The sequence below is a fragment of the Colius striatus genome, chromosome 1 (assembly GCF_028858725.1).
Source record: "Colius striatus isolate bColStr4 chromosome 1, bColStr4.1.hap1, whole genome shotgun sequence".
NCBI lineage: Eukaryota > Metazoa > Chordata > Aves > Coliiformes > Coliidae > Colius > Colius striatus.
In genome coordinates, this window is record NC_084759.1 from 168,937,297 (window position 1) to 168,998,173 (window position 60,877).

The 60,877-nt window shown below is 38.6% G+C and overlaps 1 protein-coding gene and 1 long non-coding RNA gene across 6 annotated transcripts; one reads left to right on the plus strand and one right to left on the minus strand.

Moving 5' to 3' along the window:
* Positions 1-14,871: 14,871 nt before the first annotated feature.
* LOC133625684 (uncharacterized) lies at positions 14,872-19,022 on the minus strand. Of its 2 annotated transcripts, none has more exons than XR_009819001.1 (3): positions 18,576-19,022; positions 15,269-15,379; positions 14,872-14,911 (listed from the first exon to the last, which is right to left on the minus strand). It is a non-coding gene; the product is annotated as an uncharacterized LOC133625684 (long non-coding RNA). The 2 variants fall into 2 exon arrangements; XR_009819009.1 differs by lacking the exon at positions 18,576-19,022 and adding an exon at positions 16,753-16,859.
* Positions 19,023-19,378: 356 nt separating this feature from the next.
* ZFC3H1 (zinc finger C3H1-type containing) lies at positions 19,379-58,998 on the plus strand. Of its 4 annotated transcripts, none has more exons than XM_062016290.1 (35): positions 19,379-20,047; positions 23,050-23,466; positions 26,329-26,393; positions 26,654-26,852; positions 27,052-27,278; positions 28,631-28,754; positions 30,318-30,415; positions 31,205-31,408; positions 32,045-32,209; positions 35,688-35,825; positions 36,218-36,336; positions 36,675-36,821; positions 37,844-38,018; positions 38,208-38,339; positions 38,985-39,533; positions 39,612-39,721; positions 40,966-41,097; positions 42,082-42,203; positions 42,354-42,455; positions 42,782-42,898; positions 43,714-43,897; positions 45,236-45,422; positions 45,865-46,056; positions 47,801-48,038; positions 48,779-48,884; positions 48,962-49,160; positions 49,611-49,705; positions 50,664-50,774; positions 52,835-52,939; positions 53,032-53,197; positions 53,921-54,021; positions 55,175-55,276; positions 55,872-55,911; positions 57,963-58,025; positions 58,151-58,998. In XM_062016290.1, the coding sequence occupies exons 1-35, from the start codon at positions 19,453-19,455 to the stop codon at positions 58,286-58,288; spliced, it is 5,964 nt and encodes a 1,987-aa protein (XP_061872274.1). In that variant the 5' UTR covers positions 19,379-19,452; the 3' UTR covers positions 58,289-58,998. The 4 variants fall into 4 exon arrangements, with proteins under 4 accessions (XP_061872274.1, XP_061872284.1, XP_061872293.1 ...); XM_062016300.1 differs by having other exon boundaries at positions 26,657-26,852; XM_062016309.1 differs by lacking the exons at positions 52,835-52,939; positions 53,032-53,197; positions 53,921-54,021; ... (2 more) ...; positions 57,963-58,025; positions 58,151-58,998 and adding an exon at positions 52,743-52,818.
* Positions 58,999-60,877: the final 1,879 nt, after the last annotated feature.

Sequence of the window (60,877 nt, forward strand, 5' to 3'; positions counted from 1 at the left end):
AACAGTTGCTTAAGACAAATAGACTAAAAGGTTTTCTCTACACTTTCCTATACAAATACATACTTGAAATCAGGAAAAACTGAGAAGTTTAAATAACATTTTAAAACTTAAGAGTTATAAGCTGCCCAAGATTTAAGAAAAGTTTCTTTTACCTGTATCTATAGGACGCAAAGCACAACCAGCTCAGTCTACAAGTAAAAATAATTATGATTTAATAAGGAACAGGAATGCGAGATGATTAAAGGCAGCATGACAAACTGAAGATAATAGCATGTTACAGTACACAGCATGCTAATAACTATTTTACATTCATTCTTTTCCTGCCAATACATTAGACTTTAGTAGACTTGACACAAGATTTTAGAAGTAGGCTTTAAGTTCTGTTTTGCTTTTCTACCTCTTTTTTGTTGTATCTCTGAGATAACATTCTACATTTCACTGCTTAAAACACTATTCTTGTTTGTGAGGGCTCTGTTTTCATTATGCTATAATTTTCTTTTTCTTAGTGGTATAAAATTAATAGGGAATGCTGATCTGACTGTGGAATAATCTGTTTCACCTCCCTCCATAGTCTTTTTTTTACAGGATAAGAAATAATCTTTATGGTAAAGAAAAAAGACAAAGGGAGATGGCCATTGTTTTTTAAAAAACAGATGAAGCTATTAAAATTGTCTTTGTATTGTAATTGTCAAGTATTGCTTATCTTACACGTAATATGACAATGAAAGAAAAATAACCCCTTTGATGATCCTAATTTTTAGTCCTTGCTTTTACTGGGTTATTACAGGAGAAAACACCATACTTGGACATGAACTTTTATGTTATATTTTCACTGTAACACTCCACAAGAATTTATATCTATACATACATTTACTTAAGGGAATAGTCCCACTTTTTATCAATGCTTCTATAGTTTTAGGGGCTTGATAACATGCTTTATGAATAACATATCTTGAAACTTAAATGTTAATTTAAACATTTTTTATTCTTAATTGTATTTTCAATAACAAAAAATTTTTTGAAGACAAAATACTGTTAAATACGGGAAATTAAAAATCTGTTAACATCAAGTACAACTACTTGCAAGAGCCTTCAATAATAATCACCCTTCTTGAAAAGAAAAAATAGTTAGACTGAAAACATTTATGCTGATGGTGCTATTACATAGTCTACAGAAGACAGAAGGAAGTGTAATACTGCAAGTATCTATCTGAAGTAGAGCATCGAAAATGTGTAGTCACCCGTGAAAATAACAACCAAATTGCAAACAGTAATTTTCATACCACAGGAGTTTCTATACAGATGAAATAATAACATTTTTCAGACAGTCAAAAATGGCAGTGAGCAATGCTCAAAACTATTTATAGGAGGATGGCTGAAAACTGGCCCACTCATGGAAAGTGGGGAATGGATTCCTTATTTTGCTTTGCTTGCGTGGGTGGCTTTTGCTTTACCTGTTAAACTTCTATCATTTTTACTTTTCTGATTCTCTCCATCCCACTATGGTGGAATGAGTGAGCATCTGGGTAGGACTGAGTTGCCTTTGGGGTTAAACCATGACACACTTTTTGTTTGAACAATGGTTCCAATGAACTTAGTCTGTCCTTCGGTCCTTTTGAGTTCCCAAAACGTGAGACTGTTAAGAGGATCCACATTACTATCCCTGGAGTGTTCGGTGTCTTTGAGAAGACCATCTGCTTTTCTTCAAATGTAAGAAATTATTGTTCAGTGATCCTTTTATGTTGGGTAGCAGTTCTGAGGTTAGCAACACCCTTGCACTGCTGCTGTTATCCTGTTGTTTTTGTGATAACTTTGTCCCTTTCAGATTAATAAGTAATGTTGTTAGTGGATTTCTGAGAGGTGGAAGGCATTTTGCACTGGAGGGAATGTGGGAGGTTAGGCTCCTCCAGGAGGAATCTAGCTCATGTACACCAAAACTGTTTTGAGAAATGATCACTGACATAGGGTGGATGAGAACAATCATGGGCCTGCATCAAAGCAGCGCAGTTGTTCTATATCACCATACTTGGTAGAGTATAGTCTATGTTGGCAGAATAATAGCTATGCAGGGGAACAGGATTAGCTGGCTTTTGGATTTAGATAACCTTTTCATGATTCAGAATCATCAGGTTACATATGTTTTTACCCATGTGAAAACATGAGTCCCTCTGCGTCTGCCTCAACAAAAGTGGGTGTAACTTGTCATATCTAATGATTCAAAACAGCAATTTGACCTGTTTACACAGACTGAGCAGAAGCGAAGGAATTGTGCACGTGGTTTTTTTTCCACATAGATAACAGACTTTAAGATTTTCAGAAAAAACCCTATAAATACTGTTAAAGATTTAAGATGACAAGGGGTCATAGGATGAAGCTGGAACACAAAAAGTTCCATTTAAATGTAAGAAAAAACTATTTCACTGTTCAGGTGAGGGAGCAGTGGCACAGGCTGCCCAGAGGGGTTGTGGAGTCTCCTTCCTTGGAGGTCTTCAAGACCCACCTGGACACGTTCCTAAGCGACATGATCTAGGTGACCCTGCTTCTGCAGGAGGGTTGGTCTAGGTGATCTCTAAAGGTCCTTTCCAACCCCTACCATTCCATGATTCTATGATACTGTGTTTAAAATAATTTGTAAGAGATACTGGGGTGCAAGGGGATGAACAGAAGCTAAATCTAGATAAGGAATAGTCTTAATAACAAATACTGTCCTCCAGGTTATTAGTGACTACGCCATAGAGGTTTGCAGAGCTCCCATTGATTTTAGTTGGAAATGGGTGCTCAAATATCTGAAGATATAAGCTGTAGCTCTTTAAAAGCAAAATACTTGAAAAATACAGTCCAGAGGAAGGGCAGATGTGAGCTATGAAATTGTCAAGCTCAGGCTTCACATAAGGAGAAGATTGGTGGCTTCAGTTTACAAAAAAAATAAATAAAAATCCTGAGGCAAAAATGACTGCAAAGAAAAGAGCGTGGAAAATGCTGGTGGAGATAGGCTGGAATGTGGGAAAAACTATCAGGCAGAACAAGAAGCAGAAAAAGCGTTGCTGAATGATGCCAGTAAGAAGAAAATGTTGTAGGAGTTTCTGATAGGACTTCTACTGCTGAGTCATGGGGTTTGGACTGGACCCCCTTGCTTTCTAAACTCCTTCCGAGAGGAATCTGGGTGAGGCTGGATCCAGTCTTATCCCATGACTGCAAAGGAGAATTCAGACTCTAGGTTCTGGCACAGCATCAGTTTATTTCACCTTTTACAAGAGCAGCCCTGAACCACAAAATCCCTGAATTATACCTTTACAATGTAAGTTTCCCTCCCCTCTGCAATGCCATGCAAGTGAGTGCAGATATGGTGATACAATGTGCAGATCTGATCCAAAAGCTCAAGGTAGATGGTGTTAACACCACCAAGTGGATATATTTTCTCACTAACTGTTATTTCAAAAGCAGACTTATTGTGAGAATTGCTTTGTATTAAAGGAGAGGTTGGTTCTCAAACACCACTTAAATGCACTTATTTCCTTGTCTCTACTTTTTTGCTAGTTATTAAATTTCCATTTGACAATGTATTTTTAATTGCTTATGAGAAATAAGCGGAGATGGTATTTTTTATTAGTGACAAATGTTTTAAGATTGGTAGATCACAAAATGCCTGGATTTGCGTTACTTCTACCTTGTATATGTATCCCTTTTAAACCAGCAGAATGGTACTTAGCTACTTACTAGACAGTGCAGCTATGGGCCACACACAGAGCCAGCCTTTGCTGAGCTGATAGAGACAGATGACAGTGAAGAACGGATGATGAAGGTACTATCCCTACTAGTATATTTTGCTTTAGTTGCCTAAGCCATTACAGTTTGGACTGATATTAGACACATGGATGAAAGTGATAAAATTCGTATTTCCAGTGATAAGTGTGTTCATTTCAGTTGAATCATATGATGAATGCTGATGTGTACCTGGTAGTTCTGGTAGAAGAAATACAGTAGTGATCACATCACTTCATCCATTATTGAATGTAGTCTTCATTAGTATTTGTTTCAGTTGATTAAGATTAGAAGTACACCAGAGGTTACTGCATATGTACTAAATTCATGTCTGACTAGAGAAATAGAGAAAAATAGCTTTCACAACTCTTTTATCCAGTTATACATTCTTAACTTAAATTCATAATCCATTATATAAAATCTAGTGAAGCATGTAAAATGCCTCTTAAATCAACTTCAAAGCAACCTTATTTCACTTTTTTAAGGTTACTAAAACTATGATATAGCTGAAAGTGAAGTACCAAAAGCAATCTGAATTTTGAACTGAAGGAATTATGATGTGAAGGCATTATTAGTGTAAGATTATGGCTGGATCTGAGATGCATTTGGGAGGCAGAAGCACCAGTTACAAAGACACAACTTAAGTACTGAGGGTATTCTGTGTCTCTGAATTAGTAACACATACTTTGTATTTCTACAGCTGTTCAATCATAAGAAGTTAAAAAACTTCACAAGCATTAGATTTTGGTACAAATGGAGGGAAATAATATTGGTACACATCTTGTTCCAGACCACATGGGAAACTTAATCAAGATCAACATAAACCCGGATGATCTGTCAGTTCTTTCATAGACAATGAAATGTTAAACATTTTATTAAACATTTGAAAAGATGCTTTAAGCCCTAAGCAGAGTCTCTAGATGTCAAAATAAATAAAATCACCCTTCAATTACCTCAATAACTACAATAGAAACTGTAAGGAAAATTCATGTAGGAATTATCCAGCTGAAGGCTGTACTCGGATTCCAATCTACAGCACTACAGGACCTTCCATACATTTCAAACATTGTAGAGGCCTTGTATTGATTTACTGTCAAGACACAGAAGACATTAGCAGTAGCCTACTAAAAACTACTGCACACAGCAATGGTGTCTGATATGTTTTTAAAAGGGGTTATTTTTCTTACCTACATTGAAGCATTATTATAAAGATAAAAAGTTCATAATATAAATTAAAATCCATAGTTCTTAGATTTACAGTAGATTGTAAATATGTATTTTTAATGCTGTATCTGAAAATGTCTGTATCTATAGCACCTGGGCTAATATTCAGTTTTCTGTTAAACTAGACAAATATTACTTCTTTAGATATATATATATATATATAAAAAAAGAGGGTAACAGACTTGTTTAGGGCACTACAGATTTGGTTACATTTTGCAGACAGATGAAAGCAGCAAGTTCTCTGTGGCCAACAAGCTCGATTTCAGGTTTGTTTTTTAATAAAGAACATTTTTTGTGTCATTAAATACTTGTGCAAATACAATACCTCTGATTTTCACAATTCAGAATTTTAATCCTGGTTCACCTGGGACTAACACCTGCACATCTCACTTGAAATACTGGTAAGGAGCTGAAGAATTTTTCACTTTAGAAACTCAATAATTACTTAAGAAATGGGAAGACATCCTGGAAAACCAAAACTACAGAGTGAGGAAGGAAAGTTTTACCTTGGAGACTTGGCTACAACAGCATGCATTCAAAAGTTCTGGGGAAATATCCCTTACCCTTCAAGATTCCCTATCAGTCCAGATTCTGTAGAACCAGTGCAGAAAAAGTATTTCAAAAGCAAGATGAGCTTAAGTCCTATGACAAAAAAGTGCAGATTCACAACATTTTAAGCAATTTAAGTTTTTCATCAGAAAGAATATTTAACTGCCTATTCTCCTGCTTAGCCGTGATAATTTATTCCTATTCTTTCAGTCACAAACAGTAAAGTGATGCCAAAGCAAATCATTCCATACTGAAGCAGATTAAAAATGGAGAAATCAAGGCACTGACAGACAGAGTGGAGCCCAATTCACTCTTCTAATGCCAAGCAGTGTCAATTAGAGATTTATTTTCTTGTTCTCATGACTTCAGAGATCCACCCAGTGTCATAAATTGGTATTGAAGTTGAGAGTACCCTGTCACTGTACACAGCACTCTTAAGGCACCACTGTTTTAATCTTGGAAGAGACTGTATTTTTTACTAGCTGGTGGGGGGGAAGCATCCTTAATCTGTGAAGGGAGTCTGTATTTATTCCCTAGCATGGTCATAACAAAAATAAACAAAACTTGGTGCTTTGCTTTTCCACATAAATCTCAGATACTTCAGTTTTGGGAAGTCTAGGCCATCACTATAACAGGAGGTTATCTCATGGCTGCCAAGTCTTGCTATGTTTGATATTTTCTCTTGATGGCATAGACATCGTGTAATATGAATGCAGAAAGGAGAATGACTTGGATTCAAGTTGAATCTTCTCAGTAGAAATCTGAAGACATAAATAAAAAGTGAATATCTTTAACATTATTATTTTAGTAGAAAAGATCATGATTTTTTATATATTTTGCATCCTTCTGTCTTTAGCCTGCCTATATGTTAATTATTTGAGCCTTCACTTGTAAGTCTGTTCAACTCTCTGGAATTCATCTCATTTAATTTCTCTTATGTCAGCTATTGATTTAATTGCATGCTTTAGGGACCCTGGAGCTGTTCCAGCCTTTATGAACAAAGTACTTGCATAAAAAAACATACCTGTTTTCAGCCTGAAGATTCAAACCCAAAATAACTTTTGCCAAAGCATTTAGATTTCTCTCTTGCAAGTGAGGAACCTGGGAACACTTCCAAAGTCAGTATTGCCACACAGAACAGCTTCTGATTTTTTTTTTTCCTTTGCTGGACTTAGTATTGGATAAATTTGGTAAGAGATTTATCCCCTTGCGTTATAGCCAGTCCTCAGAGATTTGAAGGGCTAGGAGTTACTGGATTTACCTCTTAATATTAGGTAAATTATTGCCATGATTATAGGCCTGACACCAGATGCACAAACTGCCTGTCTGCTGTAGGTCTGGCATATTCAAACAAAGCAGTCAAGTGTACAAATAGTATGATCTATTCAACATGCAACATATACAGGTTCTTTGAGACTGCTGGTGATAAATGCACTAAGCTGCAGGTTAACTAGAGCTCAAAATACTATCGCAATCACAAACCCAGTCTCCCAGGGAATCACTTGGGTCTCAAATTTGACCAAAATGCATCCCTTCAGGTGAGGAGGACAAACCCTTTGATTGTCTCCATGACTTGGTGTTGAATTCTTATCCCCAAATTAGGTACAAAATCAGGGTAACAGAATCATAGAATGATAGTAGTTGGAAGGGACCTTTAGAGATCATCCAGTCCAACATCCCTGCAGAAGCAGGTCCACCTAGATCAGGTTGCACAGGAACACATCCAGGTGGGTCTTGAAGACCTCCAAGGATGGAGACTCCACTCCCTCCCTGGGCAGCCTGTGCCACTGCTCCGTCACCCTCACAGTAAAATATTTTTTTCTTATGTTTAAATGGAACTTTTTGTGTTCCATCTTCTTTCCATTACCCCTTGTTCTGTCACTAGATACAACAGAAAAAAAGGGATGTCCCAACCTCCTGACATCCATCACTTATATACTTGTAAATATTAATAAGATGCCCCCCTCAGTCTTCTGTTGACTAAGCAGCCCCAGTTCCTGCAGCTTTTCCTCATAAGGAAGATGCTCCAGTCCCCTGATCATCTTGGTGGCTCCGCATCAAACTCTCCCCAGAAGTTCTCTGTCCCTCTTGAGCTCGGGAGCCCAGGACTGGACACAATACTCCAGATGAGCTATATTTCATTATCCACTATTGGTTAAAGTGTAGGACTGTGGTCTAGCCAATGTTCTTTACAAAACTGAAATTTCTTGCAAAACTGTCAAAAAATATTGCTTTGCCAGCATTTGCTCAAAATATGTCTTAGTATCTTGCACAACACTTCCTTGTAGCTTGTGTGAAGCAGAAGAATGGGACAGGAAGAATGGGACGGCACAGCCCCCACCTCGCTTCACATCCTGAAAACTGTTCTTAAAGTTTCATTAGAAAATACTAGTTATCTTTTGGATGTGAGTAATGAAAAGTTCTGTATACAGCAATCAGATCACCAGTAGCTGTTGGCTAGATTTAAGGTACTAACTCTTTTGCAGAGATGGCTAAGGGTATGATGTTGAAAGATTCATTGTCTTAGGACACTCGTTTTGTATATATAAAAGTTAGGCTCAGCCTGTGGAAGCCACTCCCCTCCTATTAATTAACACAGATTTTTGAAATGTGTTGCTCCCTCTGAAGTCACTTGATATTAGGTGAACTGAAATAACCAGTAAAGAATTTTTCTCTCTCCATTAACTGAGAGACTTTGATGATAAATTTGTACTGCTAAATAAATAGCACTTGGGTGCAGCTCAAGAACTGACCGCTCAGTAATTGCCACTGCTTAATTGTAAACACTGTACAGCTGTATTTGGATTGTCTTGTCGTGGTTTAGGCCCATCAGGGAACAAAGACCACGATTAGCCTCAAGTACCGAAGAGGCTGAGAATTGCTCGAGGGCAGGGAGGGCTTAATTGCCGCTTAAGGTCCAGGACAAAACAGACCAGGCTACTCGGTTTGGGGAAGAAAACAGAAAATAATTTAATGCAACATCAAATAAAACATACCCACAAAACCCCAAAACATAACCAAAACGAAACAACACAGAGGAATACGTCAATGAAGAGTCCAACCAGCCTTTTTAAGAACACCTTCCCGCCACACCTCCCCTCTTCCCGGGCTCAGAGCCCTGATCCCGGGGTTTTTACCTTGCCCCCCCCTGAACGGTTCGGGGGGGCAGGCAGTGGAGGTCTCAGTCAGTCTGCTCCCAATAGCTTCTGCCGTCTGTCCCTCCTCAGGACGGGTGAACTCCACACCAGTCCTCCCTGCGAGTCCGTGGGGTAGCTCACACACATGGCAGCCCTGCACGGGCTGCTCCGACGTGCACCCATTCCAAAGGCTGCAGCTCCTCTCTGCCTCTCGTGTGGGGCTGCTCTGCGGCGTGCAGGCTCTCCAACACGGCCTGGGCCATGGCCGTCTCCCCACACAGTCCCTCGCCCGTCCGGGCTCACTCACATGGAGCTGCTGGTGGCTCTCAGTCCTGCCACGGATCTCCACAGGTTTCAGGGGCACAGCTTGCATTCTCGCCACGGCCTGCAGAAGGGTCTCTGGTCTACTGCTTCTCCTTCCTTCCTCCTTCTCTGGCTGAAGGGTCCGCATGGTCGCCTCCATCTTGTATCCCTCTTACACCTCCCGCCTCGCATTTCAAATTCCTGTCCCCTAAATAGTGATGGCAGAGGCGCCAGATTGGCCCAGGCGGGCCGGAGGTGGGTGTGAACCCAGGAGCCGGGGGAGGGTCCGCAAACTCTTTACCGGGTCTTCACTGCAACCCGCTCCCCCTGTTACTAAGCCAAAAGCTGCTCCTTGCTAAACCAGAACATGTCTCAACGAACAGTTTCCAGGAGGGCCCTAGAGACTGAACTAATCCTAAGCACCAGTTGGCCTTGAGGCCAGGGACTGGTTCCAAGCTCACTTATTTAGCAGTGCAGCCTTTAGTGCTTTAAATTGGAGGCTTTGTGAAGATCCTCCCGTTCCACTTCTGTTTTCTCACCAAGTTAAGATTCCTGAGCTTTCTTGAAAGCAGCATAAAGAAAATACCTTTACAGCTAGAGAAAACACTTCAAATTTTTAATTTTTAATTTTTTCAGATTAGGCTGGAGAGTAACAGTACAATGCTGCAAGAAAAGCTGAAAAAATTGTCCTGGCACTGAGGGCCATGTCACACCTCTTTACATATAGGTTTAACTCTCCAGGACTGCAATCCCAACACTTTTCCCAGCTATCAACTGAGAAGTAACATGCATACTCCCTTTAAAAATAAACATAACAAAAAAACAACCAAAACCAAACTTCCATAATGCATTCATTTTTTAAAGTCTATCTCCTTTGTTGATATGTTTAATACTATAAATAGACATGCGTCCTGGTGGATGATGCCTTTTGCAGCTGGTATGAAAAGACATCCAATGGAAAAAACCAAAACAAAGCCCAAACAGAAGAGATCACAGAAGATCACTGCTGTTGGGTTTTTTGACTTAAAAAACCCCACAGATACTCTGGTCCTGAGTCATCCCCTAACTGTTGCTGTTCCCAACCCTGTTTCAGCCCTTGTTTTAAAAGGGAAAACCCAGCATATACCCAACTTCCACAAACATACTTTCCAACAAAAGCAACTCCTGTCAGCAGCCAACATTTATTTTTCTGTTCTGTCCATAGCACTAGGTCCTGCCCCTGCCTGTGGAGACCCACATGGCCATGTTTCTGTCACAGAACAATTCTTGACATCCCCCAACCACCTCAGAGATGTTCCCCTACTGAAGCCAGACATAATCCTTGGGGTCCTGTCCCCATGGCTCCACAAGGTATCTGGGTGCAGGGTGTGCTATCCATGCTAGATGCTTAATCGCTATCAAGTGTCTCTTCATCACAAATTGCAGAACTTGCACTCCAGCTTGCACCTCTGTACTTGCACAAGGGCAGTCAGCCCCCCTGAGCTATCCATGTTTACACTGATTCCTGATACAACTTTGTGGCTGTGCATGACTCCAGGCAACTTTGAAAGCTTCTTAACATCATCTGGTGCTGCTATTCAAAACAGCTGCTATGTTGAAGCTCTTCTACATGCTTTATTATTATTGTCTCTTTTAGCAATAGTAAAATGCTAAACTCGTGTTTTTCCTTATGATGCTATCACGTGAGAAAATGCCTTAACTGACAAATCAGTAAGGACAGCATGGTCTTGAACATGCTCCCATCTGTCTTTCCATAACATAGTCACTGTCTGCTTCTTTTTCAGAACACTATTTTACAGGACCCAGCCCTGGGAGTCCTGCTGCCTGGCTGTGTCAGGGCTGCCAGTCACACCTCCATTCCTTGTGGTGCTCCCCAAATGGCCACCTCATTGCACCTCAGGTTCTCCCCCCTTACCCTGCTGGAGTGATCCAGCAAATAGCTCATGCTGGCAAGAAGAGGGTGATTGCAGAAGTACAACAAAGATTGGTTTTCTCCAAATTTCTCTGTAAGAGCATATCAATACTGAAGCACTTGTCCTGTTTGCTTGGTCCATAACATCAGACAAAACCTAAGGTTGCAGCACACCCAAAACCATGGGTTTCCTCTTTAAGTTCCAAAAATTTATTTTATACAGATGTCCAAATACTGTAACTGCAAATACATTTTTGTAATCATAAATACATTCTCAGAATGGATAGAGGCTTGCCTGTATAGATGCTACTACTGTCACCATGAAATTCTTGAGAGAATGCCTCATTTTGGAATTATCCTTGTTCCACACAGTGACCTGGGGACTGATTTCACCTGACAAGTTGTCCAGGTGGTCTGTGCAGCCCTAGGAATTCAACAGCATTTACATGTGGAGCCCTTCAAAGGAAGAATTCCATTTTAAAAACTAGTCTGGCCAAATTTTGTGAAGAAACTAGCTTTAAATGGCCAAATGCTTTACCATTGGCCCTAATATACATTGAGAACACTGTGAATAAAAACTACACAGTATCCCTGTATGAGGTTGTGATGGATAAACCCATAAGGTTACTGCACACCCCATGCAAGTTGTTGCATTGTTCTGCATTACAGATAACTGATGATGTCACATTGAATTAATTGCAAGGCTCTAGTGACATGTGTGAGGGCTAACCTGCTTCTGAACTTGCCACTCTTGGGAACCTGGAGACTTGTGTCTACACTAAGGTGACACACAGGCTACTCAAGATCAACAGAATGGAACCCATAAAGATGTCCCGTCCTCCAAGAGACATATCCTCACATAAACTATTAAAATACCTTTCTTCTGTTGGCCTACGGTTATGCTAAAGACATAGATGTTTCAAAGTGTTGGGTGTGTCCCATATGCCTAATCACTCTAGTGAAGGTGCTCCCATGCTTCTTATAGCATATAATTTGTCAGTAAAAAAAAAAAAATCAATCTGGAATACCCAGAGGGCAGAAATTCCTTATCACCCCCAATGACAGTAAATGGGAACTGATGTAATGCAGCTGTGCATGAAGCTCCAACTCACCACCTGGGATCAGATGCCCCTGCGAACACTTGTTACTTGAAAGCAAATGCAACATACTACATGTAATTATACCAAATCATAACAAAACTCTTAACTGTTAGACTGTCACTAGATGTTTACTTGATTGCTCAGAAAACTATGAGTTGACACCATCTTCTATATATACCTCCCTGGAAGCCTATTTCATTTGCATACCCTGGCTCCCACAGGACTGGTTTGGATCATGTTGTAACGGGTATATAATCCCAGCTGTTCAACATTTGTTGTCTCTCCCCTCTGAATAGTCTCAGAAAAGGCAAGCTATCTTAGAGCCTCTAAAATTTGGGACTACTTTGCTTTCCTTGTGTGAAGTAGCAAGAGCCATTAAGAAATTTGTTCATTAGCTATTACTTAAAGCAAATTTCTAATAACAATGCAGAATATTCTTAGCAAATAATGACTGAAATGACCACCATCCATATGGTCTCTGTTCAAGATTAACACTGGATTTTACATTGGCTCATAAGGGTGAAAGATATACTTTAATTGGAGAATAATGTTTTACCTCTATCCTAGTCAATTCTGAAAGCATTTGTGGTATGAGTGAACACATTCAAAAAGAGGCAGCCAAAGCAAAACAACCCAATAACTGGAATTTTTGAGCTGGTTTGAAAACACTTCAAAATTCAGGGTTGCTAAGTAAAAAGAAATACTACAGTATTTGATTAATATTATTGCTGTTGGTTGTACTGTGTGTGCTTATTCAAATAATTTTCTGTAAAACTGCATATTAAAAAAATGCAGAGATACTGCTATAACCATACTAACCCAGGCTTTGCAGATAGGACTTGCATACCTACACATGAAACTAACGGGGAAAAAAACAATCCAGGAGAAATGTTGCTTGACATTTGTCATGGTTTGACATGATAGCCTTTTCTGGTAAGGGGGAAGGGGCTGTAAAGATGGCTCCTGTAAGAAGTTGCTCACAACTCTCCCCAGCTCAGAGCCAGACCCACTTCTGAGGCTGAGCCAATTAGACACCTCCACGATCTTTTAAGAAGCCGGAAGAGGAGGTTTCTTCCTCCATCTTCTTCCTTCTTCTTCTGGCTGGTGGTGGTGCAAGGAGTAGGAACAGTGAGAGAAACAACCATGCGGACTCCAAGGTCAGTGATGAAAGAGAGGAGCTGTGCTGGAGCAGAGACTCCCCTGCATTCTATGGAGAGAACTGGTGAAGCTGAGATTTATTTTCATTTCTTTAAAGGCCCTGCATCAGCGGTAGAGACTCATTTTGATAACGAGCCCGTATCAGGGGCAGAGACTCATTTTGCTAAAGCTGGCCCCAGACCAGGGGCAGCGATTCACTTCATTAAAGGCCCTGAGCCAGGGACAGTGACTGTGGCTGGAAGAGGCCGTGTCCCGAGGAAGGGACCCAATATCTACAGCTGTAACTGTGGGGAGGAACCCACGACAAAGCAGCTCATTAAACTTATGCCCAGAAGAGGCCTTGTCCCAAGAGAGGGACCCTGTAACTTGAGAAACTGCAACGGTGGCAAAGAATCCACGCCAGAGCTATTCACCAAGGACTGCGTCCCATGTGAGGGACCCTGTATCGGCAGAAGCCGCAGCTGTTGGGAACAACCCACACCTGAGAAGTTCATTAAGGACTGTGTCCCGGGGCAGGAACCCCGTGTTGGAGCAGGGGAAGAATGCCAGCAGTCGTCCTCATCTGAGAGGACAGAAGCGGCAGAGCCCATCTGTGAGAGACTGACCACATCCCCCATTCCCTACCCCCCTGAGCCGTTGAGGGGGGAGGAGGTAGAGATTTCGGGAGCAGTGAGCTGGGCCTGGGAAGAAAGGAGGGATGGGGGAGGGAGATCTTAAAGTGCAGGTTGTAATTTTCTCATCATCCTACTCCCTTTTTGCTTTTATTCCGTTCTGTTTCTTGTAGAATAAACTTTCCTATTTTCCTCTTTGAGTACTGGAGTCTGTTTTGCCTGAAAACGTAATTGGCAGCGAGCCCTCCCTGCCCTTGTCTTAATCCCCAACAACCTTGCTTATCTTTTTACTCCCATTTCGCTGGGGCCTCCGCCATCCTAACGAGGGTGGGGGTCAATGGGGGCACCGAGCGAGAGACTGTCATGGTGCTACTGTGCTAGTTGGGCCAAACCACGACAACATCCAAGCCTGGAGGCAAGGGCAGATCACAAGACAGGGCAGTTGAAATCATGATCAGTCTTTGGCAGCAGAGCCATGTGTAAGATGTCTGTGACTTCTGTGCTGCACCCTGGGGGTCCCTCAGGATTGTGAGACTGTGAGGTTTCCCAGCAGGGGATGTGCAAGCAGACCTCCCTACACCAAACCAATTGGTCAAGGACACAGCAGCATCCAAAGGTGTATGAGCTGAATGGCTGTAGGTTGAGGCTGCAGGGCTGCAGACTCTCAGTTATCAGGAACATCCTGGTACAACTGCTGTGAGGGGTTCCTCCTGTGCAGATACAGCTGTTGTTAACATGCCCCTTCACAAAGCAGCTTCTATCTGCCATAAACATATATAAACCCCAGCACTCTTGTTTTCTGCCAGAATTCTTACTGATAGAGGGCTGAGCCTCCGTTGCTTCATACTATCTGCTATAGACAGAGAAATAACCCCCTTCTGTCTGACCAGAGTCCGCAGAAGAGGCTGCATGTTTATTCTGCCACACCAGTGAAACAGTGGCTCACGGGAAAAGCACTTCATCAAAACACACAAGAAAAGGGGTAATATATTCTACAGTATTTGTACTTGAGAAATTTCTATGTAACCAATATATAGAACTCATGTAAAATTAAATGACAAGTCATTTCTCTACTAGCTAACACAATGCATTCTCAGTCATCCAGAAATACTCACCATTCTGAAGAGCAGGTGAAGATGAACAAATCTTTACATCCTAGAAGGAAGAGTTATTACTCTTACCTTCCTGTCTCCAAGAGCATGTAACCAACACAAATAAACAAGTACTGTCTTGTACTTGTCTTCATTCCCCCCACCCAAAATGATGGCTAAGACTCCTTTTATTGTTGCAACAACTAACTTGTATCCAAGACCAATTTTGCTATCCTTCACTCACAGTATCCGCTGTAGGAAATACTACTTTTAAAATGTTTATTTTTAGGAATTTTAAGAACTAAGAAAATCGCAGGACTTGGTAGGGTATCGCTTCTAAATGTTTCTAAAAGGCTTTTACCACAAAGAAAGATATTGTACCTTAATATAGAAGAAAATGCTATAGTGCAGTTTCACTCACCTCATTAGGGGAAAAAAAAAGCACCTCAGGTGAAGTTAACGTGAGGTTTATTTTTTCAGTTCTTTCTTCTTCCAGCAATCTGTGTGCAACTCAACCCATGGTAGTATTTACCTGTAAAACAGAACAGGCACAGTTGCTTATATTAAATCACACTAATTTGAGCCCTTCGTTTCAATTTTCTGTTTTAAACGATGTTTGAAGTAGTTTTAAAAAAATCAGGAAGAACATGAAAATACCAAAATAATGGAAATTGTTGCACTTAATTTTCTACATATGACTTTGCATACCTATCAAAGTGTAAAAAATAACTACAGACATTAGATCTGTTAAATAGCTCTACAATGAACTTTGAGCTCTAGTATCCGTGTCCTATAACCAGCTCTCTTAATCTTTTATCTGAACATGAATTGAATTCCAAGATTTTTCTTTATTTTCAAAAATACATGCATACAGCACAATTGGAAATGAAAGGAAAACACTACAAGATCTTTCTAGCTCTTATCTTGATTGAACCAGTTTCATCTGGGATAGCTAATTTTCTTCCTAGGAACTGCTACAGGGCTTCATTTTGTGTTTATTCTGAAAAGAATGTTGATAATGGAGGGATGTTTTGGTTATTTCTGAGCAGTGCTTGGACAGCATCCAGGCCTTTTCTGCTTCTCATCCTGCCCTGACAGCAAGTGGGCTGGGAGTGCACCAGGAGCTGGGAGGGAGCATGGCCAGGACAGCTGATCCCAACTAGCCCCAGAGCTATTCCACACAATGGAGCTTCATGCCGACTACATCAACTGGGGGAGTTGATGGGGAGGGGCAGGTCACTGCTCAGACACCTGTCAGCAGGTGCTGAGCAATTGCATTGGGCAGCACTTGGGTTTGGGTTGTTTTGTTTGTGATTTTTTTCCTTTCCCTTGAGTTTTAGTTTGCTCTCTCATTTATTTTCATTACATTTTAATGATTATATATCAATCATTGTAATTACATTTAATTTTAGTTATTAAATTGTTCCTCCCGCTACAGAATGGAATTTACTGCCAATTTCCCTGTTTACTAACAGTGATGAATACAGTCTATGAATCTGCTTCTTGCTGAAAATGTAGACATAAAATTACTCGCCTGATAACCCTAGACAAGGGAAAAAAGCAGGCAGTATCAGATGACTGAAATGAAAGAAGGGACATATGATACTATTAAGATATGCAAAACCTCAACAAGATTATCAGGATCTTCTTTTTCAGGTGGTGAAGTATCTCAGCTAGAAATTTATAATAGTACAGTTCATACAACATTGTTGAACAAATTCAGCACACTTGCTGGATAAACTGTAGGCAAACACACAGTAACAATAGAGTGGAAATCCCCACTTCAGGTCCATTTCCTGTAGAGGTGCTGCATTTTTGCCAATAACTTACAGTTCTAGAAACATTTTCCTTCCAACTCTAGAAGAGGCTGAAACTAACATCCTACAGGTGTGTGAAAATACTTACAAATAAAGCAAACTGGAACCAGATGTATGCAAACGCTGGGATGCCCAAGTAAGCAAATGTCTGCTGGATGGAAATTTCTGCAGCTTAGCTGCTGTGATATTGAAACTTCTTTGTAACTAGAGTAGATCAGATTACAGACAAAGGCATGTAGCACTGCTTAAGAAACCTGCCAGACCTCCAGCTACTCCTTCAGAGAGTTTTCAGTAGGTCCTTCTCACTGTTTAACCCCAGCCTGCAACTAAGCACCACACAGCCACTTGCCCACTCCCCTTTGTTCCCAGTGGGATGAGGGGGGAGAATCAGCAAATACTAAATGAAACTCGTGGGTTGAGACAAGAACAATGTACGAATTAAAATACAATAAAATCTAATAACAACAACAGTAATGAAAAGCAATATATCAAAAAGAGAGGGGGAAAAAAAACCCCAACAAGACAGACAGGTGATGCACAATGCAGTTACTTACTGTCTGCTGACCAGTGTCTAGCCAGTGCCAAAGCAGCACACAGCCCCTCCTGGTTAACTCTCCCCAGTTTAGATACTGGACATGAGAACCTATGGACATGCTCCCTCCCAGCTTCTCCAAGTAAAAGCATGGGAAAGGTAAGCACTGCTTAGCAACAACTAAAACGTTCCTATGTTATCAACATTCTTTTCAGAATAAACCCAAAACACAGCCCTGCAGCAGCTACTTGTTGTAGTCCTGGTTGATAATAAACTAAACATGAGCCAGCAATGAGCTCTCGTGGCCAAGAAGGCCAATGGCATTCTGGGATGCATCAAGAATAATATGGCCAGCAGGTCAAGGGAGGTTCTGCTCCCCCTCTACTCTGCCCTGGTGAGGCCTCATCTGGAGTACTGTGTCCAGTTCTGAGCTCCCCAGCTCAAGAGGGACAGAGAACGTCTACAGAGAGTCCAGCAAAGAACCACCAAGATGATCAGGGGACTGGAGCATCTTCCTTATGAGGAAAGGCTGTGGGAACTGGGGCTGTTTATTCTGGATAAGAGGAGACTGAGGGGAGACCTCATTAATATTTACAAATATCTAAATGGTGGATGTCCATTATTTCACCTTGAGTTTTGTATGGAACAGTATCTATTCTAAGCCACATAGTTTGTCCAGTTAGGTTAAAACAAGAGGATCCAAAGTGTTCTGAGCAAAGAAAAGTAAGTTTGTTTTGCCACAACATTTTTGACTTTAAAAAGTATATGTATTAACCACTCTCCCTATTATTCTTGTATGTAAAGGAAATGTAGAAAGGCAAAGAAACAAAATAAATGGAAACGTAATACTTAATTGTATTTTTTTGCCCTTGTTCTTTCATACCATGTTACTTAAAAAAACCCCAAATCAAAACCCCTTGATAATTAACCCACAGGAAACGAACAAAAAGGCAGCAGTCTCTTTCCAAGCTTGAGAACCATACTAAGTAGCAAAGACATTCTCAGGGACTGTGCTAGAAGTTTGAAAAGTCAAGTTTTTTGAGTTTTCCAGGAGAAATCGATTTGACAAACTCAAAAGACTTAAGGTTTCTCCTTCTGCACAAGAAAGCCATGACTGCTCATGTAACACGCTGGTAGGATGCCGAGTTACCGTTCTGTGATTCTGCAATTGCTTTACCCTCTCTGACGCTCACTTTTTACTCCTGTCACAGAAGTCATCAGGGCCAAACTGAACTTAAAAGCAATTAAGATGTTGGGATTGCTTCCCAGAAAGCTCCTTTAAAAATATATCAGCAGTTGAGCTACTGCGAAAAAACTGGCAGGTTAATTATGCCTACCAAGGTGCTAAGCACTGCCGGAATACCCGCTGCTTTTCTTACCTTAGAAGCCTGTACACCATTTTGGAGGCAAAATATGGACCTCACTAACAGAGAAAGGTTCTGTGGTTCAGGGGAACGAGCACTGAGGGAGACTGACAGTCCAGAAGTGCCATGGCTGGTGCTGTCTCCCAACCCTGCTAGGGGAGCAAATAATCACTTTTGTTGGAAAAGGCCTTTAAGATCACCAAGTCTAACCACTGAGCTCACACTGCTGAGCTCACCACTTCAGCTACGTAGCTTTTAAATATCCCCATGGATGGTGACTCCACCACCCACCCGGGGAGCCCATTCAAGTGTTCAACTACCCCTTCAGTGAAAAAGTTCTTCCTAATACCCAATTTAAATCACCCTTGGTCCAACTCGAGGCCACTTTCTCTCGACCTAAGCTGGGAAATGCCACTGATACGCCTACCGCCGCCCAGCCCGCCGCATAGCACCACCACCTTCCATCTCCACACACCTCTCTTCCCTTCAACAAGATGGCGAGCTTTCCACTCGCCTCCTCCACCAACATGGCGGGTCAAGCCCCCATTGGCGCTCGCCCCCCGCTCTCGCTCCGCTATAGGCCGTAGCACCGCCTTTCCCCGCCCCCTGCCCTACGAGGTCTCGCCCTGAGCTGGGAACTACACTCCCCGGGATGCCCCGCGCTGGGAGAGCCGCCCCGCCGCCCTGGATTTTCCGTAACATGTCGCCGCTCCCTTCCCTTTCCCGGGCAGGAGCCGGGGTGTGGTCTCGCGAGAGCCAGGCGCCGTTGCGCGGGGCAGAGGCGGGGCCGAGTCGGGCGCGGCGTGGGGCGGGCTTTGCGCAGGTTGCGAACGCAGCCGAGCGGCCCGGGCGCGGCGCGCTGTGCCTTGCCGGCACCATTGGCCTGGGCCCCATGGCGGCCGCGGAGGCGGCGGCCGCGCCTGCGGAGGCGGTGCTGGATCCTAGCGGGCTCTCCCCGAAGGAGGAAGGGGAGCTGGAAGACGGCGAAATCAGCGACGATGACAACAACGGTTTCAGGCCCAGTGGCGGCGGCGTCTCCGAGCCCGGCGGCGGCCCCGTCAGCAGCAGGCCCTACTCAAGGCGCAGGCCGCCCCCCGGCCTCCGCGGCGGCATCCCCCTCTCATCCTCCGGCCGGCCCTTCCCCCGCTCGCGGCACCAGCCCCCGTCGGATATGGGGCATCCGCACGGCCACGGCGGATATCGGCCCAAGGACTCGTTCCGCTCCCACCCGGCGCCCATGCCGGCGCCGCGGATGTCGTCGGGCTCGCACTCGGACACGGGCCCCCGGCTCTCCTTTTGGGAGCGCAGCCACAATGCCCTGGACCGATTCCGGTTCCGCGGCCGGCCCTATAGAGGCGGCGGGCACTGGGGCAGGAGTCGAGGCGGCGGCGATCGCGGGGGCAACCCTCCGGGGAGGCCACCCGGCGGGGGAGGCAGTGTCGCATTCGGAAGCAGCCAGGGCTGGAGGGAGCCCTCGCCTCGAAAATGTATCCTTGAGACGTGAGAGAGCGGCGGCGGGGGAAAGCCGTGTCGCTGTTGGTGCTGTGTTACGTGTCCGAAAGCCCTGCGAAGGGGCGCATGTCTCTCTGTCCCGCCCTGGCATCGGCACTCGCGTAGGGGTAACGGAGGGGGAGGCTCCTCATGGAGCCCCAGGGGTTGGCCGAGGCAGCGGGCCCTGCTTCTCAAGGGGAGGCTGCTGGGAAGCCGGATTACTGCCGTGACCTGGCTCGCAGCCTGGACGGATCAGTTCTGTGTGGTTAAAAAGAAGTGTAGCCTGAAACAAAGCCTTAGTTTGTTGGATCCCAGGTGGCCACTTCTAGCCCGAAGTGCGAATATTGTGAAGCGGGGTCAGTCTTTACTGTGGCAGTTTTAATGTATGTAATTAAAGTGACACAGTTGTCAAGCCTAAACCCTAAGCTTGTTAATTTCCCTTGTTGAGCAACGAAGGATCCACGGTTCTTTCATTTTCACTTCCAGCCTTTCAGAGGCTGTTACACATAACTAAAACTAACTATAAAGCTAAACATGAGTTGAACTGGGGCTGTACTTGAAAAGTGTGGTTTATGTGGGACTTGGGGTTGCATAGGAAAGCTCTATTTCTGTAAAGCCATACTCTGTGTTACTTGCAAGATGTTATCAACTGGTTGCTCTTAAGAGTTGATTAGGTGACTTTTAATGGAGTTATAATATTTTTTTCCTTTTAGGAGTAGGAACTGTGAAAGTGGTGGAAAAACCTCATTTTCCAGGTTTACTGTAGACAAAACAAAACCCTGTAAAGAGCTGACATCAAGTATTAGTGTAGGGGCAGCCTGGTACTGAAACTTGCTGTATCTGCATTATTGCCTAACTGTAAATGTGGACAGGTATGAAAAACACCAAGTGAGAGAGAACTAGTAGTTAAATCTTGTTCTCTGGAATCTTAGTGTTTCATTGTCCTCTGTATGGCTAGTCAAAGGATATGCATTGTTCGCTTAACTGTTTTGGTTGATCCCGGGAATTTTTCCTACTTGTGACAGTACTTAAGGCTTTGAAAGCTACTCATTGGAGCCTTCTGTTATTTTGGATGCAAGATTATTTCCACTTTTTTGTTTTCTTAATGTGGATGGAATATGTAAAGTAGTGATAAAGAGATGTTTTTATTTAATCTAATTGATAAAGTTACAGCATAAGTCTTCATGAGAACTCATCACTCAAGGATCTTATCTTGAGAGACAGCAAGTGAAGATGCAATCCAAGGTCGGACAGTAAGACACTTCAAGTGCTGAAAATAGATTTTAAGTCTCTTAATTGGCAGCATTGCTCTGAGTACCAGAAAACAGTTATTTTCTGTGTAATTTTCTTGATCATCCTAACCAGACTTTGCGATGCCTGTTAATACTGATACAGAATCTTCTTCTCCCTTTTAATTAAAAAATCATTCAGAAACTGGTAATTAAATTTTGAAACCAAAAGCAGAAAGTGAGGCTATTGCTTTTTAAATTTCCAGATACTGGAGGTGCACTCTTCTATTTAAACGGGAGAAGAAAGGTTCTAATAGTATTGTTCTTTAATAAGTGATGTTCATTTGGTTATGATTCATATAGTCAAGGGCCATGAATTTCTCTCAGTGCATTTTTCATATTCTTGCCACCTGAAGGAGTCAGTATTACAGTATTCCTAAATATTAAGGTACCTCCATGTTGCCAGCATTAATGGAGTAGGGGTGTAGTTCACGTGAGTTCAGAAGAGACCTTGAGGTTAGCTGGTACAAGGAGGCCTGTGGCCTGGAGTGTTGTTTGAAATTACCCCAGGAAAGTGAAATGTTTATGTGTCTGCTGAGAGATTACTTTCTCTGTCCTTGGAAATAGTAGTTTGCACAGTGTATTGTAGGAGTGTATGTATTAATGAAGTAAGTCTCGTGGTGGAACACTTTGAGAATTCTTGATACTTTTCTTTGAGTATTAGCTTCTAATAGGCTTTTCTCTTCTAATTCCTTTCAATTTCAACATGAAGCAGTGTTGTATAGCCATTCTGCAGAAATTCTTGCATAGAGAATTGTGGAATTTTGTCTGAAATACTAAGCCAATATGTCACTGTTTGTTATGGTTTAACCTCAGCCAGCAACTAAGCATCATGCAGCTTCTTGCTTTGGAGCAGAATGTTGGGGGGAAAAAGTAAGTCAAGTTTGTTGGTTGATGAAAGAACAGTTTAATAACTAAAATGAAATATAACAACAACATGGCATTCTGTAATAATGGTAGCTAAAAGAAATACACATATTTATGTGTGTGTGTGTATATATATATATATAAAAATAAAACTCAAGGGGGAAAAAAACCCCAAAACCAAACCCAAGTGCTGTCTGATGCAGTTGCTCAGCACCTGCTGACTGCTGCCCGAACTCCCCTAGTCCATGTACTGGGCATGAAGCTCTATGGTATGGAATAGCCATGGGGCTAGTTGGGGTCAGCTGTCCTGGCCATGCTCCCTACGAGTTCCTGGTGCACTCCCGATCTTGACTCTGTGCAAGCACTGCTCAGATATAAGCAAAACATCCTTGTGTTATCAACGTTCTTTTCAGAATTAATGTGAAACACAGTCCTGTAGCAGCTACTAGGAAGAAAATTAACTCTATCCGGTCTGAAACCAGGACATCGTTGAATTCTGATCTCTTCACAGTGTACATTTTTCTTAACTTTTAAGCCCAGAGTTTCTTCAGTTGGTTCCCTTTTTTTTTTTTTTTATTTATTATAGGGAAAAGTTTCTCTTGAGTTGATTGAAGAGTAACTTATTTTAATCTATACGCGCTCATCGTCTTTCATAGATAATATTTTACATTCTGCTCTTACTTATAAGGGATATTTTTGAAGCTACCCATAACATAAAATGCAAATCAAATATATAAGAATGCTCATAAGTTCTGTTTGACATAATTTAGTCTTCAGTGGTAATATTGCCACTCTTAAGGTTATGCATGTTGTTGTCTTAGTTTTCTTGACAAGTAATTCAGCCAAAACTTTCGGAAGATCCCCATCTAGAAAGCAGAACTACTCTTCTAAAACTGAAAATTCTGTGGAAGAAAGCTTTGAGGATCTGCTCTTGAAGTATAAGCAGATACAGTTAGAGCTTGAGTACATTAATAAGGATGAAAGACTGGCTTTGAGCAACAAGGAAGAAAATGAACACGTTGATGATAAAACAGTGGACACTGAGGACCAAGTAACTGTAGAAAATGACAGTATTACAACGGATGCTATAAAAGAAGTATCTCCTGAGGAGAAAAATCCGGTTATAGCCTTTCAGGCATTTGAACTGAAACCTCTCAGACAAAAACTGCCTACTCCAGCTGAGAGGAGCAGATTGAAAAAAGGCAAAGAAGGAACAAAACCATCATCACATAAATCTGAAGTCACAGAATCCAGCCAAGGTAATACTTGTCAAGTTGTTGTAGCTTGGAAAGTTCTTTCTGCTTGCCATTATCTATCATATTTATTAGATACTGGGGAAAATTTTACTTTAATGAAAATGTTAAATATTTTAAGATATAGATTTAATCTACTGAACTTGTTTTACATAATTCCTTGAATTACATACATGTTCTTGGAAACATGTTTTTAAGTAACGTGTTTTCTTAACTGATAGGTTGACAGAAAGCATGAGGACAAGACTTGAAGATTTTAGTGTCTGTTCACAGCAAAATCATCGGCTTTCAGTGATTTTTTTTTTTTTTTTTTTTTTGTTCTTTCCCTTGTTGGTTACTTTTTAGCTTGAGAAGATAACTTTCAGAAACATCATCTGTGTTTCATCGTTGTTGTGTGTTTTCTTCAGTGTAACAAGTCTTTTTGAGATGTTTCTACCAGAATAATTTTGGTTGTTATTGATATTCCAAATAGTCAAGAAATCATGGGTGAGAAATGGAAAAGATCTGTAGAAGCAATGTAGATGAAGGGTGGAATAAGTCTATTGTTCAAGTAGTTCTAGACTGAAGGCTGAAGAGCATAATCACTCAGAGGCATGAACCAGTTGGCAGGAAACGAGTTACTGTGTTCAGCTGACCTGTGGTTAAAGACCTTGAGCTGACTTGTAAGTCTGCAGCAAAACAAGGCAGTGCTTCCTATTCTGAGGCTTCATCTAGTCCTAATAAGTGTTCGCTGTGATTGAGGGCGTGCTTGTGGATATCACTTGTCATCTTATGTTAGCTAATTTGTCAGTGTGTAAACTGTCAATTTGAGTGGGAAGAGACAAAGTACTAAATGGATGGTTTAGAATACAGGTGAATAATCAGTAGGACTGTGAAGAAAGGTATGACTAGAGTGCTGAAAGAATGATTTGTATGTAACTTGAGAATGAGCATTTAGAAGATAAAGCCTGATAAGAAACCAGAAGACGAAACTGATAATTAGTAGTCAAACCACCTCATTCTAGGTATTTTTTCCCTTTGGATCTTTCCCATTTATTAAAAAAAGAGAAGGTTCTGGTATGTTTAGTTTTTAGTGGGAGACAGGACAAAAGCTACAGATCTTGACTGTAGAAATAAAACTAGTAGCTTGCAGAAAGAAAAAATAACAAGGCAGGAGTAAAAGAGAGATTTAAAAAACAAAACAAGAAAATCCAAATTCAAAACTTGGAAGCACTGAAGGTGAAAATAGAGTTCATATGGCAGTGAAAGTAGATGCTGTAGTATGTACATTAAGAGCATCTTAATTTTTGCACATCACTCAAATGCATGACATAAGAATGATTTGAAAGCAGACAGATTATGTATGAGTGATTGTTTATGACAATGTAATACAGGCTTCCAAAGTAGAAAAACTCAACTGATTTGAGTTATTGGAAATTTATGTGTATCAAGTGACTGTATACTACTTGTTTATGCATATGTTAAAAAATTAGCAAAAAATGATTTTCCCGTTGTATTTAAATGATGTACTGGATGCTTTTCCAGACCTGTTCAAGTTGAAGAACTTGTCTTTAAACGCAAGGAAGTTTGTTTCTTTCTAGAATTTAATCTCAGTGGTTCAACTGCTCTGGCAAAGGCTTTGCAGTATTCCATTCTTTCCTTCCCTTGTTGCACATTAGTCTATTCTGCCTGTGTTCTCCTCTTTCTGGCTTGAAAGAGTATTTTAGTTTGTATAGTATGTCTCTGCATGTGTCTGTCTGCATCACAGGAACTACTGTACACTAATTCCATCCTGTGAACCGAATGGTTAGGGTCTTTGCTTAGTCTAATAACTTCTTAAAATTTTCTTTTGGAAAGCCAAGAGTAGAATCTATGGGTATTAGATACTATTTTTCTTCCCTTGTATGTGTGCTTTTAAAAAAAATGCATGCACGTGTAAGAAGGAAGACCTTCAGCATTTGCTGTGTACCACCTTTGTTTAGGTAAAAAAGGTTTTGGTATGTTTAAACAGCGCTTTTCTGAATGTGACTTATAAAACGCTAGAAAGAGTAAAAGCTGTACGGAGCACAAATATATTTTCTTCCAATTTTAACTGTGGGAAAGAACCTGTATTTGAAGAAAGACTAATATGGGAAGAGATGTCCAAGCTTCCTGCTGTCTGTCTTCTTCCTCTGATGCTGATAAACAAATACAACTGCAAGTTTAAATCATATAATTTTGCTATAGACTGTATTAATTGAATTATGTGATAGTATAATGTACATTAGATACATTTTATACGTGCAGTATGTAATAATCAGGTAGCTGTATGGCTTTTGTCCAGTGTAATACATTAGTATGTCAACATCTTAATGTTTAGCAGAAAAGTATTATTATTTACCATTAATTTCCATAGGATAACTCATTTGTAATTTCCTTTGGCATGAAATGAAGCAAATGTGTTCTTACTGTGGCTTTGAGCCATTATATTTAATTCTACAAGAGACTGCTAGTTGCTGAAAATAGCTGCCAGTGGAATCTGAGATGCTCATGACAGTAGCTAATCTGAGATGGCAGCATAAAACAGATGGAAAGAAGTAGTTTTTTCCCTTTGTCTCCAAATGTGGTTTTCTTTGCTTTTTGGGGAGATACATGTCAATCTTAAGTCTGGGAATTATTGAAAAACAACAAATCTTGCCTTAGGCTTATAGCATCATGAAGATGCAGATTTCATCAAATGCACAGGTTTATATTAATGTTTGTTAATAGGACTTTATACATAAAACTACTATTTTATAGTATGTGAAAAAATATTGAAAAAATACATTTGGATTAGATTCTACACAACATTTTAATGTATCTCTCATGAGAAACAGCATGCTCAAAAATATGGTATTTTTCTTCTGAAAGGTGCGGAAGACAAAGAACAAACATCAGCACGAAAGCTTAGCAGTTCAGATGTTACATCAGAAAAGGTAAGAAAGTATTCCTCTGTAGGTGAGGCATAATTGCATTATGACACTGACGGCTTTTTCCAAATTGCAGTCTAGAAATGTTTCAGTAATAGAAACAAACAATCTGTTCTTTAAAAAAGACACTTGCCAGTACAGTGTTATTTTTAACCTTTCTTTTTTGTAAAAATTTTGAGACAGACTTCAGAAGACTTTTAAAAAAAAGTTTAGTTACTAAATGGTGTTTCTTGACTTTCTCCCTTATTCTTTCTTCTCTTCTCAAGAAGCTGCTTGACGATGAGGAGGAGATGTCTGAATTGCAACTTAGACTTCTTGCACTTCAGTCTGCTAGTAAAAAATGGCAGCAAAAAGAACAACAGGTGATGAAGGAAAGCAAGGAAAAATTAACGAAAACGAAAAGTGTAACACAAAAAGTCAAACCCAGTACAAAAGCACATTCAACAAAAAGACCTAGTGCTACAGGTAATACGTTTAATGTTGCTGAAGTGTCCGTCAATGGCATGACCTCTGAAATAAACTCTATAGTGTGTTAAGTGAATCATTGGGCAATGAGCATTTAATCCTTCTAAATCCCTGTACATTTATTCAAAGCTCTTGAATCTAGGATTAGGGGGAGCCATTTAGGTAAGGTGGAATTAATCACAAATCTTTTTATTTAAAGCCAAGCAAGCTTTGAGGAGGCAACAGACAAAGACATCAAAGAAGATGCAGCAGCAAAAGGAGCAAGACAGGCGTCAGAAAGAGGAAGACCAGAGGAAACAAGAAGAAGAAGAGGAGAGAAGAAAGAGAGAAGAAGAAATCAGAAAAATTAGAGACCTCTCAAATCAAGAAGAGCAGTACAATCGGTTTATGAAGCTAGTTGGAGGAAAGAGGAGATCGAGAAGCAGGGTAACAAATTTATTATGTATGGTATTCTGGCGTTACATTTGAGATTCATGAGTGATTTCTGTTTTCTGTCTCTCACCTCCCCTGAAGAAAAAGAAAGAAAAGCTCAAACTGTTTCATTGTTTACAATGTTTTAATCCTATGCTAGACCAGCATTCAATTTGGGTTTGATATGATCAGTTTTGTACAAGTTGTATATCTGCAAGTCAGTGGTATAGTATAGAATTTTCCCGCTAAAGGTACTTTGGAATGTTGTGATCAAAGAGCAGTCTGTAATTTAACACAAACCAGTCAACCAGACTTTCTTGATTTCCTTCTTAGATTGCCATTTTATTTCTACATTTTAAAATGTGTCTGTGTAACTTCAGTGGCCTACTTCAAAATGTCATCTGAGATTTGGTTTCTTTGTAGTATTTTTTAATTTGCCGAGGTACAAAGTATGCTCAGAAGATAATTACTTCAGCCTCATTACAAGATGACTAAAGTTGTCTCAAATTTACAAAGGAATAAAGTTACTGCAGTAGTCATCATGCTGCACTTGTAGGCTATTTCATTCTCTCATCTTGAGATGAGCAAAAGGCTGAAAGTGTTGTAACTGTAAACAGTATGAATTCTAAAATATACCAAAATGTCTACTGCATACATCTGAAAGATACAAACTGAGAAGTCTAAGAAGTCATACTTAGCTGTTCTGCATGTTTTCAGTGCTCACTGAACACTGATTTGCATCCATATCATGTTAGTCATTCTTTATACAATCTGATCTATTAGGTGAATCTATGGGGATGTTTCAGTGTGGTATGTATCTCCTTCTGGGCAACTAAAAAGGATTCTCCACCTGAGACATCTGCCTTAGAACAATCAGAATATGTTTCACCTACTTACAACCTTTGTCATAGTGAAGAGATCCTTGTGCAGTTTTGTGTTGTTTCTAACAAGGGTAGTTCAAGTGCTCTTTGTAGTTGCCATGACAGATTAACAGAAATAATAAGGCATTTAATTCTTTCAGTGTTTCAGAGTTATGTAACCATGGCAATTTACCAGATAGATAGTGACCTAATAGATATTTAAAAATTGCTTCTATATATTGTGACAAGACTCCCCTTCTGCCCTCTGCCTCCTGAAGAAGTACAGTTTTAAAACTGCCTGTTAATTTATCAAGTCACTGCCTGCAATGGATTTGATTAAAAGGCAATCTCCAGTTTGCTCTTATTGAACAAAATAAGTAAATAGTATTTATAAAGCAATTAGAAGGCAAGATTATAAGAGACTATTTCTAAAATTTCCTTAAGAGCACACTAGTTAAAAGTAATAACATAAGACCAGCTGAATAAAATACACTTTCTTGTGTTTAGTCTTCAGATACAGACTTGAGATGGTCTTTCGATAAGCAGCCTACAGATTGTGCAGGAGGTATATATCAGTATGATAATTATGATGAAGTTGCTATGGATACAGATAGTGAAACTAACTCTCCAGGTAAGACTTATTTGCAGTTTTCTTACATGGTGATTGGTAAAAAGGGTTAAGAAGTAGGATATGAGATACCATTTTAGAAGCAAAGTCATGCTTTTTAGATGCAGCAGTTATAGAACTTAACGTTTTAAGGTGAGCTAGTTCTGACTTGTTTTAATGCTGACTCTTTCTGTCTCTGAGGTAGCGGTATTTTGAAGGTCTTCAAGATTACATTATTCTCATTGCAGTGCTGTAGTTTATTTTGCATTCTCAAGCAGCTGGGTAGAAAATAAAAGCCACAGGGTGTTGCCTGGATAGACAGCAGCTTTGCAAAAAAGGGCCTGAGGTCCTAATAAACATGAAGTGAAATGTGAGTCAGCAGTGTGGTCTTGTGTGATAAAGGTGATCTGCAGCCTACATTGTCACACCAAGACTGGAGACTGTAATGGGTGGTCGTTGGAGGGAGCTGTTAAGCACTGATGAGACTGCATCAGTTTTCTGGTTTTGTGGTAGAAAAAGTACCATACTAGGAGTCGAGCAAGGGACTTTTTTGACTAAAAGAAGGCTTGTTTTTCATAAAGTTCATTGGGGACTAAGGCACTTGATCTGTGGAAAGAGACTGGGAGAGCTGAGTTTGTGTTGAGAAGAGAAAGCTAAGGAAAGCTTTTGTTGCTGTATCCAACTCCCCAGTGGGCAGTTACAGAGAAGATGGAGCCAAGCTCTTTTATGAAGTTTTCAACAGAAAATCAAAGGTCAACACTTAAATTATAACAAAATAATAATGGGAAGACTTTCACAGACGATGGTCAAATACTAGAATAGGTTAAGTGAGAACATTGTGGAATCTCTGTCCTCAAATATACTTTGAACTTATCTGGCCAAGGCCTTTATCGACATCACTTTGGCAGCAGCCCTGCTTTGAGCACCTGTTGAGGTCTCATGTAGCCTGAATCATTTTTGACTCTGAGTTTGAGATGCATAAGGTATTAATATTTCCTTGTTCCATCTCAACATATGGAGTGTGGAGAAAACTTCATTAAGCATTGGCCATTTTTATTCCCTTGCTATTCATTTTCCATTTTTTTTTTGCTTTTATTCTTCCATTCTTGTCAGCTTTTCTGATGTGTTAGTTTGCTAAATACTGCACTTCTTGTTTTAGACATGTAAGCTAATGAGTTTTCTCTCAACCATCTCAGGCTCTAGTTAGTTTCAAAATCCAGTATGAGTTGTGCACTTGATGCTTCTGTCCTAATTTGTATTGTATTTTTGATAGCCAGTAATCAGGTGGCTCTGTGACACCTAGTTAAAGAAAGCAGATTCTTGTAAGTAAATTAATACAAGGACTGAATAATTCTGAGTCATTGCTGTAGTAGTGCTGTTAACATGGTTGTTTCATAGATAAAACAGAAGGACATGCTCTTTGTGTAGGCATACATGCAGGAAAAAAGCACTGTGGTGTGTCTTGTGTTACCTTTCAAATTTGTACATAGTAAAAATGTTTGAAATGTTTGTTGTCTGCTGCTGGATGTTTGGTGTTCAGTACTCACCTTCCAGATGTCTTACACTTGATATTTTTTTTAATTACAGCTGCATCTCCAGTGCAGCCTCCTTACTTTGAGTGTCCGATGGGATATTTTCCACCTCCAATACCACCAATTTCCTTGCCACTGCCACCTCCAATTCAAGTAAGAAACCTTGAAAGGAGAATGTTCCTGAAAATTTTGACAATTCTAATTTTGTAACTTAGTTCCCAATTTTCGTGTTGGAAATATACAATAGATTTGTGATTGCTTTTTAAAAACTCTTATTTCATCTATTTTTTGGCTGATCCAATTCCTGTTTAATGGACAGTCTCCCTATTGAACTAAAATTTTCTCTTCATTGTTAGAGCTACGGTGTTTCATAACAGAAAGCAAAAATTACCTGAAACGTCTAAGGAAAAACAGAGTCTTTCTTTCCAACTTCGTGTATTTTGACTATATGCTGTCTTCTCACAGTAAAAAACTCCTTCTACTACATTTTCTATGTGGACTTCTTTTCCTTACCACTTTTCTTGACTAAATTAAATGGATGTTTCTCTTAGTAAAGCAGTAGAAAGTTGCCATTCCCTGCCATGGTAGCTTCTGGATTTTTGATTAAGGGAAATTATAATTTTACTAGCTAAAACAGATTCATAAAATTGTTTAAGAACTGTTTTCAAGCAATGTGAACCTACCTGGTCAGCCATATTTCTGTGGCTAGACTGTCTCTGGTTCTGAATTCTCCTTTACATTTGGTTTGTATGTCTGCGCTACTTTATTATTCAAATCTAATCTTGTTTACACTATCTTTGTCGAATTGCTTAGCAGCAACCTTGGAGTCCAGTCCAGTTTGATACAGTTTTAAGCCATGAAACAATTTGTTTCAACCTCTGCTAAATAGTGATAAAGTAGTAATAGTCATGATTCAAACACTTGTTTTTCTTCTTATATCAGCCTATACCATCTTTGAGTCAACTTTACGTGGAGGGTATCTCTTGTATTTCCCTTGAGCCGCCTCCACCTCTTCCACCTCTTCCCCCTGAAGAGCCTGAACAGCCACCAAAGCCTCCTTTTGCAGATGAGGAAGAGGAAGAGGAGATGCTCTTAAGAGAAGAATTACTCAAGTCTCTAGCCAATAAAAGAGCTTTCAGATCTGAGGTACTCCATTAGTTGTTGAATGTAAACCTCTAGATGGCAATCTTGACCAAAACTTAAATATGACCTGCTAAGTAAGGATTACAGGCATTTTTATGCTGCCTTTCTGATGACTCTCAAAAAAATTATCTGATTTTCCATCACCTTCTGCCCCCTCAAAGAAACTGAAACAAAAGCCACCCCGGAACCTTCTTGTTTTATTTTTTTGGTGTTTTTTTGGAGTGAAGCAAAGTTTGTGATATTGAAAATTTGGATTATATATGACCTCAAAGTCATGGATATTTTGCAGTTGACCTATGAGTAACTGGTGTATTCTTATGTGTCTTTTTTGATAGGCAAATGTTGCAATTGTGCAATACTAAGTCCATTTGTATAGTCTACCTAAATCACAATTCTAAGTTCCAGGACACATATCATAGAATCATAGAATAGTAGGGATTGGAAGGGACCTTTAGAGATCATCTAGCCTAACCCCCATGCAGAAGCAGGTTCATCTAGATCAAGTCACATGGACATGTCCATGTCTGTATGGAGCAATCTCATTTATACTTTTTGTCTTTAAAATGTGTACATTTTGTCTTTAAAAATATTATGTATATTGTGTGTTTTTATGACTGTATTTTTGCTTTATTTTATTAGGAAACTTCAAGTAACAGTGGTCCACCTTCCCCTCCTGTTCCAGATCATTTGCAGTCTGTGCCAAGAAGCAATCTGTCCGCTGTCAGTATTAATACCGTGTCTCAGCCACGGGTACAAAATACCAAGTTTGTTAGAGTACCGAGGGCTCCACGAGCAGTGATCACAGTAAGGAAATATCAGTGCTTTCTGTTAATAAGATGGACTTGAAGTTGTCCTTAGTCAAGTGAACAACAGGCTTAAACATTTCTAGTGATACACTACAGAACGGTGAAGCTTCCATTAAACATTGAAATTATTGGTAACTTGGAAAATCCACATGCTCTTGTAGAAAGAATTTGATGCTGAAATAAGAATTTATCACTTAAGACACCATCAAAACACACCAATGCTCATATGAACTGAAAGAGAATCTAAATAAAGTTCGATTAGTTTATTTTCCAGATGAGCACAGACTAATTAAGGGTGCTGTTCAACTGTAGCTGAGCCAATTTAGTCACTGTTGCTGAAAAAGAGGTGGTCTTGCTCTTTCTCCTGTTTCTGGCCAAGTGCTGTCTCCCTTCTTTTAAGCGGGGGTCTGGATCATCAGTCCAGTGTCTTTATTTGTTTAATGTGCTTAACTGGTCAGGAAACTAACCTTCTGGGGAAGTTAAATTTTTTCCGGTGAACAGTGTGTGAGCATCAGAATTAGCACAAAAGTGGCAGACGGCATGTCTGTGAGTGCCTGTGGAAGACAGCAATGAGTATTCTCTTCAGGCAGGAGACTTTGTTGCGTTAGCTCAAGGCATGTTCTGTAGCTGGCCCTTCATTTGAGTGGACATAGGAGGTGTGTGCAGCTAGCATTTGATTTGTGATGTCTACAGTCTCCTTGCATTGTTGGAACTATGTTATAAAAATCCATGTTAATAATCCATTCTATTTATTGTAGTGAACCTTCCATAGTGGATAGCTTATGACTATTTTAGCAACACATCTTACAAAGCTTGATTATTGTTTTTGTAGCTCTTTACAGGTTTTCTAATGAATAGTAGGATTGAGCCCATACCTTTGTGTTTTCTGTCAGTGCATGACATCCCTAGTAAAATAATTTCTTTGCTAAATTTGGAGGAATATATAGTATCTTTAAGAAAACTGTACTGCTATCAAATCTTGCTGTAGGTAGGCAACAGCTTTCTTGCTCAGACTCTATAATTGCTATAATGAAAAAAACTCCTTAATATGGTAGTTATCTGAATGTTCCTTTTTTGGTCATTCTAAGGCTGACTTTCCTTGCTGTAGGAAAATTGAGCTCTTAAGCTTAAAGCAGGTTTGGATGGTTGTGTTGGGTTTTTTTGTCTGTGCCCATCTTCACGGACTTTAAATTCTAGATATAACTAGAATAATTGTTTGATTTGGGCATGTTAATATCTTTCATATAATTATTTCATGTTCAATTACTCTTTTAAATGTTCTTCTGTTTAAATACTAAACTGTTTCAGGGAAAAAACCTTCAATTACCACACATTCTGTTGTCCTGAGACTTAAATTACTGCTTTTGCATAAATTAAGAACATGTTAGTAGGGAGTTGTTGGTTTAAGAAATAATTATTATCTCTTACCAGCTGTGCTGTTGAAAAACATTATGTACATGTTAACCTGCAAATAAAATTCATTGCCTGTTGTGAAATGATGGTTAGCTTAAAGCTGGCAGATCAATACTTTGTATTTGAATTGGCTAGCTTGGCTACTGTCTTTTTTTAAAAAAGTGATTATATAAACAAAGCACTTTGCATTTGTTTTATCATTTTAAAATATCTTGGGATATAGGATATTTATATATAAAGTAGGTGTGTATTTTAAAGAACTTATAGCCAAATAGTGTTCACAAGAGACTATTCACAAGGTATCTTCTGTCCTTTGTGAAAACAATTTGATGTGAAGAATGCTTATGATTTTTTAAAGTTTTCTGGTATTTTTTATTTCCTAGTTCAGTCCAAAAAAAGTGAACTCATGAGAATTCAATTTTGAGCTTCATTTAAGTTGTTGGCTTATATCTAGAAGTTTTAAAGAATCACAAATATATATAGAAAATGCAAGTTTTTCAGGTTTTTGAAATCTAATTTCATAGTTTTGGAGAGACTTGGTAGCTTTTGAATATTTGAGTATGCTGAATGATATTTCAGAAGAGGCTTTAAATTTACAAATCTTGATATATCTTCTGTGGAGTTGAGGACCTCTGCAAAAGAGCCTACTGATAGCGGTTTACTTTTTCAGAGACATCTTGTAACCTATTTTCAAAATAGTCATGGACACTCAGGGCGTCTGTTCACTCCAGACTGGAAATTTGTTTTAGAACATTATGGAGAGATGCTGTATTACAGCTGAGGCTGTGCTTGCCCAACAGTAGAAGCTTGTCTTACGTCAGCATGATGGTGGTCACTTGATGCCACTTCTCTCAGAGCTAAATATTTTACTGACTTTGACTATCCCTACTCTCAGCTTTTCCCTAGAAAAAAAAATGGCAAAGACAGAGAAAGTTTACCCTAAACAACTGTTCCTAAAGCAGCATGGCAGCTTTGGTCTTGTTGTACCAAGAGGCTGTGATAGGTAGTGAATGTATTGGGCATCTGAAGTTGAGAGGGGTAGAGTGCTTTGCCTGGTTAATTTAGGTTTCTGTGGAGCTACCACCAGAGCATATTTGTGAGGGGAGAACTATATTCTTGCACCAATATAAACTGAAATTTCACCTTTCTGTGCTATGGTGATGCAGAAATGATGCACAGTAATACATTCAGAAGTAGTATATATGATCCTTATTTTAAGAAGAGTGCAGAAAGACACCATTAAAAAAAACGTGTAATTTGATTATTTTTTTCACTTCAAAAGTCAGGGGTTTGTTTTTTCATGTGGTAGGTGCTTAAAAAAAAACACTTAAAGCTTTGAAATGGTCCTGTCCTGAGGTAAAGGTTAACTATTTAACTGTAATTATCCAGACCTACACTGAGAGATGGAAAGAGCAGTCCTGAAAATGGGATTTGTTTGTTTTCAAGCTGTAACTGCAGGGCATTTGAGGTCAATGTAAACTGTCTGTTTGTTTCTGCATCTTTCTTTGTGCTGGAATTGGCAGTCATCTGATCTTCAGTGAGCTGATTCAGTTAGGGATGTTGGCAAAAAGTGATTAATCTTGTTTCATTTGTTCTTTATGTACTGTTGGTGTTCTGCCTGAGCAGCTTGCTGTAAGGTCAGCTAAGTATAACTATGGAATAAGAGGCATCATAACTTTGTTGCAGAAAGATGAGGGAATTCTGCTATGTCTGCTACAGCATTTGTCATGACTTTTGATTGGTTGTTACCTCTCAGTCAAATAAAATGGCAGATTATGTCTGTAATTGATGGAAATAATTTAGGAAATATAGGAGTCAAATGTTTGAGATTCGTATGCTGTGACCATGGAGATGTAAATATGGTGCAGGTACTTGAACGGGTTGAAAATGTTGGAGTACCTTTCATGTTACAATATCAAGAACGGTTACAGGATCTCTATCTTGTAGTGGAGATCCACAAATGCTTAGGGGTTTTTTTTGTCTTCTAGTAAGTATGTGCTCAGTTTTGTCTGTCTCTCCGTTTTTCTTCTTGCTATTAAAAAAATATTCTTTTCCTCCCACAGCTTCCAAAACACAAGTCTGTTGTGGTTACATTAAATGACTCAGATGATAGCGAGTCTGATGGAGAGCCGTGTAACTCAACTAGCAGTGTGTTTGGAGGACTAGAATCTATGATAAAAGAAGCAAGGAGAAATGTTGAGGTAAACACTATCAGCATTTAATAGGTTTATTTTGTAGTGATTTTGCCTTGTGTATCAAATTTTAACTTTAGAATTTGGTCAAGAAATATTGGATTCTACGAGAAACAAGCAAGAGTGAGTATGTTAGTGCTGTCTGGACCATTACATTGCAATTTGTATTTCACAAACTGATTAAAAGGAGTTTTTTTGTTTGAGATGACATCTTGAAGATTGAATTTTAGTTTTAAAAAACCTATGCATCTTTTAATTACTAACAAAAAAAAAGTGGTTCAAATGTTCTTATTATCCTTGAACAGCTTTAAGTTTGTGCTGAGATGCTACTTAAAAATAGGAGTTAATAGCTGGTTTTTAAACTATTGTGATTAGTATTGACTTTAACCTTGTTATAACAGGCTTCAAAAATCAAAGCCCCTCCAAAATCGGAAAAAGAAAATGATCCAATGAGAACTCCAGAGGCTCTACCAGAAGATAAGAAGATAGAATACAGACTTTTAAAGGAAGAGATTGCCAGGTACAACTGAATTTGTTATTGTAAAATGGATATTCTTTGTAGTCCTTTAGTGGTTTATTTTTGTGAGTAGAACGGGAAATCTGGGTTTGAAAACCTTGTCATTACCTTCAGAGTTTTTTTCCCTACTCAGTTTTTATTGTGATAAGCAACTTTGGAGTCTGCAGAAGGTCCTTGGATTCAAACTGACTTACAGTAGTTGATTGCAGTTCTCTTGAAAAGTTCTTTTAATTTGAAATCTTGTCCTGATACTTATTTTTAAGATTTAAAAACTGTTGATAGTACACATTGAAATGAACGTTGAAACTACTGAATATCTTTGCTTTTAACATCTGTTTTAGTCGTGAGAAGCAACGCTTAATTAAGTCTGACCCACTGAGAAACAATTTGTCCCCCGCGAGTTCTGATGGTGAAATAGATGGAATTGGGAGAATAGCAGTAGTGACAAAGCAAGTCACAGAAGCAGAAGCAAAGCTTAAGAAAAACAGGTATGTGTTTCACTGTCATAAGTCCTACCTTGTTTGCTTACCAGGATGAAGTTAGTATATTTTTCTGAATGTGTAGCATTTAAAGCATAGCAAACAATCAGATTTTTGTTGCCTTTATCCAGTCTTGAATCCTATTGCTGTACAAAAGGATTGTGTTGTAGTGCTGGTGTGGTGTTTGGTAACTATTAAGTATGATTTGTCATGCTAACTGGTTTCAGCTGTGTTTATGTTGAGTAACTAGGATATCACTCTGAAATATTAAAAAATGAGCATGCTTTTCACTACTTGGTACACTTTGAGGGTAGCATGTTTCAATTGGATATGCCAGATCTATATAAATAATCGTTTCTCTAGAATTGGTTTGAAGCTTTTTTTGTGTGCCTTTTCTATTAGAATGCTGCTTCTGTGTTTCTCTTCCCTTCTTCTAAGTTTCTGTGGAAAATAAGTGTTTTGTATTTTTGGTTTCTGTTGCCAGTTCATTATATCTGTGTGGTTTTCGTAAACAAACTGGTTGGTGGTCAAACATCAACTGAAGGATGTTCTTCCCTCCTCCCTTTATTCACACACTTGTATCTAAGTTTTTAACTTACTTCCTTTCATACATAGTTTTCTGTATTTAATTACTTTGCTATTGTGCTATAATATTACGTCTACAGTCCACTAATGTGTGTATATGTCCTAAGAAAGAATAAGGGAGTTATTAATAGAAAGCAAGAGTATATATTTTAGATGTCTTAATGTTAAAAGTATTGAGGATACATCACTTTGTACAGGGTAGGGCAAGGTAACAATGTTTACATCTGCTTTATACTGACATGCTGAACTTGGGATACTGAAATCTGCTGTATGTACTACCAGTATTTATTGTCTCATGTATATTTAGACTGTCTGGAGAAACCGAGAATGTTGTTTGGTAAGTGAAAGAGCCAGGTTCTTGAATAACTGGGGTTTGGAGAATCAGTGGTAGTTCTGAGAAACTTCACTTTGGAAAACATTTTGTTACATGACTTTTCTACTTTTAGACTTCTGTTGATGAAGGATGAATCTGTCTTGAAACATTTGTTGCAACAAGAGGCCAAGAAGAGAGAGAATGTTCGAATTGCTGAAAATAAAATTAACAAGTTGGCTGAACAGCTACAAGCAACAGAGAAGATTCTGAATGCTAATAAAATGTTTCTCAAGAAGCTTCAGGAACAAGTAACTTCAATTTTGAAATGTTTCTATTTCCTAGAACCAGAAATCTTTAAATGGGACAACTGATTTTTGAAGGCAGTAGGCTTTCCTTGAATGAATCATTAATTCCCCTGTGTTTTCTTATATTTTATTATGTGGTCTTATCTGAAAACTTGCATCTTACCATAGTACATCTTATTTTCCTTTTTTCAGATTCACAAAGTTCAACAACGAGTTACAGTAAAAAAAGCTCTGGCTTTAAAATATGGGGAAGAACTCGCTCGAGCTAAAGCACTAGCAAGTAAGGAAATTGGGAAACGAAAACTGGAGCAAGATCATCTTGCAGTAAGTCTGTTGCATGCTTTTAAACCATGTTGTACTTGAAAAGCTGTAGCAATTTTGATTAGGAAACTTAGTTCAAATAGGATTTTGGGAAAACAGGAAAATATTTCAAAAGCACTGTAGGAGTCTTTCTGTTGGTTTCTCATGTTTTTGAGAATTCAACAGAAAAAGCATTAATCATTTAAAAAATAAAACTGTTCAAAGGCTACATTTCTGTGCCAGGGGAATGTCATTAATAAATAGTAAGAGGAGTGATCTGCCTATGAAGGAAGGAAATACTTTACTGTCTGTAGACATCAATGATTCTGTTAAAAATATCTAGCAAAATAATTTTTGAAAACTTTTGTCCTTGTCTCCCCTTATCCTTTGCCTTTTTTCATTCTTATTTTGTAGTTCACCATTTAAATGTGGCCAGAGGTTCCCTATACCTGTAAATCTGCCAGTTGAATTGTGGTAGAGTCTTTTGTGGTGTTTTTTTTTTTTTTTTTTTTTTTTACCTTTTCCCCCCTGCTGTTTGTTGAAATTTTCTGGCAATAGTTCAAAATGTTTTTATAAACTCTGAGTTAAAATCTCTCCTGTGTTTCATTTACCTGCTGTCAATAGATTAGTAAATATGAAAATGAAATAAAAGGATTCTTTTCTTTTCAGCCAAGAAAAATGATGAAACTGGAGAACTCACCTGCATCAAGTCCAAAAAAGCATTCAGCAGAGTTGATTGCACTGGAGAAGAAAAGACTGCAGCAACTAGAGTATGAATATGCTCTAAAGATTCAGAAATTGAAAGAGGCTCGCGCACTTCAAACCAAGGAACAATTAAATATTGCACCTCATACAGAAGAGGAATCTGAATTCACGTTACCTCAGCCATCACTTCATGATCTTACACAGGATAAATTGTCTTTGGACAGTGAAGAAAACTACTTTGATGATGAAGTTATGTCTAATTCAAACCGAGAACGAAGGAGATCTTTCAGAGAATCTAATTCTTTCACTAAACCAAATCTTAAGCACATGGACACTCCAAAACAAGAAACTATAAACAAACTTTCTAAAAAGGCATCAGAGGAGCCAGAGCTGTTCCTTGGGTTGAATGTTGATGAACTGAAAAAACTTCATGCTAAAGCTGACAGCTTGAAAGAGCTGCTAGTGAAAAGTACTGCCTTTATAGTACCTAAGGAAGATCTGTTATGTGGTCAGGTAAGTTTTTAAAATGAAAGATGAAGATTGTCTATGTTGAGTGGTATTGCAATTGCTGCATATCTCTTTGTTTCCTAGGAAATTTCAGTGGATATGGATGTTGTTACATCACAAAACAAACAAACTGAAGGGAAACCATTTCCATTTGGACCGTACCATAGTCCTCTTCTAGTATTTAAATCCTACAGGTATGAAAAGTGTAGCAGCTCTTGTGACTTGTGTGTATATGTCTTGTTCAAATATTCTTCACTGCCTTGATACGTAGGCATGCACAGAAAGGCAAGTTGCAGTGAGAAACTTGACTATCCTAAAACAATTTTGTCTAATTTAGGGGAACTAATTATTTTAGTCACCTTTTCTGGTATGCAGAAGTCTCTTGTTTTCCTGTGTTATACTGCATTTGCATTATATTGTGTACTGTTCACTGCAACTGAATGTTGGAAAAAATAATAGTTAAGCATTTGAAAATAGGATTTTAAAATGCAATGTGAAGCAATCTAAAATCCAGGAAAAAGGCAACAGAAGTGTATCTCAATTATGCCATCTTTAAACTTGGCTAGGATTTACATTGTTTGGATGGGTATTGAGCCCATTACCTATTTTTGGATTCCTGCTCAGTGGAAAGAGACATGAACACAGTGATTCATCTTGACTTAAAGCAGGCACCTGCAAGTGTTACCAATTTGACACGTGTCTTCTGACCGAAGAGGTCTTAGTTCCTAAGCATTACATTTTGGAAAGTAAAAGTCAGAAATTTATACTTGAGCAGTTGAATTCTACCATGTGCTTCAGTTTTTTTTTTAATTTCTGTACCGTTTGAGCAGCAAGAGTTGGAGAGCGCTATCATTACAGGAGCATTCATTTTAACTTCTTGTAGTTTATGACTTCAATTACTTAGAGGGAAATCCCCAAATTATCAGTGAAAATTCAGATTAAGATTTAAAACAAGCATTACTCTGCTCAGCTCAGGCTGGGTTTTGTTTGTTTACACATTCTAAAATCTGATGTGGATTTTATGCTGTTTTTTTCATAATAATCTTTCACAAATCTCTTTAGTATTTTGTTTCACATTGATCTTACACTGACTAGAGCATGAGTGCAATTTTTCTAGAACTAAATTTAAATTCATTTTGTGTGGTTTGCCTTACTGTGCTTCCAGGATTTTGTATGAATGAATTTATTTCTGCACTGAAGGGAGAAGAGACTGCTAGAACATAACCTGTGTAGATTGAGAAGTACTGTTTTGTTCCTTCCTCTCACTGTTTTTCACCTTCCTCTTAACTCAGAGGTCAGCAATGCTTTTAGGTAGTTGTAGGGTTCTGGAAGTAATGTGATAGAGCTGAAAAAAAAAAAGATTACTTTTTTGAGTGGTTTATTTAGTGAAACTGGTGTCTTGTACATTTTGTCACAATAATCCACCGTTTCATTTTAGATTTAGTCCGTATTTTCGAACCAAGGAGAAACTGTACCTCAGTTCAGTAACGTACAGCAATATGATTGAGCCAAAACAGTCTTTCTGCCGTTTTGATTTAACAGGCACTTGTAATGATGATGACTGCCAGTGGTAAGTTCTTTTTAATTTTGTTCACTCAAACCTCTCTTCTAGGTGACTCTGAAAAGCCAGAATAGGCATGTTTTTTATTTCTTTAAAAGTCTGGATTTACAATCCTATGCACAAGTTCTTGAAAAGAAGGTTACTTTTAATACCTTATTGCAGATGCTTTATTAGCAGGATAAAACTTTCATTTAAGCCACAGAGAGAAGAGGCCCTTTAGATGTGAATTTAGAAAAGCAGTCCGGATGGACTCTGTTAGTATTTCACCTTTTGGTTGCCTTGCAGTTCTACTGGGACCTCTTGCTTTATAGTTTCACCATATGTTCAGACCATCATGGAACTTCAAGTAGTAGTTGATACTGCGAAGCACGCTAGAGACATATCATGCTCCTGACCAAAATAAGGCCTGTGCTAAATATGTGGTTATGTAGAAAAAAAATACTATTGTAGTAGCAGAATTCTAGTTTTCTGGGAAAAGATTAGCTTCTTTTGAAGCCTAGTGTGTATTCAAGATGGTTTGTTAAATGATACTGCACAGTATATTTTAAAAAGTTGATACAAGGACAAATGAATATTAATTGGTCAAGAATACACTTAATTTGGAAAAATTTAATAGGAGTAGCTTTTGGCCTTTTTCCCTGTTTCAGTCTCAGACAACTTTTTGCATCAGCTTTTAGCTGTTGCCATCAAACAGTTTGAATCTTTTAAATATGAAGTGATAGTTATTTCTTGCAACTACCTTGTTTGAATTTGCATGTGTTAACAGTTGTGTTACTATGTATAATGTAGACTAGGTTTGAGTTACTGATGCAGGCGTAAGTTTAGAGAAGACCCAGACATATTTAACAGGAATTTCAAAGCAGACTGTAGTGTTTCCTGTGGTTAGAACTTTTTATGCCTCACCTTAGCATGTACTAAACCCAGCTCTTTAATTACAAGCCCTACTAAATTGTTACTGTGATTACATATAAATTACTTATTTGTTTCTTTTAGGCAGCACATGAAAGATTGCACCCTTAGTCGTAAACAGCTGTTTCAGGATATTCTGTCCTACAATTTAGAACTGATTGGCTGTTCGGACAAAAGCACTGATGAGGAAATCGGCACTGCTACAGGTTTTTAAGAGTCTTTTGTTAAATTTTGAATGCAAAAACTCTTTTGAATGAAATTACTTTCATTGAAGGGCCTGGGTGTAAGGACTTAGGTGTAAAAAGGACTTATTGTGCTAAAATGTTGTTTACTTATAATACAAATACTCGTTTCAGAAAAATACGTTGAAAAACTTTTTGGTATAAACAGAGACCGTATGTCAGTGGATCAGATGGCTGTTCTTTTGGCCAGCAATGTCAATGAGAGTAAAAGTCACAGTAAGTAACTTTGTAGATTAAATACGATATAAACATTCTTTAATTGCCTTAAGTACCTTGATAATTTTTTTGCTTAGTGAATTTATCTTTGTATTATAAACTGTTTATGGTAAAGGCAGCAGAGTTTGTTTTAAAGCAATAATGTAATAGTTCTGGAGTCTGATTTGGGAAAGTGATTGATGTGCTTGAGCACAGTCAATTTTAAGTAAGTGTTGAAACTTAAATACTTGCACTGCACTCGCAGGCTGTTTTTATCTAAGATCTTTGGCAAATATGTTTTAGTCTTGAATGCAGAAAAGAATTTCTACTGCTATGCTTGTTTACAGCACCTCCTTTTACAACATGGAAGGATAAAAGGAAATGGAGACCGAAGTACTGGAGAAAACCTCTATTAGATAGTAGCAGCAGTGAAGAGGAGCAATTCGTTGCACCTATTAAATATGGTAATCTGAATGTGTGGCGTTCATTAAAAAGTAGTACTGGGGGAAAATACCTACCAACCTCTTCCCAACACCTGATTTTTAGAGTGGCTCTTGAGAAAACCACTGCTTTTAATACCTTCCTTGACTTTGTGTTTCCTGCATGAAAACTTTATTTAGCATACATTTTAGGGTAGTTTGACCAGAATATGTTGTATTTAAGGGAAAAAAAACCCAAGTGACTGGAAGTAAAGGTGAAATTTCTACTTGCCAATTCTTAAAAGGAATGTAAAGAACTATGTTTCAGCTTTGCCCATAGGCCATTAGGATTCCAGAAAAAAATCTTTTTTCCTTGCAGATCTGTAAGTAGTATATCAGTTACATTTGTAGAGAGTTAGTGTTTGGTACTGAGGCCAGGATTTTAAAAAAACTGTTGTTAAACAGCATTTGAGACTTGGAAGCTTGCTAGATTGTCAGTAACCTGACAGTATTCCACACTTGACTCATGCATGTGGGAGCTTTAGGATTTGTAAAAAGGGCTTTTAGACTCAGAATTGAGAAATTTTTTTTCACATGTTTGTTTCCTAGTGCTGCCTAATGAACTGCCTTAATTAGTGTCTGTCAAAGCAGCCTGTTATTGCAGTTCCTTGCCTCTGCATTTGCAATATAACCAAGTTTCTAGACTACACAGTTTGAAGTTTTAAAGGATGCTGAAATAGCCATTGACCAGAGCAAAATATGATTATAGCTGTAATACATAAATGCCATCCTTTGTATGAGTTGTGATAGCACAGGTAATTTCTGTTTTGAAAAGAAACAAATTTTATTTTAATTTGCAGCCCATCCCACAGAGCATAAAAAAAGAATTCCAGCCCTTGATGCCGTGGTGACTCCAGATGATGTCCGGTATTTTACAAGCGAGACTGATGACATTTCCAACTTGGAAGCAAGTGTCCAAGAAAACCCCTGTGATGTTCAGCTTTGGATTAAACTTGCATACAAATACTTGAATCAAAATGAAGGGTAAGTGCTGCTTTTTACATCTGATGTTGTGCTTTACCCATGCTGCTGTGATAATTTCCTTTCTGATGTTAACTTTCTACAACAAGACTACAAATACCTTGTTACTTAAAAGCAAGTTACAAGTAGATTAGATTTCCTACTGTATGTGGTGTAGTATGTGAGTAATAAATTTCACTTGTTTATCTTTCAGTAGGTTCTGATTCAGAATGGAAGCTGATGTAAAGTAGTGTGAGAAAAGTAACTGTGTTTGAAAAGTGCACAACCTAATGCATTACCAAGATTACAGTGGAATGTTGTATTTCCAGTGATAAAGTAGTGGACCAATAAACTCAAATCAGTTTTTCCTCTACAGAGTGAGCGACTGGAATAATGTTTGAAATGACTTTCACCAGAAAACTTTCTTATTAAAACAGTTTTGCTATATGGTTTATCCTGGTAGAAATGGTTCAGTTGAGCACTCAGTTTCTTATTTTGTAGTGTTTTAACTTCTAGATTTCCAACTTTCTCTAGTTTCTGTTCCTTTAAATTGTTTTGCAAGGTACCTTTTCTTGACAATCAGATAATTTCAGTAGGAATTCTGTCATCATTGCTTCATTCTGGAGATTGACTTTGATTTTTAATAGTGAACTGGAAAGACCAATACTCAAAAAAAAAAAATTACCAGAGGTGTCAGGGTCAGAACACACCTAAATATAATCATATGTGGAAAAAAGACCAAGAAAAGGAGGGAGAAAACCTACTGGAAGACATTACCTCCTCTTCTTAAAATACTTTCCTCCACTCCCATGCCTCAGTACTCATAGTACACAGTTGGTAGTGCTCGTAGAAGGGGTTGAGAAGGCTTCAGACTTGTACGTTGTTGACTGTATTCGTTTTGTTTCGGGACGTGTTTTTTCTCTCGAATATCTATGCAAAATAATTTCTAAAGATGTTTTCAGAATAATTGTGACCTCAGAAGCTTTCTGTGGGTTTATGGAAGCTTGTTTATGAATTAAAGCTCAATTCTGTGGTTTGCAATACACTCAATTATTTGAGCTAACCTTGTATTGCTTTGCTGATATTATCTCATGATAGTTACAGGAAAATCTTACTGGAATTGGCACTCTTCCTAGAACACTTATTTTTCCATGCACTGTGATAATTCCACCTAATAATAAACTTTGAAGGATGAAAACTTACTGAAACTTTGAAACTGTTATAGTAAAGGACAGCACATGTTTAAAAAGTCTGTGTGTCACTTTGTAATTATAAGCATCCATTTGCTTATTTGATATTGTGTAAGTCAATACTAACACAGTTGGTGTGTACTTCAATCTTTTTTTAAATCAATTTTTACAGCTCATCTTCTGAGTGTTTAGATTCTACTTTAAATGTTTTGGCTCGAGCCCTTGAGAACAACAAAGAAAATCCTGAAATTTGGTGTCATTACCTCAGACTGTTTTCCAAAAGAGGAACCAAGGAAGAGATACAAGAAATGTGTGAAACAGCAGTGGAATATGCTCCCTCTTACCAAATCTGGTGGACAGTAAGTGGGGGTGAAAAAACCCAAATATGAGATGTTTGTCTAAGTGTTACTTTAAGAAACCCAGTATGTATGATAGGGAAAGTGTGGAACAAAACATACTAGATTTTTGAAAACTCAAAAGTTGCTCAGAAAATGAAGCAATTAAAAATTCTGTTTGCAGGATATTTGTAGAAATCACGACTTTTCCTCAGGTAACATTTAAAATCAAAATGTTACATTTCTTTGTGAGGTGATCTTGCAAAATTTAACTTTGTCTGCTTGATCTTTGATACTTAAACAGTACTTCTTGAAGTTTAATATGAAAATTTGACTTGAGGGAGGAAAATAGGGCTCATAAGGTGGTGGAAGACATTATCCTTTTGTGATTCATGTGATTTTTAAACTTTAACTTACAACCATTTGCTAGGATTCTGACTTATGAATGTGATTTGTTTCTCTCTAGTTTTTGAATTTGGAGAATTCCTTTGATGGAAAAGACTGTGTTTGTGGGAGGATGCTACAGTTCCTAATGGAAGTGACGGGGGGAGAAGAAAATGCAAATCTTGTGTCCTTTCAGCTGCTGGAGACTCTCCTCTACAGGGTTCACTTAAGTGTCTTTACAGGAAGACATCAGAATGCTCTTGTTCTGCTGCAGGTAACTTCCAGGTTACCACCCTTGTTGTCTTCATGCCTTGCTGATGCATGTGGCTCTGATAGTGTCACCTTTAGAAGACCTGTTTCTTCCTTTATTTGCCAGGAGAAATTCTCCTAGAGAGTTCTGGTTTGAGATATGATATCATTTGTAAAACTAGGCTGTATCTTTGGGATTTGTTACCTATTTTCATTTGCTCATGTAGCAAATAGCCTGGACCACTGTATCTCAAAATAATTCCCAGGGAATTGCTTTACTACTTGGTTTCTGATAAGCCATAGAACTTTTATGCACTGAGGGCCCTGTGAGTAGTGTATTGCCTCAGGTACATTGCTACAGAAATTATGAAACTAGTAGTTCTTGAGAAAAAACATAGTATGATATCTAACAGCATTGCTGTGCTCCAAAACTGGGAGACTTAAATCAGACTTTATTAATTCCATGAACTCCAAAGTCATTCAGTTACCTCAGGCTTTTATGGTGACTGTAGAAATAATTAAGTCGCTGTATACTGCTCCTTAGACAATAGAAATGGTGGATGAAGGTAAAATCGAGTGCTGCCATCGAGGGGCAGTGGGAGCTGCTGGAGTTTCAGGTGCCATTTTTTTTATTCCTACCGGCAGGTGGCACCTGTTGCCTGCAACACCCTGAAGCATTGCTAAGGTTCTAATGCTTCCCTCTGGCTCCAGTTTAAATAGAGAAGTGCCGGGCTGTGTTGACTTCCTCCAAAAGGTGTCCGAAACACTTAATATTCATCGGAAATGCATAGTTGAAAAGAATGTCTCAGGGAGAGATGATGTAACTGTATTTAAGAGAAGATAGTTTCTAAGTAAAGGCTACTTCAGAGTAGGTAGCAGTGGGTTTCTGTGAAAGCTTGAAAGACATTTTCTGAAATAAATATTTTTAAGGGTGATTAAGTGAAATGTTCTTGAAACTTCAGTTTCCATCTATTACTGGACAAGCATCCTGCTGAATTTTCTTTACACTTGCCAGTACTTTCATTCCCTTGAAAGTGCATTCTTTGATTGCACTGCATTTATTCATTAAAAAATGTTGGCACATGACTAGCCATGAGTTTCTGTTCTGTTTTAGGAGGAATTGTGTTTAGACTTTGTCTAATTGCATGCTCTAATGATTTTATTTGGGATCTGCCAACTGAATTGACCTATTCTAGTTTTCCATGTGACTGGTAGGAAAATCTGAAGCAGTATTCTTGTTCTCAGTAATGTTTCCAGCACATTTTTTTAAGCAGTATGTCTAGAAATAGTGGTGCTTCCAGTAGACTTGGATAGCTGTAACTTAGTAGCTGTATAACTAGAATTCAATTAAAAAAAACCTCACAACACAACAGAAAATGACCAACAAACAAGACCAAACCCCAAACCACAGAGCCCAGTAGTATGTAGCAAGCTGAATCCAACTTGTAGATGAGTTGTCTCTGGAGCTAATGTATTATTTCTGTGCAACTGGAAATAATTGTCCACGAATTAAGCAGAAGAATGGAACGCATGTTAGGAGATGCTTGTTTTCACACTCTATCTCTTCTCACTTTTCAAAATAACAAGTCTTTTGCAGTTTTTCCTAAATCTGTTACTAGAAATTGTGTGTGTGATTGGAATAGTTTCAGATTCATGTCAGCCAAATGTGATCGTGATTGATGTAAAGAACCTAGTTCCTGTCTTTTCTCTTCTTGTTCTTAACTCTTAAAGAGATTATGGCTGAAATATATTTCTTTTAACCTTTCCAGAAAGCTTTAAAATCATCAGATGAGAAGATGGTATCGGAACGCCTCACGGTGGGTGACCGCTGCCTGGCGTGGCTGGCCTATGTACACCTGCTGGAGTTCGGTGCCCTCCCATGCCAGCTCTATGATCCCGCCAATGTCGGCCCCTCAAGGATCATGAGCAAAGAGCCCTTTCTCATACCATGGCAAACAGTTCATGATGTGAAGACCAATCCTGATACACTGCTAGCTATGTTTGAAGGTAAGGTCAAGGAGGTGAACTACTTAACATGTTGCTTGCTCACTTGTTGATCAAGAAATGTTATCCAACTTTTGGAACGTCATAGAATCACAGAGTGGTAGGGGTTGGAAGGGACCTCTTAGAGGTCACCTAGTCCAACCCACCTGCTCAAGCAGGTCCACCTAGATCAGGTCACTCAGAAATGTATCTAGGTGGGTTTTGAAAACCTCCAGAGAAGGAGACTCTGCACACTCCCTAGGTAGCCTGTGCCAGGGCTCCCTCACCTTCACAGCAAAGTATTTTTTTTCCTTAAGTGGAATTTTTTGTTTCAGCTTTTGTCCATTGCCCCTAGTCCTATCACTGGACACTACAGAAAAAAAAATGTCCTCTTCCTATAGCAGCTTTTAGCAGTTGTACTGGAAGTCCTGGAATGTAGTTTAAAATATACTGATACACTGCTAGCTGGGATGTGACTGTAAATTTTCATTGGTAGGATGTTTCCTATTTTCTAAATGAAAGAGGAATGAAAATTCTGAAAGACTTTTTATCTTTGTGCTGTGCTGATAAGTATTAAGAAAAGTTTTTCAGAGGTGGTCGTCTTCCTTTTTTTAATGATTTGCAAAAGCAGCACTTTCAGTATTATCTTTCCACGCTTACATATTTTCATTATGTTAAATAAGACTTTTTATTATCTTAAGGCTTGAAGTAACTTTGACATTGCTTGAGGTCTGAAGGCTTGGTTTTATGCTTTTGTTTTGAAGATGCAGTCAAAACATGTACTGATGAAAGCCTGGAGGCTGACAAAAGAATAGCTACCTGCTTTCCTCTCTACAGAAACATGATAGCTCTGATGAAACTTCTTGAAAGGTAAGTTGTTTCAAGACGTTTTTCATTGGAGTACTCAACTCTGCTCTTTTGAAAACTTATCTTTACTTTTCCTTTAGGTGGGAGTCTGCTGCAGAACTTTGTAGGTCTTTATTGGAGCTCAGCCCTAACAACTGTCAGCTCTTGGAGAGTTTAGCTACCTTGTATTTGCAGATGAAGCAGAGTGACAATGCCTACAAAGTGTGGATTGAAGCTTTTGAGAAGAATCCTCAGAATGCAGAAATTTTTTATCGGTTGTGTAAATTCCTTGTCTCACAGGTAATACTCCACACCAAAGCTCATTTTGTGGGTCTGCTAGCTTTAGAGTTTGTGTGTTATTTCAAACACTTAGGAAAAAAAATATTATGAAGATTAATCAATAATATCTGGTACTTCTTTATATAGATGGCAAAAATAGAATTGGCAAGATTAATGACATGATTCAAGATAATCAAAGGATTTACGCAAAATGATGAATTTGTAGTTTGTGTTGTTCTAGTCTGGTGTGAATATCCTTAAGTAAGAGACATTAACAATAAACTCTGTAATATGTGTTCAGCTGTTCTGCTACCTACTGACTGACTCCCTTAATTCTTGAGAGAATGGAGACAATGGAGCATTGCAGAAATAGACACGCAGCTTCTATCTGTTGTGCTTAAATTGGTCTTGTTGCTTTCAGGTTGATATCTCATTTAATTTTTTTTTTTTTTAAATAAACTCCCAAAACAGGAAAGAGCAAGCAGTATTCCTCCACTGTTGCAAGATTTTGTGGCAGCTTTCTTTGAGAATACATGCCAACAGCATGGTCCCATGGATCTCTTAAGGTACATTTAGAGTATCTTTTTCTGTTTGAATTTTGTTAGTACTGACATTTTCTTGAAAAATTCTAGATTGTCTTATTTTTTACCTCATCTGGTTTTAGCTTGGCATATTTTGCTAAGACTTGAGTGATTTATGATTTGGTAGTTTATAAGGTTTATACTTCCTGTGCGTGTACACTAAATTGCAAAACCACAAGCATTTAAAGATGAAGCAGCCAGCAAGTTTAACATTTGCATTTGGGAAATGAAAATCAATTGTATGTATGCCAAAGCTGGTTTTTTTTTTCCTGCCCTGTCCTGCGCCCTGCATGCCCCCCCCCCGCTAAAGCTTGGAGCCTAAAACTATGTACCTAAAATACTATATTTAAGCACTTGCAAAGGACGTTAATCCAGAGGTCTAATATACTGATAGTGAGCAGATCATTATTGCTGAAAAGATAGAGGTTCATCACTAGCCTACTGATTGTCCACTTGAATTTTAGCAAATCATTGAGAGACTTACTACAGTTTTGTAATATGCAAGTTCCCCATAGTCAAAAGCCTCTGAAGGCCTTCAGAAGATTTGTACAAAAGCTTATGCAGATGAGGCTTTGAAATGTTATCTCCAAGTTAGGTGTTAGATTTTTATTCCTGTTTACATTTGTTTAGTTAAGTTTAGCTGACTGTATGTAGGTGTTTTTACCTTACTTGATGTATTTTGTGGGGAGGGAGAAGTCTGAGACAGAAAGCAATACTTAATTTTTTTTAGATAATGGAGTAAATTATTTATTTTAACTACTTCTGTTTTTCCTTGTTATGCTTTCTGTAAACTTTTTTGTGGATAAACTAAACTCAGGAACAGTGCATCTTCTTTTAATATGTCCCATGAACTGAATTTCGAAACTAAAGTTCGAACTACATCCAGGAAGGACTTTTCGTGTTGGGGGATATTCTCATTTACTACTACTTTTTTCTCTTGTAGATATCTCTTGAATTTTCCAATGCCAATTGAATTTACATCACCTCTCTATAAAGAGCATCTTACAGATGAAGTTGTAAACCAGCAAATCCCATATCTGTGGCAAATCTACTGGTGAGACTCTAAAGTATTTCTGGGAAACAGCTATTAGGTTTGAATGAACTGCATTTTCAAAAGCAGAACTTTCATTATTTGTCTAAGAGTATATTACTTTGAATTCTCTCAATAAATGATTTGTCAGTCCTTAGAGGACCTAGCTGTCTGCTGCACAAGAGACAGTTTTATATAGCTGTGAATTGCACATCTACTTATTCTCCACTTGAGAAATATTTCAGAAATCCTGTCCTATGAGAACATTATTCATCGCAAGTTATTTTAAAATATATTTTAAGATTGCTACTGATATTAGTGTTCTTTCGTGCTTTCAGTTGTCTCACTTTCATTTTGCAATAGTTTTTCCTCTCTGTTTAACTTAGTTTAGCCTGGCCTCCTCACCTTGCTTGACCTGGTGTTTCAGCTGTTCATCTATCAACCTCTCAGTAGCAAAGTGACCTTTTCCTCTCCAAGAGTTGCAAAGGTCTCTGTCTTCTGCCATTCCTTTTGATAGCAGCTATGTCCAGGATTGGCAAGCAGTGAAGTATTGGCCATCTCTATGTTATGCCAGTATAACTGTGGTTACTGAGATGGTGACTTGGGATGTTCAACAACTGTACTAATTCGTGGTTTGGGTTTGTCCATTTTCACAAGTAGCTATTTGGCTTTTCAGATGAGTAAAGAGACAAAGACGATAATGCTTCAGATACTGAGTGAGGACTCTTCAGAATTCCTTCAGCACTGTGGCTTGTAGTTTTTAATTGGCAACTTATAAATAAGTAAAATCTGTGGCTTTCTAGAAAATGATTTAGATTATTCTAATTTTTTTTATATTGTCTGCTAATACCAATCAAAATATTTTTTTAGAAGATACTTAGCTCTTTGCCACTTCAGTTTTAGATCTGGTACTTGCTCAATAGAAACGTAGACACTTGAGGTCACTGTTCAGTCATTAGGGACCTTAAGTTTTGATCCACTTTTATTTTGGCACCTGCCTCTACAAGGTAGATTGGTGCTCTTGAACTATGCGCCTAAATTACGTTCAAAGTTAATAATCGTTTCCAGGGCTGAGTTTTGCTACAGAAAGACCTATGTGTGTTTAGGCCTGTGTATCTATCTTTTCATTGTTTAGGTACAAAGGACAAAATACATACATTTGTTTTTACCAAGTGAAAATAATCAGACTGAGATCAGCAAAGCCTCAAAACTCAAGAAACTACTTTTTACTTGGAGAGATCATTATGCATATGTACACCTATATGTGTGCACAAACGTATGCACGCCCTTTTCTAGAAAGAGTAGCAAATTGGAGTCCTTGGAGGAAGCAGGAGTATAATCAGCCGCTCTGATTATTTGACCCGAGTCAGGAGGATTCTGTAGCAAGGCAGCAATATCAACCCTATCTTATTTTGTAGTTCTGTAGTCTTCCTCTTCATGATGGTGTATTTTCCTCTTACGACTTACTGAAAGTCTTAACCTTTTTTTCACTATTACCTTACACTCTGAAGTAAGGATTGTCCTCTGAATCTTGGTCAAAAAATATGTATTTCTGTCTTTGGGATACTGGACATTAGGAACAAAATTAATGGTTTTTGACTATTCTTGCAATTTTTTTTTCCCCCTCATGTGGTCAGCATATTTCTAGCCCAGATCCCCAGTAGTATTTGGTTCAGAACACTAATTTTCCTGAAATAGTCTAATACCGTTTCTCAAGTGGCTTTAATCCAACTTGGAAATAAATTGTTCAGGAGCTTTCCAAACAGAAACTCAAGACTTTTCTCCGTTAGGTAGCAGTCAGAGCATCCCTATTAAAAGAATGAGTAAAGGGTACTTAACAAGAATAGATGACAGTTCATAATATATAATTTGTATCCGAGTTGCCTTTTAAACTACATGTTTTCAGTATTATTACCTGCACTTATGACTTGCTGACTGATAAATTTAGTCCATAATGCTAAAGTGAAACCACTGTTCTTTCTTGCATCTCAGAATGGGAAGTTCTTCATTGTTTCTCACTTTTATTATGTGACAACATGCATTGTTTATGATGTTCAACACTTTCTAACTTTAAATATAACCAGTTTGTGCCAGTCTCTTCATGCGAGTGTTGGTGAAGCACTGGATGCTTATGAAGCAGCTCTGGGAGCAGTGATGCAGCAGGAAACTGTTCAGAACATCTGGCTGGAGTAAGTTCTTAAGGGAAGAAGGTTAATTAATCTCAGAACTATGAAGTGAAGGCTGCCAGAACCATTTATCTTTCTTTTTTTTTTTCTTCCAGTTACCTTGTTTTTATCAATAGCAAAGTTGTTGGATCCAACAACAAAGTTCAAGAATTCAAGCTTTTTACTGACCTAGTGAACAGATGTCTGGTTACAGTTCCTACACGATATCCAATTCCTTTTAGTACTGCTGATTATTGGACCAATTATGAGTTTCATAATAAGGTAAAAATGCATCTGTGGACAGTTTTAATTAAACAGAGACCAATGACCTTTTAGCAGGTACCTGTAATTGTTCAAATACAGCACCGATAGTATATGAACACTGAGAGCTAGGAATCAGTAGAAGAAGAAACAAGTATCTGAGGAGAGTACTGTTCTGAGAAGACTATCTAGCAGTGACTTTTTGAATAAAGGGTAAGCTAAAGAGAAACTTTTATTATGGCATGCTTTAGTACTGTGAGTACAGCTGTTAATGGCAAACTGTTCTTTCCTGGAGAAACAAGAAAATGTTTAAGGGAGAGAGGAGATGGCTGAGCAGGAGGGATCTGCAAAACTGTTGCACTGGCAGATGGAAACAGTGTTTAAGCTGTCAGTTTTGATCATAGAAATTACAGTAGTTGAGAAACAGAAGAAATAAAGTAGAAATAAAACCAAATTAGAGCACTTAGACAGAATAAAGCTTATAGAAATCCTAGGTCTTATTTTGCTGACATCCAGTGGGTTTCTCTTTGCTTGCTGAATGCTGGCTAGAAGGTATGAAATGTGTGGTACTAGCAACTTGACACTAACTTTTTATTGGACTACTTCATTTCTGTACCCTTGAGGGATAAGGTTTGTAGGTGGTAAATCACTGTAGTCATAATGTTGGTAGTTTTGTCATTCCAGTATTCTTTGCAAAATTAGAAGCTATAAAGTGGATTAATGTATATAATCCAAATTCTACAGGTTATTCTTTTTTATTTGAGCTGCATTCCAAAATCTCAACATTCCAAAACCTTGGAACGGTTTTGTTCTACCATGCCTGCTAATCCTGGACTTGCACTGAGGTATGAAAAATACTTGTAATCAAGACAAACAGCTAGTTACTGTTTTTTTTGTGCAAGACATGCATGATTAGCTTTCTACTATAAAAGTAAAACTCTTCCTCTGTTATTGCATGTTGCTTGGGGCATGTTGTGCCTTCTGATGTAATTTCAGTCTTTCTTGTATTTGACAGGGTTCTGTTCTGTCTACAGAGAAATTATTCAGGAATTAACTCTGCACTTTACATGAGTACAATAGTCAAAATTGCAAATGTGTAGAGAAGTGTCATGTATCTTAAAATCTGGTTATTTAGTAATCTATTAAAACTAAAGTTCCAGCACAGAACAAAAATAACTACACCAGTGTATAACAGTGCCGACTTAAGGCTTATCTTGACATTTGTTTAGCATAGATGAACCACTCTTAATTCTGAAAAAAACATCTTAATGGAAACAAAACCAGTTAATGTGAGCATCACACTGATTCTTACGTGAACAGTGTTTCAAAAAGTCCTCTTCCAAGATTAGAGAGTCCGAGTTTTGGCACATTCAGCTGCAGCAAACTCAAACGAACGTTCAATTGAATAGTTTTCAGAAAAGTCCCCAAACACTTACTGTTCGTCATCAACAGTGACTCTAAAGAATTCAAAGCAAGATGTGAAATAAATGTGTGTGGTTGGGGCTGTGAGGGGAATGTGACACACTGCCTTTGGCACATGAAGCTGCAGGGCTGCGTGTTAAACCAAGTTGCGATTGCGACTCGTTGGAACTTGCAGCTGTTGATATTATTGATACTACATGAACTGGGTGAGCAGAACTGGCTGAACAGTATCTCCCAACCACACAACTGTAAAACTAATTGCTCTCCTTTTAAATATAGTTACCTTATGCATGCTAAAAATGGATCTTGTAATGGGCCAAGATCATATTTTCTCTTTGATTTCATCCTTAGTTATTCTCTGAAGGCATATCTTGACCCCTTTGGGGTTTTTTGTTGTTGTTCTGAGAAGACATTCAGTCAATGTTGTATGTAGTGGCTTGGGGTGATTTTTTTTCCTACTTTGAATTCCTGTCTCAGGTTAGGTGTAATATATTTTGTGTAATGTGTTTATCTTTGGATTGCTTTTCTGTCCTGGCGATTAGAGCAGTGTTCCTTTCTCATGAATGCCTTTTACAGACTACTGCTGCGATACTGGGAAGAGAGCAATGTTCAAATTCTGAAACTGCAAGCCAAGATGTTTACATATAATATCCCAACATGCCTGGCCATCTGGAAAATGTAATGCAACAGTCATACATCTGTTTTCATAGATATTGCTTTTGTTTGTAAGGTTTACATCACAAAGGTAAATCTGAAACGTTCTACCAATTGGGCTTTTACTGGAAGTCTCTTTGTCATTCACTTATTATTTAAACAGTAACTGTGTGTTACAACAGACAGAGTTACTGACACTTCTTTAAAATAACAGCTGGAATTTCCCTCTAGGGGAAACTTACGTGAGTGGATATTATGCAGATAAATTTGAATGATGTATTTACAAGTTGCTTTTTTAATTCAATTAATGACTTCTGTCTCCCCCTCTCTACCCTCCCCTTTATATATCACAATAGCAGTAATCTTCATTATCCAGTGATGCTGAACTGATCTTTTTCTTCAGTGTTTATTCATAATGGGGAACCACTGAAATGTCTTGCTCATGTAAGGTTGTTTTTAAAAAATGGCTATTTGTTTGTTTTCACTGTAGATTAACATCATTGGATATTAGTTTCTTCCCAAGGAATCTGTAATTCCGTTCCACAATCAGTATTCTGCCACTAATGGCTTTTAAAATGATTCAAGAATAAATATATTTTTATATATTTCTTTTCCTCAGAGCCATTGCTGCCGAATGCTTTCTAATGGGACAAAGAGAAGTAAGTCGACACAGCTTACTAAAATGAGTATAAAATTCTTTAAAACTCTTCATCCCTCTGCTTTATCCAAAGCAATGCTCATCTTATAAACTGAAGATTTCTAGGTAGTTGAAATACTCTTACGCATAAACATGGGAGCGTTTGCCTCAACTGTGAGAAATATCTTTGGCAATCAAGGTAGAATGGGTTGTATCATGAGCCCTTGTGCATACTGTGGGTGTGTATCTTTCTTTGATGATTTTTTTTTTTAACCTGGAGGAGATTGCTAGCACTTAGAAGTGTAGTATGGGGAAGGAAGGATTGTTGTGCTGGGAGATGTTAGTGACTGTCTTTGCAAGTAGTTGGTAGAGTGGGTTTGCCAAGTCAGTGTATGCAGAGTTTGAGTAGTTCCTGACCTCATCAAAGACACCAGTTATTTTTCTCAAAAAATAACAAGTTTTCATGTTGGTGCCTTTGGTGGGGAAGATTTTTATCACTCTATATACAAGATGTTTTTGGCACAGCAACTGGGTCACTTTTCAGTTCAAACAGAGTGGATCTCTGTGGTATTGTTGCTGTCACCTTCAAAATATTCTTCTGCCTGTGGAAAGGTGCTCTGTATTAAAGGGATAATGAGTCACTGGGTTTCAGACTCACCACTTGTGGTGTTCTTGAGCTACTTCTCTGCTGTATCTTGTTTAGTGCCATTCTTGTGGTGGCTGACTCTGACCGTCCTTCTTTTCTGTTAGTAGTCTTTTGAAAGAGTATTAAAAGCTTTAACTGATCCGTAATGGATAGTGTGGCTATTGTTAGGCTCACATATGAAATATTTTCTGTCCCTTTTTACTGTCTACTAGAATGTTTAAAAAGAACACCCCTAAGCAGACAGTTGTTTGGTTTGTAAGATCAAATAGTTCAAAGTCAGGAGATATCAAAGGCATGGTGCCTATTCAACCTTAATTCTGTCTCCGTGTTGATGGTTTGGTGTAATCTGTAATTAGTCACAGATCCCTGCTTCAGTCATTGTATTAGATGGACTATGTTTTGAGGCAATGCCTGTAGTGAGACTGGTGACTCACTTTAGGTTAGAAAGTCAGAAAAATAAATTTCAAATTAATCAAAAAAGAGGATCCTTAAAGAAAGTTAATCCTTTACAATGAAGGCATATGTAAAATATTGTAGCTGGATTACACCCAGAAGAAGTCTTGTACTTTTCTTGTGCAGCCACCTGACTAACCGTATGGTGTGGAGTAAAATCACCGCAGTAGGTACACACACGGCAGTTGGGTTTTTTGTGGGGGGTGCTTAGTAGGATGTAGTAAGCACTTAGAGCTGTTCATGCAAATCGGTGACTGTTCCAGATAGCTGGATTTTCTTCGAAGCAAGTAGGATATTGTTTGAAAATTGTTGTGATTCAGATTCTGGATTTCCTGTTCCTGGAGAACCTGTCACTCCTTCAGAGATCATGTAAAGGTTTGCTAAAAGAAGATAAAAGTGGATATGAGTATTTAAAATGCCAACAAATACCTCCTCTAATAACACTCTGATTAAAGTTGGTACTTTTAATAGCTGAAGGGAGACTTGAGTAAATACTTGCATTAAATATTTTGATCCTCTCTTTCTTTTGAGAGAGTTGCAAAGATGTGTATTGTTTGTTGAAGCACAGATAGATACTGAAGGAAAAAGACCTATGAAACAGTTATTATCATTGCAGGATTGGGATGGTATTGCAATAAATAGGACCTTGAGGCTATATATTGAGTGGTGAAAGAGAAATGTTCAGTAAGCTGCTTCATTCCCTGAGTGTGTTCCATCCTGTGCAATGAATGAGGCAAGAATCTTGTGAAGAGAAATAGAATATCCTCACATAATTAATCCTGTGCCTACAAGAGTCAGAATTAAGGTCAGACAAAATTTTGCCTTTGCTTTTAGGAGCAATGTAATGCTTGACTTTGGAACTCTTTTTTACAAACAGAGTTTAAACCTCATTGCGAGAGATTTTTGTGCTTCAAATCACTGATTCTGAGTGCACAAAATTGTGCTGACTTTTAATGCTTGCTTTTATTTTACAGGTCCATCATTTATATCAGAGAGCCCTTCAGAAGTTACCTCTATGTGCAACACTGTGGAAAGATGTAATGTTTTCTCCTTATGATTCAGTTTGAGGTTTAAGATAAATTTTCTGCATATCCCATATCCATAGATGTGGTGATGCTCAAGCTTTGGCTAAATCTTATATCTGCTTCCCCATCTCTTACAGCAACTCTTGTTTGAAGCATCAGGAGGAGGTAAAACTGATAACCTGAGAAAACTAGTTTCCAAGTGCCAAGAGGTTGGAGTCAGCCTAGATGAGCTTTTAAATTTAAACACTTACAAAACAGAAAGCAAGAATCACTGAACGCTGGGTACGGTCAGCCATAAGTCCCATATAATGCCAAAATCAGTTGAATGATTCTTCAGGCAGATCCGTGCCTAAGATCTGTCTAAGGCAGATGAGTATTGCTGAGCATATCAAGTCTCCAATCTGCTTTCCTTGAACCTGGAAACAATTACCGTGACCCTCCTCTGGAAAAATGAACTCCCTGTTGGCCTTGCTTCTGGGCCCTGCCAGATTCTCATAACGTCGTCTACGTAAGTATGGTTAATCAAAGTGACAGACATTGTTTTTTTTACGTTTTCTTTTTATTTTCTGTTTTCTTTGTTTTGCTGTTCCTGATTCACTTGACACTCTCACTGATGCCTGAGAGATCTGTGTTTGGGATTAATTTACTGGGCTGTGTTTACAGTAAAAAGCAAGTAGTCCATTTTGGGTTTTTTCCTTTTTTAAACCTTTTTTGAGACTTTTTCATTACAGGATTTAAAACAAAAGCAGCCGCTCTTAAGGAAAGTGTAACTGCCGTGGCCACAAGTATGCTTCTTGCACTTGAAGGCTCTAAGAGGGTTGCTTACTGCCCTTTTCTGCATTGGACTCACGGCAGAGACTATTAAACTTGAAGATTAAAGAAACTATTGCAAATGCCAGTGCATCAGAACCTAAGAGTGGTCAATTATGTGCAATTTTTTGTAAAGAAATTTTAATTTATAATAAAGTTTAACACTTTAAAGAAAGTTAACATCGATCTGTTTTGTATTGCTACCACCCTGTAGTGTTACAGGTGTTTTTACAGAGATATTTTTAATACAAACTGACCTTCTAAATAAGATGCGTGTCTTCTGTTACTTTGATCAAAAGGTGGGCGAATGGGACTGAGCTCCCTGTTGTGGGTGTAGGATAACTGCATCTCAGTGGGTTTTTCCCTCCTCTTGCCTCTGGTACACAAGTGTTTGTCCCATAAGAACTATTCCTGTCAATAGTACCACTTCAGTGATGGAAAGTACCTTTTCTGCTTTGTCCTTTCCACCTTCTGTAAAGTGAGGCCCACTTTCCAAATTACATTGCAGAGGTACTGTCAGCCCACTGAACCCAGTGATGGGACCATTCACATCAGGTTGGCTTTCTACCTGCTTCACCATCTGTGCCAACTCAAAAAAGATGATTGTGCCTTTTGCAAAGGGGGTTTATGAAGAGGCCATGAAGACAGTGAATGGGTGGTCTTTATGTTTGGGGCAAAGAGGTTTGACACATAACTTTCAGAAACTTTCAAAACCCTTACTTCAAGTAAGGTTATACATGAAGCTACTCTCTGAGAGAAAAGTGGGAAATACAGTGGTTTTCATGTAGTGGAATGGAAGGTGATTCTACACCTTGTGATGACAGCTCTTCTATTGAAGCAAGAAGCAGAAAGTAAGAAAGACTTCAAATACCCACTTCAATGGCCATGTTTTCCTGCAGACTGCAGTATCAAACCAGTATCAGAAAAGCTGACTCAAATCCATTCTTTGTTGTAGAGTGGAGCAGGATCCCGATTTCTTCAAATTTCTTATGTGGTACAGCTCAGAATGAAAAATATGTAGACCACAGACATGCAGTGTTTCATTTTTTAAATGAAACCCCTTCATGTAGGGTAAATGCTGGCTTAGCCATGTTGCCCAAATATATATTTGAATTGGTCTTTCAGATAAGCAGTTCGTGGTTTCCTGCAGTAATACTTGAACATGTGCAGTATGTATTTTAGTGGGATACAATTTTTCCTGTTCCACTGTTAGGCATAGAAAAGCTTAACACTGTCAAGGGTTACAGCACTTTTAATCCTGCCTTTCATGTTTCCTACCTTAGACCGGTCTTACACTTCAGATGTACTTTACATTTCTTGCCTTCCTGTACAGTCACTTTATAATGAAAGGCTTAGTGTGTCTCTTTCTAAGGAGACCTTTAAGCTTTAAATTTTTGTCAAAGATTGATTATAGCTACTCTGCCTTAATGGCTTCTCGCATATTCAGAGGAGGAACCAAAAGTCTCCCTGTGTCCTGTCTTCCATTGGCCTTAATCCATATTGTTTTAATTAAAACGCTCCTGGATTATATGTGGCCTTTTACCACAACTTTGCTTGACTTGATGATATGTGTGAGTGACTAATCATAATGGGAATGTTTGTTTAGGGGCTGGAATGAAGAAGCATGAGGAAACTGTACAGTCTTTAGAGTAGCACAAGTACTTCTTTTTTTTCACCAAGCAAGAAGGCAAATGCAGTGCTGATAACATAGGGCTTACCATCAAGGATTTGGTGCTTTCACAGGTCTGTACTTAATGTGGAACTCTTCCATGCTGTGATATCCTGGTATCTACGAAGAGACAGCTCTTGCCGAAGAAACAAAGGAGGTGATTTCTTTGTCATTTGCAAAATGTCATTAATTCATCACTAGAATAATGAAATTTACCCAATGGTATTGAGGTTAATCTGTATGATTAGTCTTTTCAATTGGTGATCCTCTCCTGTTGCACTTCTACCAGAAGTAAACTTCAAATTGTGAGCAATAATGGTGAATAAATGGGGAGAAAGGGTAACTGCACTCGGTCAAGCAAAATAGTAACTGCCTGAGGAGAAAA

Excerpts from the sequence above, each read along its gene's own strand:
- ZFC3H1 (XM_062016290.1), top strand. The coding sequence starts at position 19,453 with ATGGCGGCCGCGGAGGCGGCGGCCGCGCCTGCGGAGGCGGTGCTGGAT. Across the intron at positions 28,755-30,317 it reads TAGTGAAACTAACTCTCCAG|CTGCATCTCCAGTGCAGCCT; the intron begins GTAAGACTTATT and ends TTTTAATTACAG. Across the intron at positions 39,722-40,965 it reads CTAGTATTTAAATCCTACAG|ATTTAGTCCGTATTTTCGAA; the intron begins GTATGAAAAGTG and ends GTTTCATTTTAG.